The following is a 72,089-nucleotide window of genomic DNA, read 5'->3' as shown; positions in this document are numbered from 1 at the left end:
GTTTTATATACCTCAACGTATTGTTTTATCATACCACAATGTCTTGTTTTATCATTCCACATCGTCTTGGTTAATAACACCACAACGTCTTGTTTTATCATACCACATCGTTATGTTTCTGTTTGCACCGGTAACAATTATAATGGTTTTATTAAAGCTAAAACTACTGAACCAAAAAGAGGTGTTTAGCCATACATCAGACCAATATATTTTATGCATAATACCACATTGTCTTCTCATCAATATATTTGTTTTATTCAATTACAGAATATTTAAAGAGGAGCAGCATAAAAAACAACAAAAACTATAGACGAGATATATTGATGGTTGAAATGCCTTTCTTGACAGTTATAAACAACACTGACCATTATACTATATCGGCGCTAGATCAGAACCTACTCATACGATTTACACAATATTTTCTATTCGTGTTTGCTGCATTATACACAGGATGTTTCAACATCAGAATTGCCTTTTTACTAAGGAATTATGAAAAACTCAACAATTCGTCCAACTTTATCATCTGTGTTATATTATTCTTTGATGTGTTTATAGTGCTCCAGTACTCAGTTACAGCTATTTGTGTGACCGCTGTCGAAGAAGTAATGCTCACCGAATCTTTAGCAAGGTTTATTGTATTCCTTAACTTATTTACTGCCGGAACCCAGCGTTACCTGCTGGCTCTTGCTTCTGTTGAACGCTTGTTTTATTTCATATATGTATACAAACATTACCATGTTTTTAATAACAGAAGAACTTGTCAATACATTGTAATCATCATTATTTTTTCAGTTATAAGTTCACTGTGGAGTACACTAACAAATGCCGTTGTTTTTTTACCAGACATGATGACCTGTCACGTATTTTACGGCTCATTTAGTGAGACAGATGTTCTGGCAAAGATTTCGGTCGTTTTTCGTCTCACGACAGAAATTGGTATTTTTCTTCTCATGTTCGGATTACAGCTTACAACTTTCATATTTTCTTACGGAGCAACAAAAGCAGACACAACGCTATGTAAAAATGGACGTGTATGGAAAAGAATGATAAGAAACTTTATTTCTTTGTTTTCAGTTAGCGTTTTAATATGTTTGGGAGCAGTATTTTTAAAACTCTCCTACGACTTATATTTTTATCCTATTTTTGTAAGAATGTCAGTGTTTATTTATATTTTTGGATCGCCAATTTTAGATCCTTTGATCATTCTGCTAGGAAATCCACCACTGAAAAAGGCATTTCTAAAGGAAAAAAACAAATTTGTGACAAATTTTTCTCGTGCTGATTAACACTCTTACTAACCATGCATTTATAGTTAATGTTTGTAGGAAAATTTGCGGGTTTGACATAATACCAAAGGGGTCGTGTAATTGTTTCGTTCATGCTTAAGCTTATGTTGTATTTTTCTAAGAAAAAAACATGAACAGTTCCATAGTATATTTGTTTCTATAGCAGATTCATTCTAAATCTTCGCCAATTAACGATCCTAGTCTCCAGCATTAAGTTTTTTTAAGATATATATTGAAAATAAACTTTTAGTAATAATTTAACAACATAGTTTGATATAGCACAATAAAACTAATTCATTATAAATCACATTCATCATAAAACCAAATTATAAACATGATACACTTATTAGTGTACACCTATAAGTTACTCTCATTTTTGTTTGCAAAATCAGGATGAACTCAATTCCTTATCAAAGGAGTTACTCTTCAAAATTCCTTATACGAGCCTCGTATTCAGGATACAACATATGAAAACGTTTCCGTTATATTTTATCTATAAATTGGAGTAAAAGCAGTATGTATCTGTCAAATTATCAATTAATTCAGAAAAAAAATAGAAAAATCAATGAGATCAAACATAAAAACTACAATCGTTTAATAATGTTCTCGTTTTGCTTATAATATAAAAAGTATGAGCTGAACAGTCAATATGATTATATTTTCATTTGAAAACTAATACTTTTTTGTATGATTATAAAAATTTTAAGAGAAATAGATTTTTTTAAAATTTATTATGAATTTATTTTGATGTTAAATTAAACTGCACATTTATAACCATTTTGTGTTTCCAAGATGGCCTTCTTTGTTACTTTGAATTAACTATTTTCGTGTTTCGTACTTTAAATGTAATAAAATCGAGAATGGAAATGGGGAATGTGTCAAAGAGACAACGACCCGACCATAGAGCAGACAACAGCCGAAGGCTACCAATGGGTCTTCAATGCAGCGAGAAACTCCCGCACCCGGAGGCGTCCTTCAGCTGGCCCCTAAACAAATATATATTTGATGTTTGCATTTATAAATCCATTGTTTGTATAATTATTATTCAATAATGGTTTTAATGTTTTGATGTTGCTGTTGTTTTTACATATACTATGTTTTCGCCCTTAGTCTATATGATATGATTACTATATGTGAAAATCGAATAATTGATATTAAACTTGATTATATATTTTTAATATTAGTTACTGTTATTTAAGCCCCACAACTTTTCTAATTGATATATCTGTACGATAAAAGACATATGAACTTTACTTAGGAATTATTGTTCATACCCTGCAACGTAGATATCAGTTATTGCTCTCTTTGCTCTCCTCCATCAACAAACTCCAATGCAGTGGATATTAAAATAGAATTAAAAAAATTCTATCGGTTATTGACATGTTAACTGGGCCTATTGACGCACAAACTGATAAAGTCCTATTGAAAGAAAAATGAATAAAAGAAGAAATTATTTTACTAGGATTTATAAGGATTAAACACATTTTTTCTTTTGAAAACTCATTCGTAAACTGGGCTATGGACTGACATAAATTTCTGTCGGACTTTTATCCTTTTCTGAGTTAATCCGTCAATCTGTTATGCAGTTTTTGAGTGAATCCTTCAAGCTTTTATTCAGTTTCTGAGTTAATCTTTCGGAATTTTATTTAGTTTTTGAGTAAATTGCCCTAGTTTACACTTGAATAAACTATACATTTGCTTTTAATTCTTACAATTCTCATTCTGAACATATATTGTTTTTTCTATCAATTTTAACTTGTTTGGAACCCCACGAGATTCCATTCAATATTTTGAAGTGAAAACGACATAGTGGTAACATAGATTTCGAAAGTAGTTCTGGCAACATGGTCTATCAAACTTTTCACCAAGGAAAAACGAACCAATATCATTCACACATTTGTAGGTGTGAAATTATATAAGAATATGAGCAATTACTTTCCTGTATCCGAATCGATGAACTGCCATTGATGTCTTACTTTACTACGAAAAAGGTCATCAAATTGAATATTGATATTTTAAGGGGGAAATACATGTCTTCAGGAAATCTATCCACTTAATGTTCATAAAAGAGCATTTATAATTCTCATTATTTCCAAAGGGATTTGTTTTGGGTCATTTTAAAAACTTAATAAATAAGATAATTAAGGCCAAATTTGTCTTGAATGTCTTTGTATTGAAGTTAAAATTTTGTAGTTAAAAACCATACCTTAAAATCCTTTTTTGGCTCGGATATCTTTTTGGCGGTTTTGTTAGATATCTCTTCAAATTTCGCGCGTAAATGAGTCTTTTGCCGGCGAAACACGCGTCTGGCGTACAAAATTTTAATCCTGATATCTATGTTGAGTTTATTTTCGACCTAATGCAAAATTTTTCTTAAAGTAGTATAGAATAGAAAGGAAACGGGGAATGTGTTAAAGAGACAACAATCCGACAAAGAGCAGAAAATAGCCCCACATATGGCAAAATCCTAGGTACTTTATTCATATGATTTGTACGACGTTATAACTTTTAAAGACACGTTAGTTTTAGATCCAAGACGGAAACAGACTGGACTATCCGCAAATTCGATATAGTTTATATTGTCAAACTTCAACCAAGGGAAGTAATTTAATCAAAAGGGCCCATTTGATTAAATTACTTCCCTTGGTTGAAGTTTGACAATATAAACTATATCGAATTTGCGGATAGTCCAGTCTGTTTCCGTCTTGGATCTAAAACTAACGTGTCTTTAAAAACTTCCTTTGGTGGATATTTATAAATATGTTGTGTAATTCAAAGGGTAAATGCCTTAAATTTGAGTATTTACGAAATTGGAACGATGAAATCATCATGTTTTAAAAACAATTTGGCCAAAAACTTAAGAAAGCAGGTAAGATAAAAGTTATTTGACCTAAAAATTCAACATACTGGGTGTTTCCCTACATGCGAACAAATCATGAACAATCTCTTCTTGTATCTTTATTTCTATTTTTAATCTTGCATTTTTACGATTTTATGTTATTTTATATAGCAATTATACTACGATTACGCTTCCCATTTTCAAACTGAAAAGGCCGAAAGTTTTCAAAGTAGACAATCTTCATTTGTACTCTAACAGGAGGCAAAACACATATACAATTCACCTATATGCGAACAAATTATTGATTCGACTTAGGAATTTGCATATTTGCATTTTTATTTTAGGGGCCTGTATAATCCTATTATAATGGCTGTCGTCATGATAAGGCAATATAGCCGCTATGCAAATTAGCAAAGTACCCCAAATTTTGCCATATCAGTAAACCAATGTGTCTTAAATCCTAGCGAGAATATTCCGCACACGTAGGCGGGCATTAGCTGTCCTTTAAATAATAATGTATACTTGTTCAGCGAAATGGATGCCACACTAAACTCTTAAACAAACAAATGAACCAAATTAGAAAAAAAAAATCTAACAAAGGTTAAAGGTTCCTGGCTTGGGACATGTGCAAAAATGCGACGGGGTTAAACATGTTTTGTGAGATCTCAACCCTCCCCCTATGCCTCTAGCTAATGTTGAATAAACAAACACACAACAATACGAACAATACAACTCAGTTTTAAAGAAGTCCGAGTCCGATGTAAGAATAGGTAACAAATGAAACTAAGCAAAATGACAATGATCAACATAAATTAACAAAGTTTCTGACTTGGGACAGGCGAAAAATGCGGCGGGTTTTTTTATACATGTTTTGTGAGATTTAAAAAATAAATAACAAAAATACCTGTGAAACTACTCAGAAGATAAAACCAACGGTCTGATTGAAACTTAAACAAATTACAAATTACAATTATTGCACAAAGTCATCAACAATAACTTCTGAAATACATGTTCCTGGTATGGGACAAACAAATAAGAATGTGATGGCGGTTAACGATGAATGTGAGCGTTGAACCCTATCCATTCAGAGGTAACACAATAAAACGTTAAAAAAACTGAAAAAAAAAGTTGGAAACGACTTGATTCTTCAGTTCGGTACTGAACGCAAACAAACTAAGAAAAAGAAAAAAGAAACAATGTGCCGATTTAAGAGTACTTGAAGCGACTGAAAGCTTATACAAAGCCGAGTTACCATATTTCAATGTGGGTATATATATGGGTATACATATGTATTCAAAATTCCCATTATATTTACAAAGGCATCAGTACGATGACTTTTGAATGTTTTCTTTTTACCCCATGCAGTTGATCTCTTTCCAATGTACATTTTAACTACCTTTACCATATAATCATGCAATCAAATGTAATAACCATTTCAATATATTTCTAATATTTCTAGCATTTCTATGTCCAGAGGGAACAGTCAAATGTAACGATGGTAGAGCCTGCTACAAAGATCAAGACAAATGTAAAGCTGTTAAGACAAAGTTATTTAAGTTTGGGGTGATTGATAAAACTTAATAAAATATTCAAAGTTTATTGTCAAACATTCTCAAAAAATAAACTCTTATTTTATCAATTACTTAGTAATTAATATTGTCTCTGATTAACAAAGGGAGACACTGTGATTTAGTAGCATTTCTAGTTCTGGTTCTTGTGTTCAAACCTTACAACCATGACAAAGGGAGACACTGTGATTTAGTAGCATTTCTTGTTCTGGTTCTTGTGTTCAAACCTTACAACCTTGTCTGCGTTAAGGATGTTTGCTACTCTCCTTCAAAATTAAAAGCTTTTTAAAAGAATGTTACAAATTGATAGTATATAAATAGAGGAACTATAAAAGCAGAAACAAATTAAGTGTCCGTGTGCTTGTTTTCGAGATATAAGCCACTGAAAATTTGGCGGAAAATGATTCTCTCTAGACTTTTCATACATTTAACATTGGCCCCTTTTCCTATCAAAACTATGAAAAAATAACAAGTATTTTATAGGATTTTCAAATATGGCTTTTTAAACTATACGTAATAAAATTATGAAAAGAAAAGAAGGGGGTAATGGGCGAAAGTTTTGATGACTTTACATGAATAAAACCAGAGGATTCTGAATATCTGGCAAAAATTCAAAAACAAGAGGAGCGAACATCCTTAAAACACTATATCTATTGACATACTAGACTAACTATTTTTGGTAAAACTGTGTATAACCATATTACAGAGTTACGCGTCTCATCGTGGTGTCATTTGACATTTCTTTTTGAGCTCGAGATATTATTATAGTTGATTTTGGGGATTTTGTCATGTCCTGGTCATAACTTTGTTGATCGTTTATCGTTTGGCGTAGTCTTTTGTTTATATTTTGCACACGAATGCATCAACTCAATTCATTGTTTTGCGTACCGTTGCAAATGACTTTGACCTTAAACTAGATTAAATTGTTATTTTGTTTAATCATTTACGTGTTAAATATTGTTAAATATCTTTAAAACTCATTATATTCTCACACATAAACCATATAAATTCTTAATAATCATGACAATACCTCTCAAGTATATGATAGTTTTATGCCCTGTGAGTCAAACATTTTTTTGTACATCGACATTCTTTTATCATAATTTGTTAAATATCTTCAAAACTGAATATATCCCTATCCGTTAACTTATTATAATTATTCTTATTTGTCAAAGGAAAGGCATTACAAGTGTACCGTGAGTTTTCCCTCCGGGGATAATGATCAGCTGCTTTATATTCTAAATTGTTAAATATTTTTCAAAGTCTGATACTAAACCATATATTATATATAATTAATAGTCAATTGTCGTTATAAGACATGTGCAGCATAGGTTTTGTTCCAATATGTCATAAATTGCTTTAAGATATATACATTTGTTCTGATTTCCATCCCTAACCAATATATATTCTAAACTGCTATGACCAGAGTTTGAGCTTAGTTAAATCTTAATTTAACGAACTGTAGCTTTTTTGTTTTATGCGTAAATATCCTAGATATAAGTATATCACAATAACAAATATATATTACTAGTAAAACAGTTAGAGTATTTCATTGCATTGTGTAAAAAACAAATTTCTGCTTAAGTAAGGAATGCTGAATCCTGCGTTCTGGTAGTTTCCCGGCACTTTAATCCAATGTAATAAAAGTACTTATTTCATACGCCACATCGTGACCTATAAACAAAGAGTTTGTGAAAAATTGGATCTATAGTTCAGCAGACATGCACAGAAAATTTTATTATAATTTGTTAACTTTATTATATCTCTGAGTAATTGATTTATACACTTTACAAAAAATTATTAATAAGTATAAGAACTATAACCATATTGCAGGATTCAACTGTACAACTTTTAAGAAAGGTCGACCACTACAAATTCCTTAAGATAACAATGCTAGAATAACACTGGTGACACGTGTTTTGGTTACCCTGTCTGAAGTCTCATCAGAAGTGTTCGAACCACAATTAATCCGAAGAAGAAGAAATAATTTGACGACCATTCATAACCAATATTTCTATATAAGTGATACAAAGTACGCCACTGTACAAAATTATGTTATATTGACAGAAAAAAGATGTGTATGGTTTACGTTCAAAAATATTATCCAGAAAAAAATTCCCACATCCCTGTGCATGCACATACACAACAGTCACTGTGAATGGTCCATACTTAATTTATGGTCTCTTTGACATGCAACCCTGGTCCGTTCTTTTTCTCTAATAAAAATCGAAACAAAGTCTATCAAATGGGGTAAACAGAGTTCAAAAGGACAAGAATAGCTAGTTAACTTTCCTAAGGCTATATTTCTAACAGATTTGAAACAATAAAAACAAGCGTCCGGTTAAATATATCCATGAAAAGTAACGAAAAGTATGGACAAAATGGTATCATGCAATCTGTCGAATTGTACAGCTAGTAACTTTTTGGAAAAAGATCTGTAGTCCTTGTGTCGTAAATATTTCGTATTTTAGTTCGTTTGTTAGCATTTTGCCATTTTCGGACAAGTCAATGGAGGCAAACATACTTTTGTTTCTTTATTTCTAATAAAACAAAAGATTGTTGCATCAATTACATGGAATTAGCATAATGTTGATATTCCGTAAATGACAAGTCACTTTCCGAAATTAAATCTGTCTGTTTAACTCAGTTACTAAATGTTTGAAATACATGTATACATGTATTCTATTGATGGCTTTTAATTGTGTTTTTTTTTTTTTATTAATTTTTGAGTTATCTTCAGTCTTTTATTGTGTTTTCATTCCTGTCAAATTTTCTATTTGTACGCGACTGGTTTCTTTTTCGAATAAGTTACCACGCCCATGTTTAAATGCAAACACAATTGGACGTATAGAACCGAACAAAATACTTAGTTTGTCATGTGACATGAAGTGAATTGACTGACGGGCATAAAAAAATCCTTCAAAGTTACTATATTTCTATTCCCCATCTGAATTATGCCAAAACCAATCAACGAAAAACAAATATTGCTGACAACAAACAAACGACAATCACAGGGAGAAACTCTTCAGCTTTTTAAGTTAAAAATCCAAATATTGTGAAAATTTAATATTGTTTGTTACGTCTTATGAGCGCCATCTTGACAAACAAACAGTTAATGCATTTATCAACCTGTTTATGACATTACAGGTATGAATTCCTACACAGGCGAGGAAGTTCTCTATGTGTTAATTAATTTGTTCTAAAACCTGGACATCATTTTAGTGAATTTCGTTTGAATTATAAAAATAATTATATGAGGTACAACTTAATGTAATATTCAAGAAGTTCATTGATGTGCACGCTTGACCTTCGATCACAAATTTAAAATTAAGTGTTTAATTGAGTTTGTTTAATGGCTTATTTTACAAATTAATTAATTCTTAACGATTATTACTGTACAAATTTCTTTTTAATAACAATTAACTAGGAATAAGTTAGGTTTTGGGTTTATAGACTGTTTTATAATACCGACATTTTTACTAAAATAATTTCTGGCGATGGAAGACAATTCCTTGGACAAATTGTGTTTCCTTTCAATGCAAATCCTAAGGGAGCATGTTTTGATGTACGTAAGCTGTTAAAAACATTCATCCCATACCTACCAATTTTTCAAAATCCCACACAACATGCTATTTCTTGATCTTGAAGAAGCTTTTGTCTAAGCTTCATATCATTCCATGAACGTTTAACAAGGTAATTGATTACTTAGACATTTTTCCCAGACTGTATTTAAAAATAAACGGCAAAAAACTTAAGTCCATCTATTAGTAACATACTTTAAAAAAGAAAAACAGAATTTTCAAATTTTGCTTCAAGCATTATCCTGCTGGTGGAGTTTTTATTCCCAGAGGGTATCACCAGCCAAGTAGTCAGCACTTCTGTGTTGACATGAATTATCATTGATTTGGTCATAATTTTAAATTAACTGTTTTCAAAACTTTGAATTTTTGAAATAATAAGGCTTTTTCTACCTCAGGAATAGATTACCTTAGCTGTATTTGGCAAAACTTTTAGGAATTTTGGTCCTCAATGCTCTTCAACTTCGTTCTTTATTTGGCCTTTTTAACTTTGTTTTATTTGAGCGTCACTGATGAGTCTTTTGTAGACGAAACACGCGTCTGGCGCAAATACAAAATTTCAATCCTGGTATCTATGATGAGTTTATTTACAACCACTGGGTCGATGCCACTGCTGGTGGATTTTTTATTCCCGTGGGTATCACCAGCCAAGTAGTCAGCACTTCTGTGTTGACATGAATTATCATTGAAATGGTCATAATTATAAATTAACTGTTTACTAAACTTTGAATTTTTGAAATAAAATAAATAAATAAATAAATAAGCATATTTTGCAGGCTTATTCCCGAATCTCCCACTTTTGAAGTTTACGAGTTCTGATTGCGTCACATGAAAACCGGATTTTAAGCACATACAAAGCAGAAGAAATAAATGAAGCAAAACAAGTTACTACAAGCTGCATAGAAAACTCAACATAAAAATTAAATTATAAAGATCTGCAAGAGCTACATCTGCATGAGTTCCCATTCCAGTTGTTGATCATACTTTTAAACTGCTTCAGTTTCGTCTGCGCACGGATCGCGTCAGGCAACTCATTCCAGAGTGTAGCTCCAGCATACCTTAATGAATGAAGACCAAAATGTGTGATTCTCATTTCAAATGAAGTACATAAATGTTGCGTCAGAATTGTCTATCACGTTGATGGGTCGTTGTTGGTGTCTGTCTTTCAGCTGCTGAAGTCTCTTTTTGGTGGATAAATGTACATTCTGCTTCTGCTTATGTCTTTTTGACGATGGAGGATATTTGAGAGCATTTATAGCACACTTTGGCAAAAAACCGGACATTTTCGCGCTATGTAGAAACCATTTTATTGACAAATGTTAACCCATTGTAGCGACATAAATTTATTCATAGTAGAATAATGAATCAATACAGTATCAAGACTGCGCAAAATAAAATTGTCATGTCCATTTTGATACAGCACTAAATTCTAAAACGTTAACCCAAAGCTACAAGACGCTAACGGTAATGAAAAGGGTCATTTCACGCGCTTGACGATTAAGACCTTTCCTAACATCTTTGATAAATCGAATGACTGACGGGAGTACAATAGTACTAAACTTAAGCATTTAAGTAAATACGTAGCTCACGACCGTTGCTAAGCAAGAGAATAATTGCCATTGCATGATCGCATTTAGAGTTAGTTATTCCATATTATTTCCACATTAAACTGTGATTTATTATTTTAAGAGAGACTGGTCATTTCAATTTCTGTTTACAGCTCAAAGTGTTTTCAGAATTTTTTAGTTCAATATTCATTAAATGTAAATGTAATTCGTACAAAAACAAGAACATATTCGTACCAAAACCATGTTGTACCTTGATCATTTTTGTGTCGGAGTGAAGGACTTGTACGAAGTTTTTGTGGGATGATAAGAGCAGAAGGACTATACACAAGAACTGATTGAACAATCAGAATTATTCTGTAATTGCGACATTTGGAAACAAATTGCTGTTTATAGATTTACAACAGTCTTATATATTCTTTAGTTTGTGAGAACATGATTTATTTATTAGTTGGACTAGCTGTCAGAAGCTGCGATTACTCTTATTTCGATACTTTGTGTCTATTGTTTATGTTAGTTGTTTTTGTGCCTCGTACCGAACTTTTGAGTAAAGCCAATTGCTACAGATTTTTACAGTTTGTTCTTATGTTGTGCTGTTACACCTCTGTCCCTGGTGAGGGGAGGGTTGAGCGCTCGCAAACATGTTTAATCCCGACGAATGTTTTATGTGCCTGTCCCAAGTATGGAGCATGTAGTGCAGTGGTTTCTGTAATATTTGTTTTTCGTAAATTGTTTTGTTATAAATTAGGCCGCTAGTTTTCTGGTTTGAATTGCGAGTACTTGCAAATCTGTTCTTTGTGTCTTTTTGTTTTTTTGTTGGGGATTTATGTGCCTTGTATCGATCTGATGAGTGAAGCCCTTTTCAACTGATTTTTATAGTTTGTTCGTATGGTGTACTGTAACACCACTGTCTCAGATTATGTGGAGGGTTTGACGCCAGCAAGTATGTTAAACCTCCACCTTCTGTATGTGTCTGTCCAAAATCAGGAGCCTGTAATTCAATGGTTGTCGTTTGTTGCTGTACATAATATTTGTTTTTCGTTTATTATTTTGTAGATAAATCAGACCGTTAGTTTCCTCATTTTAATTGTTTTACATTTGTCACATCTTTGACAGGTTGTTTTAATTTGTTATATACATTGTGACACTCATTATATCAAGTATTATATTTTGTACCCCTTATATTCCTATATCGATTCGTAATTACGTCTATAAAATTTTGACAGCACTTGAATGTACCGTGACACAATTGTTTCAATGTCGAAACTGAAATTTCCGCATATAATCCCTTTTTTAAAAAAAGCGTTAATTACAGATATTTTAGAGCATTCGAGCTAATAAACAGCCCTTTTTAACAAAAACATAGTTTGTTTATATATTGTGCAGTTACACAAAGGGTTAGGGGACGGTTGGATGACCGGAAACATGTTTAATCCCGCCACATTCTTTATGTGCCTGTTTTAAGTCAGGTAATTCAGTGGTTGTCATTTGCTGCTGTTTATGATACTTAAAACATTCGTGTATTGTGTTGTTCATAAATCAGGCCGTTGATTTTCTCGTTTGAATTGTTTTACATTTTTCACGTCGAGGGATCTGTTATAGCTTGGTATGCGGTGTGGGTATTTCTAATTGTCGAAGGCCGAACAGTGACATATAGTTGCTAACATCTGCCTTGTTTGATCTGTTGTGGATAGTTGTCTCGTTGGTAATCATACCACATCGTCTTGTTTTTATATCATAAGCGTTAAAACTCATGTTTGCGCAAGGAAACAATTATAATGGTTTTATCAAAGCTTAAACGACTGAAAGAGGCGTTTAATCATATATTAAACCAATATTTGTATGCATGATACTTCATTATCTTCTCATTCTATATATTAATATTTTTCAGTAGATAAGGGGATTTTTGTTACAGAGGAGCAGCAAATTAACGAAAGACAACAAAAACTACACACGAGACACATATTGCTGATTGAAATGCCTTTCCTGACAGTTGTAATCAGTACTGACTACTATCCTATATCGGCGCTAGATCGGAATCTACTTTTACGATTTACACAGTATCTGTTCGTGTTTGCAGCATTATACACAGGATTTTTCAACATTAGAATTGCTTTTTTATTAATGAAATATCAAAAACTCCAAAACTCGTCAAACTTTATCATCTGTGTTATTTTATTCTTTGATTTTTTTATAGTGATCCAGTACTCAGTTACAGCTATTTCTGTGACCGCTGTCGAAGAAGTAATGCTCTCCGAATCTTTAACAAGGTTTATTGTTTTCCTTAACTTGTTTACTGCCGGAACCCAGCGCTACTTTCTGACTCTTGCTTCTGTTGAACGCTTGTTTTATTTCATATATGTATGCAAACACAACCGTGTGTTTACCAACAGAAGAACTTTTCAATACATAATAATCGTCATTTCTTTTTCATTTATATGTTCACTGTGGAGTTCACTGACCAATGCAGTAATATTTTTGCCAGACTTGATGACCTGCTAGGTATTTCACAGATCATTTAGTGAGACAGATGTTCTAGCAAAGATTTCATTCGTTTTTCGTCTCACGACAGAAGTTGGCATTTTTCTTTTGATGTTCGCATTGCAGCTTACAACTTTCATATTTTCCTATGGAACAGCAAAAGCAGACACAACGCTATGTAGGAATGGATATATATGGAAAAGAATGATAAGAAACTTTATTTCTTTGTTTTCAGTTAGCCTTTTGATATGTTTGGGAATAGTTTTTTTAAAACTCTCCTACGAATAAATTAGTATTCTATTTTAGTAAGAATTTCAGTGCTTATTTATATTTTTGGATCGCCAATTTTAGATCCTTTGATCATTCTGCTAGGAAATCCACCATTGAAAAAGGCATTTCTAAAAGAAAAAATACAATTTGTGACGACTTTTTCTCGAGGTTATTAACACCCTTACTAACCATGCGTTTATGGTTAATGTTTGAAAAAAAATTGCGTTTTTTTTTAAATAATACCAAAGGAGTGTGTAACTGGTTCGTTCATGATCAAGCTTATGTCGTATTTTTGTTAGAAAAAAAAAGACATGAGAAGTTCCATAATATAATTGTTTTTATAGCAGAGTCATTTTAAATCTAAGCCAATTAAAGATCCTAGTTTCAAGGTTAAATAGATTTTTTTTTCTTTTTTTTTTTTTTTTTGCAAAATAATGTTTGTCATTTTCATGAAATTTGAATTATAAATGATGGATGTTGCTGCAAAGGAGAATGTACGAATTTGGGGTATTTTAAATCAATGACGAGAAAATCGGTTGTATGTTTAATAATGAAATTCTTTCATTTCAACAATGTTGCCACTTTAATAACGTACCAGTTCATTCGGTTAGTTTTTTTTTAATATTATGCAATATTTTGAACATTATTGCATTTAGAAGGTACAAAAGTTCCATGTTGTTAGATTTTGTCATATTTCATGTCATTATCATCAAACCTAATATAGCTTACAGTTTTATACTCATGATCATAAGATTTATCCATTTCAAAAAGAAATTGGATATATACATTCATTCCCAAATTTGGTTATGTGATAAAAAGTATCAATTTGTTTGTTTTTCAATCACATAATCTTGGTTATGTAGGTCGTATAATGTGCTTAGCTTTTTCTCAAATTGGCATTTGATTTGTGCCAAAAAATTCTTCATCTGCGCCACAAAACATATTTCATTTACTCCAATAATACAGGTGAACAGTATGTTATACATAAAAACACTGTCTAAATCGTGCGTAAAAAATAAACACTTGTAATACATGTTTAGTTCTAATCGTGTTAAGCATTAAGTGTAATATCTAAACACATTTCTAAAAAAGCTCATGACATGTACACATGTCTTGAATATAAACACTTTTTAATTTGTTTTAGAATTAAAGTGTTGAGAACAATAACATTAATTTCTAAGCTGAACACGATTCTAAATACAATCCTAAACGCATTGTCAACATTAACATGTTTAGAACTGAGACATGTTTAGACCTAAACATGTAAAACAACTATACAAAAAAACTGTTTAGAATTGTGATTAGAATCTAAACATCATTTTTACAGTGTATTTAAAAGATTCATTTAGTAATAATGTTACAGTAAAGTTTTGATAGCACAATAAAACTTACTCATCATCAATCCCATTCATCATAACATGAAACACTGGAAACACTGATTAGTTTTTTTTTTAAATGCCGAGATTCTACTATCTGCTAGTCTAAGCCGTGCATGGTTGACGGAATTCATCAATAGTTTTATAATGGTTTTAATGTCTACATATGTTGTAATTCTGGCTTTGCAACTTTTTAAGATACATCTATATCACTTGTCTCCTGTGTTCTTTACATTAGAAATCCTATATGAGTGGTCATAAAAATTTCAAACGTGTTTTCTCTTATTTTCTCCGATTGATTTATGTCCATCTTTCCACTTCGACCATGTAAACACTATACAAGTGTATACCTATAAAAAAACTCTCTGTTTTGCATGAGAAATGATGATGAACTCGCTTACTAACCAAGAGGGTAACCCAAAAAAAAATTCTTATACGAGCCTCGCACTTATTTAGCGGTAAAGTTGAACAAAGTAAAATAGTAAAATTACCGAATTCCAAGGAAAATTCAAAACGGAAAGTCTTTTTTTAAAATGGAAAATTATAAGCTCAAACATATCCAACGAATGGAAAACAATTGTCATATTCCTGACTTGGTACAGGCATTTTCTTATCTAGAAGTGCATTCAACCTGGCTTTATAGCTAGCTAAACCTCTCTTGTATGACAGTCGCGTAGAATTCCATAATATTTACAACGATGTGTGAGCAAAACAAACAGAAGAAATAAGTAAAATTGTCAAAAATTCGGGTACAGCAGTCAACATTGTGTTATAATCTTAATCACTATAAAACAAACAACTATTTCAACAAGGAAAAACAAGATGACTTATAGACACTCTATAGACAAAGTTCATAAGCAAAAATGAAAGACAAGAATACAAAAACTGACCAGAGTAAAATAACACAATGGCGGTATGTATAAATACCGAGCCACCTAAAAAGTAAATTACCAAAAATGGACTAAACAGTAAAGGTTAAATATATACAAAGACACATAAAAAGAACTCTATATCACGTAATAAAGAGGATAACCAACGTCAGTACCTAGAATCTTTGGTCATATTTGTGAAATTGATACGGAATATTTATTAACAAGGTCTTCGTATCTTCTGAAGAAATTTTTACGAAAAAGGACGAGACGTTCTTTGACATAACCCTGGTTCATCAATTTTCTGCTCAGACACTGGTGACGTTTTATGAAGTCTAAGTAGTAGCTGACGCTCTTGAATACCGAATTAGTTGGGAAATGTATATAAATGAAATGAAGGCATCTCTTCAAAAATTGTACAAATGAAGACGGATATGTTCCAACTGTCATAACCACAGTCCCGTTCCTTTTTTCCTGAATGTGACCTACCGAGTTAGACTGGTTTGTACTTACATGTGCAACACGACAGGAGCCACATGTGGAGAAGGATCTGCTAACCCTTCCGGGACACCTCAGACAACCCTCGGTTTTTTGTGGGTTGGTGAATATGATGCATCATATAATTTTCATATAAAACTTCTAATTATATATGCCAATTGGTCAATACATTCCGGGGGGGGGGGGGAGAAATAAAATATAGAAATTACAATCGTTTGATTATGTTCACTTTTTGATTTTGATATAAAAGTATAAACGGAAAAGTCAATTTAATTACATTTTCATTAAAAAAATAATACTTTGTTATATGTTGTTATGATATTGTAATTGTCATATTTATTTATCTTGGCCTATTCTGTTTAGTGTGACCTTATAATGTTTATATAATTGGGGTATAGTTGTTTGCAAAATAATGTTAAAATTGTGCAGTTTAGAAATCACTGGAAAAATCATAGATACTGATGGAATGATTAGAACTTTCTATTTGACTTCCATAATAATTCCGGAATTATCATAATCTACAATGCGTAATTTAAACTTCTACAATATTCTAGAAGTTTCCCTTCTATACGGTTTTCTATGAGTTTCCCTTTTACAGTGTTCTAGAAATTTCCGTGACAACTAAATATACAGACACCGAAATTAGACTTATCAGACATTAATATACTTGTATTCTCAGAAGTTCTCTGGAGTTGTTGGATTGACACTTTTATTTACGAACAACATCATACTAGCTTGTGAACTTATTGGACATATATATTACATTGGATTCCGTACAGTTAAGAGAAGAATTCCGGATAAAGAAGAGACAAAGGATCGGACATATATTTTAACAGTTAAGTTGACATTTCAATTTGTATGATATTTCTTGTAAAATTGTATAATAAATCTTGTTGAATTTTATTCGTGATTTGTGTCTTTTGTTGGCTACAATTTAAAGGTGATTTCTGGCCGTAACAATGTTAATAAATTTTTTAAGAGATATTGATTTACAATTCCTTTTTATTATGAACGTATTTTGATGTTGAATTGAACTACACATTTTCAACCTTTTTGTGTTCTGTATATATTGCCTTCTTTGTTACTATGAATTGAATATTTTCGTAATTTAAATGTAATATATATTTGATGTTTGCATTTGTAAATCTTTGGTATTTATATTAAAAACTTGATTATTATAATTTTTATTCAATACGGGTTTTAATGTTTTGATATTCTTTTTGTTTTGACGTAAACTTTATTTTCGCCATTAGTCTGTATGAAATGATTACTATATGTGAAAATCGGATAATTAATAACTTGATTATATATCTTTAATATTAGTTACTTGTTTTTCATGTCTCTGACTTGGGACATGCACATAAAGAATGTGGTGGGGATAAACATGTTTGTGAGCGCTCTACCATCCCCTAACGTGGGACAGTGGTGTAACAGTACAACAAAAGAACAAACTATAAAAATCAGTTGAAAAAGTCTTAATTCATCAGATGGATACAAATAGAAATACACCTAACAAAAACACAGAGTGGACGTGGACGGGTACTTATACATCTCAAAAACAAAACGACACTAAGTACAGATCTGAGAGTACTGCCAGTTACTAACAGCAAGTTCAAAGCCAATTATAACTAATGAAAAAAATCATGTATCTAAGACTAAAGTATCAAGCAGTACACATTCAACATCCAATGAATTTAGTGTAAAGAAGTCATTAACAGTCAGAGAAAAACATGACCTTGTGCAATGCCAAACTATAGATAGCGACAGATTGTAGTACCGTGAAAGTACATATGTGTAATATATGGTATGCTTTTAATTTACTGATAACAAAATCAATATTTATACCAATAAAAACAATATTCAAAGATTTAATTACAGTGTTTTCTACAGGTACTGCCAAACTTGCAGACCAAATCTTTGTATCTATGAACGATTCTAATAAAGGTTTTAAGTAATTTGTGGTAAAGAAATCTCTGACTTAATAATTTACTAGTAATACATAGATTACGCGCATTAAAACCCAAAACGTCACTACAGACACGAGCATAGCGAACGAGTTGGGATATATAAACACCGTAAGACGGTGCCAAAAGTTAATCCATTGGACTTTTATTTAGTTTCTGAGTTAATCAGCCTAGTTTGCACATCAATATCCTCTTTAAAATATATGTAAATTTTTATAATTTTCATTCCAAACATTTTTTTTTCTTTCAATTTCAACACTTTTGGGAACCCCACGGGATTCTTTTCATGTGTTTAGTCCACGAATATATTGCGGTGAAATCAACAAGGTGTTAAGGGGTAAAAACACTATTTACCCCCTATTAGTCACTGGAAGTAACTTGTGCAATTAGTAAGTTGCCTTTATTTCTTTCAAACGTACACAGAAACTATGAATTTCTGAATCCAGAATAAAGTAACCAATCATATGACATCATGACTGTATAGATCGGAAAATGAAAACGATCTCCTTTATTTATAGTACATCGAAACTATATTATTTGGAATCAGTTCCTGAATTTTTTTTTATATACTTTTTTATCATTTGTACAGACTTTTGAACACGACATTAGTGTTTTTTTTAATTTCTGAACATATTTGGATGAAACGGTTACTGCCAGATTGTTTCTGATTTGGCTCAACACTGTCTTATTTACCTGACTGCAAGCTATAAGCCGTTATTCGTTATACTTTAAATAAGTCTTTAAAAAGATTATATAGATATTATAAGACATTTTGGGGATAAAAATTATTTAGATAATGTAATCTAATGTAGTTTCTTCTGTTAAACTTATGATTAATTCATTATTAATAAATAAGCAGAATCATTTAAGGTTCAAAGTGACCCCCTCCCCAAAAAAATAAAAGAAAAAGAAATACAATAAATTAAATACTGATACAAGTACAAACACAAATACAAATACAAAAACAGAAACAAACACTAACACAAAATCATAAACAAACAATACGACAAACAACAAACTAACAACAAACAAACAACTAAACAAATAAACAAATAAAATAACTATAAAAGAAGACAAAAACAACAATAAAACAAAAGGGTAACAACAATAACAACAAAAGTACAAGCAAACAAAACATATGATTTAAGCTTCAATGTTGCATAGGATGAAAAGAACTTTACATTCTGCAAGTCACTATATCTGTAGTTATAAACCAAATTACTCGATAACTTTACTTTAATCAAAGTACTGAAGTACTGAACATCGGATGACCGCAGGTTCTTGTGGATGGTCAAAAGCACATGTCACAGAAACAGATCACATCTCTATACCTGAAACTGAGGTTAATTTACAGAGATTTTTTTTTCTTATACAAGTTCGTTCTTGGATGATGAATAAATGACAGGAAATTCAACCTCACCGTAATAACTATTATAATGTAGTGATACAAATCAGTATACCTTAGACTATTATACTAATATAATAATAGTTCCAGAGAATACACTGGTTTGTTGTTATATATTATGTTAATATTACGGTTGCATGTATATATAATTTTCATCTATTTGTATATCATACTATTCTACTATTGTTATAGTGTAATGCAAGTGCATGGTGGACACTCTTCTGTAAAAAAAATCAAAGTCTTAAAGGCTGTAAAAGCAATTGCTGCCATGTTAATGTTTTGTGGACTTTTATTTTTCATCCATATATATAAGAATTAAACCTGACAGGACAGGAGTGTTGACTAGTGAGAAGCAAGACGGTTTTAACTTTATATCAATATAAGATTTTAGCAGGAAATCATTTTAAATATGTTTTATATTTCACAAGGAGACAACATGTTATGGATTATCCCCTGGTAGTGTTTGTAACTGGGCAATAATTTCCTTTATTGATTTAATTTTAACCATTTTCATAATTAATTTAAATTAAGCATTCAGTTAAAACATTTCAACTTTCCAGACGCAAATGTTGAAAAACGGGACAGAAATAAAATATCTTACAAGACATAAACATGTAAAAAATAAATATATATTTCAGCTTACTAAAAATATTTTCATAATGTTACTTTGACGTCATTTCTTAAAACTAAGTCCCAAACATAATTGCTCAGATGACATGTGTCATCCTCATGCGATACGAGATAACTATAATTCTGATGCAATCCCGAAAAGGGGGGTCATCACAAACAAACATGACATTAAATTGTCATTATACGAACTAGAACAAACAGCTCTATGTTGCTTTGATATTTATCAATTTTCAGGAAACATGTGAAATAAATTTCAGGTCCATTTCATTATAGTGCCTAACAAGATTGTGTGAGGTAGACGAAATTGACCTTAAAACGATCGTATTGTCTTTTGATGTCCAAAAATAGGCAGATCGGACATATAAGGACTTTATCTAATGACTACATAAATTTGGGATTTATTATTATTATAATATTCTAATGAAACTGAAAATTGTATTTTTTTTTTTAGGATAAACAACAATTTTACCTGGCGTAGCCGTGCATAAATGTTATTCTGCATTTATCTTCGAAAAATGGCGTATTTAATGGAATAGAACGTTAATACAGTAAACTTTCTCTTTTTTCTCCGCAATAGGCTATCAAAAATAATTTATCTAATGTGTATGTGGAAAATTATGTGAAAAGATAAAAAGTGGCAATTGTTACCTTTCATACCTTAAGTTTCATTCATCTGATTCTGACCAATGCTTATATACTAAATATCTATTTATATGCCGCTATTATTGTTGTTGTTACCAATAATGTAAATCAATTGTATCTGATTTTATGCCCTTTATGGGCCCTGTAATTTGGGAAATAAAAAAAAAAATCTATTCATTGATAAAACATAATATGGACTGGTCCAGTGTCCAGTTTGCAGGTCATTTAATTTTCTGTACACATTCATGCACGCTCTGATTTAATCAATATACTCGTACGAAAAAGCATGAACAGTTTGAAGGTAATCTAATAATAACTTAATCCAATCAAATTGCATAAGATTCAATAACAATGTCAAGTCCACATCATAATGAGTAATAGAGGTAAACTGGGTAGGGAGAAAATGACAGATATTTCAAGTTAATATTTATGCAATAACGAATTAAAATTTGTCAACCAAAAGTTTTGCTACAATTTCAAAAACATGTCGTTCTGTATGGGTATAGTTTTCGGATCTTTCATTAGCGTATTTAAGGCTATAAAAAGTTTGGGCTTCAAAAGTTCACACAATTATTGACTTTATACAGAAAATTCGTCCTTGTAAAACATTTAATAGTTCACAAATGATACGCGATTTTAAAGTAAAATTATTTCTTAAAACACTGCAAAAAATTTCATTCATATTGATAAAGTGGTATCGTCATAAAGTGCGTTGAAATGAACAGTGGTATAGCAAACATCGAATTCCCTCACAAAATGTTATCACACACTACAGTAAGGGGAGTCAGTTAAGTTTGTCTATTTTTAGATACTATACAGGTAATCATTTGACTACGTATACAACCTGTGTGACCCTGTGTAGTGATTTTGATTTTACGATAAATTCATGAATGAACGATAATTTTATGAATGAACATGAGCACCTGACCTCTTTCTTAAACTTCTATTAAACATATAAAACCGTATTTAATAAGGAGATAATTCAGTCAAATTTTCAGTACTAAATCAACAACTGAAATGATTCCATTTTTTGATGAAACATCGTACAAACGGAGAACGGAATCGCAGGTATAAAAATGCACTTTTTTCCCTTGTAATGACCGCGGATCTATAATTTTTATAGATCGGTTGAAATCCCAAAACTAATTTGCATAATGGAAATTTAGGCGATAGCAATACATCGGAGTGACCTCAAGGTCATCCTCTGTAAAAAGAGATACACAAAAGTCCATTCTTTTAATATGCCATTTATTAAGTATATCTGAAATATGTCGTTAGATTTTTACAAGGTATCCATCTTGTTATCCTGATTGTTTTAAACCAATGTTCTCAAATTCTACTAATTGGTATTCTGACGATATGGAACTACAATTACGCATTCTATACTTGATCCGGTCTAAGTATAGTATGTAGTTACGGCAATTTTTTATACTGATACGACTACTAGTTAATTAAAAAAACACAATTCAGCACAAATAAATAAAATGCTGCTACAGTGTCATTTATGAAAAATCCCATTCTCTATTTGAATAGATATTGAGAAACAACTGACTCAATTATAACAATACCTTGACATAATTATTTACCACAAAGATAAAGCAGAACAATGGATAATAATGTTAGAACTTTTACTTCACGTACTGATATGTTGTATTTGGCAATAATTACAGGTCTTATTGGTAAGAATTTTGCATTTAAATTATATATTCTAGCAATTCTGACGAATTTCTTTGAAAAAGCTTTGAATTAAAAACTAATAATGAAACGATTCGCAAATATACAATGTATAATCATAATTGTTCAAATTTATATATCATTATCTATATTGGGTAAATGCCTAAAGAAGATCAACCTAACAATGGTATATACAATATATTCTATGTAAATAGGACCTCGGAGGCCGAGTGGATTTTAAAATGCCAATCTGCCTAAGAATCAGGCAGTGGTGAAAACATGACAAACAAAAACCCACTCAAGTTTACATTGATTTATGTTCAAAACGTATAATGGTGCACAAATATAACTTTCGTTTCCTTTTCCTGTTCTGACAATTCAAGATATAATTTAGTTGAAATGCAAAAGAAATGAACAATGAAGGAGAGCTAACTCCATTATTTGCCATCATGCATTCTAACCAAAATTTATCTAGAGATTTCTCGAATTACCAGGCATGCAGAAACAAAAAACCTAGCATTTCTAACTCAGGATGAGGGTAACTTCAAAATAGGATGTTTAGGTCGGTGTGATTTTGTCGGCCATGTGTTGATTTTTTTCAAAATTGCCTGATTCTTACAAAGACTGGCATTTAAGTAGTTTATCTACTGGATCACTAACATGTCAATACTGAGGTTGTTAGTTCGAATACCTACTGGATCACTAACCTGTCAATACTGAGGTTGTTATTTCGAACACCTACTGGATCACTTACCTGTCAATACTGAGGTTGTTAGTTCGAACACCGCACGTGGCAGGTGCGTTCGATTCAAATCTTAATTGACTGGGATTGTCAGTTATCCTTCAGAAGGGGGGTGGTTATATCCGGGAACTCCGGCTTTCTCCATCAATGAAAACTGACCGCCACGATAGAGCCAACAGTGCTGAAAGACACTCATGAATGGTATTTGGATTATAATTTCGTACGCCAGACGCGCGTTTCGTCTGTATATATTTGAAAGTGGCGTTAAACATCAACAATCAATAAATCATCAACTATGTTAAATATTTACTAATAAATAAAAGATTATGCACTCCTTCCTAGTGAAAAACATATTTATTTAAAATATACTCTTCAACAACGGTAGAAAATTATTCCACCTGCTCATTCATGTTTTGTTGTCACACTACTGTTCCAGATAAGGGAAGGGTTGGGCACTTACAAACATGTTTAACCTCACCACATTCTTTATGTGCATGTCCCAAGAGAGGAGCCCTGTAATTCAGTGGTTGTCGTTGGTTGCTGTATGTCATATTTGTTTTGCATTTATTGTTTGTGTTATAAATCAGGCCGTTGGTTTTCTCGTTTAAATTGCTAAAATGTTAAATCATAAATTTTATAAAAAAAAAAAAAAAAGAAGAGGAATATTTGTTTTAACAAAAAAACATTTTTATTGATACATTAAATTGATAATAAACTTTCAGAATAGTCTTTTAATGAAACACTTTCAAGAATTATAAGAATCATATGAATAATACACTACATGTTTTTGTTTTTCTGGCTTTTCAGCAGAGTAAAATAAAACTTGATTATTTGTAGTAATATTTCCTTGATAAGTTCTCTGAAATGATCCTAGTTGCTGCCAAGGTGTTAGATTATTTGGCGTTAATTCATTGAATAACCTTCAGTTGCAAATGTTTCATGCATATTCATGAAGAGAACAAATCATTAATAAGTGCAATAAATAGGTTCTGAAAGGTAGGTCAAATGGTTTATAGTGCAAAAAAATGGATTGCCACTAGAAAATGAGGATTTAATGCAGAAATTTTGCCTCTTTCAATCGTACGAACTCCATAAAACTTGCTAGGAACTAGGCACTCTCCTTAATTACTGGAGGAATTGAATTTAACGTTCCCATTCCGATCGGAAGTGACTGCGTCAAACCCCTTAGACTAAGAAATTGGGACCGATTTCAATATCCCGGCAATCCACATGAGCATTTGGCTTTTAATTAATTCGTGTGCTTTGGAGGCTGAAGTAGAACATTTTATGAAGTAATATTTCATGGGAGACTACCTTTCGTCGAAGTTAATCGCGAATGTAAGTGTTCAAAACAATTCTATAGGCGTGTATGTTGAATTAGATAGAACTACGCAATTACATTTTGATATGATACTAGTAAAACAAACAAAAAATGTTACCAACAAAAATATCCGCAGTTTCCTTTTTTTACCCTTTTGATGCATATGTATAGATCCATTTTGTTACATCTGGTGATCCGTTTATTTGGCTATATATAAATATGATAAGCAACATATCCAAGATGTGGCACAATAGATACCCATTTTAATGTTAAACCCAGAGTGACCGTGTATTGACCATGGATGTTTAAAAAATAATATGTTCATAGTATCTTTTTTATAATTGTAGGTATCTCACTTGCTGCTTGTCCTGCAAAATGGCAACACCATGGGTCTTCGTGTTATTTGTTAAGTACCGATGAACTTGATTGGACAACAGCTAGAGTAAGACAGCTAACGACAGCTAACGACTTAGTCTTAATTCATTTATTCTTTTAATAACTAATTATCAGTATGAAGCTCTTTACGAGTAGTCCTTTCCAATACCCCGAATGAGCTCTGATATTACAACTGGCTTGTAACTATTCCTTTTCATAGGGGCAGCAGTGTTCCAGTGAAAAAAAACAATGGTTAACATTTTTTTTTTTTTTTTCAACAGCATATTTGATCTTTTAAATCGAATGTAATAGTTATAGGTGTTGTTAAATATTGTCTGGCCGTTTGTTTCTGACAAAGTTGTTATCGGTAAGGCTGGAAATGGTTGTATGAATTGATCATTTGCTTCTCAGAGGTAGCTCTGCATTACAGTAAACCAGTGCTACTTTAATGAAAGGGAACAAATCGTGTATAGGATTAACAACATTTTTTCTATTGGTAATTGATGTGTAAAAGAAGAACCGAATAACTCACAAAATGAATAAAAGTCGCGTTAACTGGGATGCTAAATAAAAAACTGTACATAAAAGCCTTTTATCCAGTTTGTGAGTTTATCGGTCCCCAGTTTACACATCAAGAACCTCTAGAAAAATTTGCGTAATCCTTATTATATTATTCTCCACCAAAACATTTGTTATTTCTCCTGTGGAAAATATTCCAACGGACCAATCACATTCAAGTTCCATATAAGAATTATTCAAATGTAATTTAGAGTCAACTTCATATTTATATATTAATGCTGATTAATAATACAAAACACGTAACATTGTTGTAACATTTCATTGTCTACTCGTAACATTTAGTGTCCACTCTTTCTTAAATTAAATTTCACATTCCAATATACAGTAAATGTATTCGGTATTACCAAATTGTTATAGTATTACTAAGAAAGGAAAGAATAATATAATTTTTTTAATGATGTTAAGGAAAATCAGATTTTCATTCTGATAAGTGTTTATCCGGAGGACCTTATTTTTGTCTTGTAGGATATTTGTCAGGAATATGAGGGAGGTTATTTGGCTGAATTAGAGACAAAAGATGAGTCAGACTACATAGAAACCTTTGCAAAACAGATGAGTAAAAGTGTGTACCTATATTTATGTTGTCCAGATGAACTTTGCAACCAATAGATGAACATCCCTCTAAATCATAATCCCTTATAGTTCACCAGTCTGTATTCTTTTCTTCAACACCTCCTTTAATTTAATAAGATGAACAACAAATTTAAAAGCAAGGAAAAATGAGAAAAAAGTGTATGTATTTTTTCTCCAATCCATTACTTAATTACGGCAATTGTGCGAATCATGCTCAAAGAAAAGACACCGATCTACCGGTATATACTAAACTTGATATAGTTCGTGGAAGGTCAGTGGTCTCACTTGCCAATAATACTGGTTGCCTTGATAATGTGGTGGGATACGAAGATAAGGATGAATTGAAGTGACTATTTTATTGTAGTAAATTTGTTGGAGAAGACTATCATGCTATGTGGTAAATTTGCAGAATTAAAAAAAAAGATTAATTTTAATTTTTGCATTGTTATGCATAAGATTCAACTCCTATAGGCACAGGGACCAAGATCTATTGGGAATCTACGTTTTTTTTTTTTTTCAACAGATTTCTGGTTAGGTGGCAGAGATGAAGTTGAAGGGCATTGGAAATGGGTGACCAGTGGCAAGAACTTTACTTACACAGACTGGCATCCGGGTGAACCAAACGATTTAAACCATGACGAAGATTGTTTACATTTGTATGGCCCACATGGTTATCAATGGAATGACTTTCGATGTACTGCTCTGCAAAACTACATTTGTGAAGCAGGGTAATTTATATAGAATTGAGAATGGAAACGGGGAATGTGTCAAAGAGACAACAAATCCGAACTAAGAGCAGAAAACAAATATACGTTATCAGTGATGCTAAAAGTAAGCAAATAAATTGACAACGCCATGGTTAAAAAATAAAAAGACAAACAAACAATAGTACACAAAACACTACATAGAAAACTAAAGACTGAGCAACACGAACCCCATCAGAAACTGGGGGTGATCTCAGGTGCTCCGGAAGGGTAAGCAGATCCTGCTCCACATGTGGCACCCGTCGTTTGCTCGTGTTAGTAAAAACCCGGTAATAAGTCTAATTCGGTAGGTCACATTCGGGAAAAGCGGACGGGATTAGGAATATATCCGCTATCATCTGTGAAACGGATATTCCGTAACGGTCAACCAACTCGTGATGGCGTCCGTAAAATTTACGAAGGGATGATTTCAAACTTCACCACTTGGAACTCTTGGTTTAATAGCTTCCTTGTGAGCAGCAACACTCTATCAAGGAAGTCATGATAGGAAATACAAGCCCTGGAGTATCTAGTCAACTTGGAGATACTTGTTAGAGTGTACAAAATATAAGAAAAACTTAGTTTGTTTTTTGGAGGCCCCAACCAGGCCAATAAGGAAAATTTCATTTATCAATTTGTTTAACAGACACTCCCGATCTACAGACTCATCAATGCTAAACGCAATAATTGTTACGCACAAATGTAATGGTAATGCACGCCAATGTAATGCACCGCCAAGGCTGACATCCAAAATCAGCACGATCACGTAACGTCAGGAAGGGCTGGTTTTCGGTACGTTAGAACAACACTTATCGTTCTATTTCAAATAATAAATATATACATATACATTCGAAATTCGTCATCGAGAAAGTTTCAGACACATGATGTGTAAAATACTGTTATTTTGTGAGGGTCATATTTGGGGGGAAACACCTGATATGTAATATGAAAAGAACAGAATGACAATAACCTTTAAAAGTATAATTTGATGAGACGGTTCTCTTTACGTTTTGTGAAGGGAAACATGAGAGAATGTCATCGACCTTTTTGATGTCTTGATATATTATTCCACAGGTTGGTTTGCAGTACAATCTATATAATGAAATTAAACCGTCTGAGTTAGATTCCCTTTCTTTTACAACATTTCATTACTGTTTTTACATGTGGAATATAAATAAAATAACATCTACTTCTGAAATGAAACAAATCTGCTCATATAAAAAAAAAATTTTCTATGGCACATTTTCCTGAGATTTAAAGAAGGTGTTTGTATAAAAAAAACAATTGACCAACAAAACACTAAATCAGAACAATCTATGCTTTCTCTCTTTGCAGATTTAAAAGTGAAGGACCATTAAACCCAGATATTGGTTCAGCTGGCAAAAAATGAACGAATGGTCGTGGTTATAACTAAATGATAATATCTAACTAAAGGTTTATTGGTATTGGATATTTTATCTTAATTTCTAATATTGATTCCGAATTGTGAATTGAAACTATCGTTTTAGAGATATTTGTTGTTGGGACGTTCGTATCATATTGTCTACCTTACTCTCAAATATGCATGGTTTCTTATCAACATGTGAAGTACTTTGAGCTTACCTTCAGTAACTGCGGGCATTCTTGAATACGATCTACAATTTGAATAACTCAATAAAATATAGATGTCAACATCGAGTTTTCGTCAATGAAAAGGTATCAATACAATTTAAGTTGACCTAAGTCTAAGAAAGTTGCGATCAAATTAAACAGATCTTATAAATTTATTAAATATCTCACATGAACACTTTATTCTTCAAATAACAAACAAAAAAAACATAAAATTGAGAAATGGAAATGGGGAATGTACATGTCAAAGAGACAACAACCCGACCATAGAGCAGACAACAGCCGAAGGCCACCAATGGGTCTTCAATGCAGCGAGATACTTCCGCACCCGGAGGCGTCCTTCAGCTGGCCCCTAAACAAATATGTATACTAGTTCAGTGATAATGGACGTCATACTAAACTCCAAATTATACACAAGAAACTAAAATTAAAAATGATACAAGACTAACAAAGGCCTGAGGCTCCTGACTTGGGACAGGCGCAAAAAATGCGGCGGGGTTAATGCATTTATATAAGACCTATGACAGTCAATGATAATTTGGTTTAACGTTATCACAAAGTACGGAACCGGGTCAATATCTACTTCACAATAAAAGAGAAAGAAGATACTAAGGGGACAGTCAAAAGGAATTCAAAAATCAAAAAAGTCAGAAAGAAAATGACAACACCATTGCAAAATCAAACTAAAGACGATGACACAATACACTACATATAAAACTTACGACTCGGTAACACGAACCCAACTAAAAACTGGGATGTTCTCAGATGCTCCAAAATGGTAAGCAGATCCACTAGTGACACTCGTCGTGTTACTCATGTTAAATAAAGGCAACAGTAGTGTATCGCTGTTCAATAGTCATAAATCGATTGAGCGAAAACAAATCAGGGGTCACAAACCAAAACCGAGGGAAATACATCAACTATAAGAGGAAAACAACGGAACAACAGAAACACTGAACTGCTACAAAAACAAACATACATAGAAACGGACTATTTGATAACAACTGCCATACTCTTGACTTGGTACAGGACATTTTAAGAAAAAAGGGTGGGTTGAACTTGGTTTTATGGCTAGGTAAAACTCCTGCTTATATGGCAATGTTAAAAATACCGCTAAAATGGCAACATTACGTGACAGGAATACAGTACAAATAAACGCAAGAACACTCAGGACAGAGAACTACATAAATAAATAATATAATAGTACATTACAACATGTAAACCACAGAAGTTTAAGTTTATTCTTTTTTAATTTTTTTTTAAGTTCGGTGATACATTTTATTTTATGGTCACAATCAAAGAAAACAAAAACCATTTTGTGTGTCCAACATATCCGTGGTCGTCTATGACATAGATATTCTATAACAGCCAACCAACTCGTGAAGGCTTTCGTAAAATTTTCGAAGGGACGACATCAACTTTATTCTTTGGAACCCTTAGTTCAATAACTTTCTTGTAAGCTGCAACCCTCTATCAAGATATCATGACAGGAAACGCAAGCTCTAGACTATCGTATCAAATGAGAGATATATATGCAGACGCGGCTGGAATGTTGTAATTTAAAACTGAACAATTCACGATTTGGAAGCTCAAATTAACCTTTTTATCACAAATTTTTGTTCTCAATCGACCGTCATTGTCAATTTCTAGATAACAGATATGAAACAGTCTTTACTGTATCTGTGGTATCCGTTGTTTCAAGTACGAATGGATAGATGAGTTCAATAAAGCATCAACATGTTCTCGCCCTGTATATGTGCGCATAATTTGCTGCTGAAATTAAAGGTAAACAACCATGTATCTACCCATCGAAAGCAATGGTGGTATCAACATTTTGCAATCTTATCTCAAATACTCTTCCCGATGTTCATGCAATAAAAAATGTTAAAATATTGAACTAGCATCTATTATCTACAAACTGTAGTTTATGCTTTCCGTTCTTGGAAAAAAAAGAAATTGTTAAATCCGTTCTGTGTGCTGGTCGTTGAGAGAAATACAAAGGTCAGACGTTTCTAGTTTTTTTAGACTACATGCTCAAGTTCATGATATGTGAACACAGAGTGTCTTTTTTAGTTCAATTGTAGACACGCATTTGGTGCAATATGTTCAACATTACAGGAACTGATGTCTAGATAAAATTTTCTTAGTATGTTCTTGTTTGAATCGTCTCTTATAACAAAGGAGTTCAACGTGGGATTTTTTTTTACATTAAAAACCAAAGAATAATAAAATGCGTCGGCGCCTTTTTCATATGAAAATGTACTCTGCAAAAAAAACTCATAATGGATTTTTAAGAATGTATTTTGGATAAAAATTTACAATTACATATAAAGATTCACTCAAATCGTTTTTGATTGAAAAGAGAACAGTCAATTCCTTCGAGATTGATGAATAAAAGTCAGTTTAACACAATAAGGAATATTTCCGGTCATATTAAAATTAGTACCGTGTATGACCACCTCGCGCTGCCAACACTGCTCTGCATCTCCTTGGCATGGACTCTATCAATGTTTTTACGTTGTTGCGTGGAATTGTTCGCCATTCCTATTGCAACATTTGTCGGATCTTAGGCGGAGCTTCATGCTGGTGCACACGTTTATCCAGTTGGTCCATTAGGTGTTCACTCGGATTCAAGTCCGGGGATTTGGAAGGCCATAAAAGTACATTGATATTGTTCTGCTCAAGGTAGTTCATTGTTAAACGCCCTGTATGAAGCCTAGCATTGTACAGCTGGAATAACTCCCACTGTATGTCAATAACACGCATAAGGTGAGGTTAGCAAATTTCGTCTCTGTGCCTTTGAGCCGTTAAAATACCCGGAACATGTGCCAATTTCTGTTTTACGGTCATTAGAGATAACCGCCCACATCATGACACTACTTCCGCCGAAGCTGTCTACTTCTTGGACATACGAGGATGCGGAACATTCATTCCTGCGCCGGTATACACGAATTCTTCAAAACCGTTTCTGCAGCAGGAAACAGTACTCATCGCTGAACCAGATTCTTCGCCAGTTGCAGAATGTCCAGTCCCTCAATCTGTGTCTGTGTAACGACGTCAAAACTGCCCGAAAATACGCCATCCTGTGTCTTACGTCGTGTTGTCGAAGTCGTTTTCGGACTGTTTGTGAGCTGATTCTTCGCGATCCTGGTATTCCAACTGCAGTGACTGTAGCGGCAACGGTTCGATTCCATAGATAAAATACCCGGATGTAGTTATCTTGTCTAGGATTCGTTATGGGAGGTTGTCCACTACTCAGGGTGTCATTAGTAGAGCCAGTCTGCTGGTATCTGTTCCTCATTCGCAAAATTATGCTCTGGTCAACATGTTCATTTCTTGCAACTTCACTTTAGGACACTTAGGCCTGGAAACGGCCGATGACGATATTTCGAGTAGCAGTGTCCAACCTTGGCATTGCAGCATTAAAACGTTATGATGAATTAAATCTTCAAACTTGGTTCTCATGTACGCGATAGTTTAACAGTTGAATTGATCATAAATTTCTTATAATAAACGTTAGCCAAATATAGCGGCGATCAAGGTGATATGCACGTTTACCGAGTAGCCGAGCTCATTCGGCAGAGACATAAATCGAATGAACATATTTTTAAAGTTTGAAACTTACCTGTAAAAATTCAAGGATGCAATCGACCGTTTCATTTAACCTGGTAAAATACATATTTTGCATTTTTTTAAATTCAAGGGAGGTGTGGTTTTCTTTTTTTGAACAGTATAGGTTAAGAAATAATTATATCAAAATGTTCACATCAGTCCTATTGAAAAGATTACATGTCTTTTTGAAATTTTGCATTGAATGATTTAATTTGTATCTGGAAAACATCTGGAAGTATAATACTGTAAATTTTAGTATAGACTAAAGGACTTTTTGAAAATGTCCATAGTGAGAAATGAATTATGCAGTTTGCCATGTTCTTCAAATAATCATTTAAATATTCGTTTCAAAAATTGAAGAAAACTGAATGCTTGAGCTAAGACTGGTAAGTACGATTACCAATATAAAAGTAGGGCAAGAAATTTATATTATAATTATTTAAAGATAAAGCATGACCGTTGACATTATAGGAACGGAATTTTCATTGGAAACAGACTAATTCGATATGTTGTATTTAACAATAATTTTAGGACTCCTTGGTAAGAATGAATTCTTATGAATGGTTATATGTCACTAAAAATATCAGTAAATAAATTATTTTTTGTAAGATTCAAAAAGCAGTCACGTTAAACAAAAGAGGAAGTTTGCAATTTGCAATTTGCCTTTGATCGATTGATTGAAGGTTCTGGTAGAAGTTTGTAGTTTTTCTTAACATATTTCTGCAAATTAGTTAACTAAATTATGATATCATATCTAGAGTTATCTACTAGTAACTTTAATTTCATCTTTTATTATAAAATTCATTATTAACTTTTCAGTAAATTATCAGTCATTTTCTATTTACATTTTATCAAGATTACCGACCGTACAAGACCCTCATGGGTAGTCAAGGTCGTTAAAAACCACCCTCATCATTTTATCAAAAACATTTCATCTTCTTATTATTTACGCAAAAGTATAAAATCAACATCTTTCTTCCTTATAGGTGGATCACTTGCTGCTTGTCCTGCAAAATGGCTTCATCATGGACCTTCGTGTTATTATATCAGTACCGATGAACTCGACTGGTCAACAGCAAGAGTATGTATAAATTATGTGTAAAGAAGTTTTATATGAGATGTAATAGTGCTTAATCTAAATACTCTAAGAAAAAGTTGAAGCTTGATATTTTGACAGTTCTATTTGGTTTGATTTTATTTACTGTCAATATCTTTTTTTAAGTTTGAAGGCGCCAACCCTCCCCTAACCTGGGACAGTGGTGTAACAGTACAACATAAGAACAAACTATGAAAATCAGTTGAAAAAGGCTTAACTCATCAGATGAATACAAATAGAAATACATCTAACAAAAACACAGAGTGGACGTGGAAGGGTACTTATACATCCCCACACCAAAAAGACACTAAGTAAAGATCTGAGAGTAAAGCACACTAAACTGTCTATGAAAAAACTTAATCTAAGTGTCGAAAATGACTAGAATTATTTAAGAGTTAAAATCATGTCATGTCAAAATATGCCTGCCCTTAGATATTTGTTGGAAAACAGAAAAACACTAATTATAAACAATAACTTATTTCAGCAAATATTTTGGTTTTGATCATAATATTTTACATTATAGAGAAAATAACTTTTACTGCGAATTTTCGTTAAAATGCCAAATATATGTATGGGTTTCCCGTATTTTTCTCAAATCCTTATTTTTAAAGTTAAACACGTGAAAAATTTCAAATTTCAGAGGTCCTTTTTTAATAAGTTAAATTAAAAAATGTAAATTGCATAAATGATGATTGTAAAAATAATAAAAATCAAGTTGAGTTGTATATAATACATGCAAGGCTTTTGTAATAGGACTGTTACTATTCAAATCCTCCACCAATGGATATGATATTTTATTTGCCCATGATTTATTTCTACGAAACGTCCGAGATATTTGGTGTTTGTTTTCAGGATATTTGCCAAGAATTTGAAGGTGGTTACTTAGCTGAAGTAGAAACTAAAGACGAGTCCGATTATTTAGAAACTGTCACGCTACCAACGCATAGAGGTTGTATATTTGTTAATATTTAACACATAGCGTAAACATTTGATGAATTGTAAACGCTTAATTGAGTAATAATTGAGAAATAAATGAACTTATTGTTCCAATTGGAATCAATTGGAATCAATTATATCATGATTTGTACTTAATTGGTATCACTGAGTCTTTACGTAGGGCAATTCGACCAAATTGCCAACAATTGACTCTTAGGGCAATTCGACCAAATTGCTAACAATTGTTTTCATATATGTAGGAGTCGGAGGTGCGATGGGGACGCTGAAGTGCGATGGTCCACGCCGAAGTACATGTACGATGGTCCTTTCGCTGAGGTGCGATGGTTTAGTATGACATTTGAATATTGTGACGTTTTCAAATACAAAATGGATTCGCAGGCAGGAGGATAGGGTTTTGTAGATGAAGGTTTCATGCTAACAGAGGAAAGGAAGGGAAAAGGAAAGTAACGAACGTTTCAAGTCCCGGACAGTTTTGAGCATTACATGTGGAGGCAAATCATAGGGCGCAAAGCGGCTGAAAGATGAACTTTGTCAGCAAATGGGCTTACCAGTGTTAGGAATTATGCCTCAAACTTTTTGCAAGATACATAAAGTATATTGGTCTAAATATTAATTTTGATTTATCTTTAAGTAAGCGTCACGTGATTTTATGTGGACAATTCAATAAAAAAAAACCTGAATTGCTAGTATTAGCAATGTTTTTGTTATATCAAGTATAATGTTGTTTTATTTCCGAGATAAATCCTGATTTGTAAGAACACCGTCGCTCTAGTCTTATTTTATTGTGGTTACAGTGTTAATTGTCTACAACATGTTAGGCCGAAATTAATATGACTGGTCCCTACGTGTACTTCCCAATTTATCATCCTCAGCTAAGTTTTTCGTAGAATAATTGACAAGTCTTGCTATTAGTCAAGCATAAATGTACTTGGCGGTTTTTTTTACTTCGTGGACACTGTTCCGACATCAGGTATATATAAATGGATGAATAATTGTTGTGAGCAATTTCTAAGTTGTGTCATAATATTTGATAAAATGAGATGGACCCTGCTTAGTACTATTATATAGACCTACACACTGAATCTTTTTTTGATTTCGCCCTTGAACACACTATTTTCTGAACCCATAATATTGCGTGCTAATCGGAGCATTGGCAAATTTAAAGATTAGATTAAAAAAATCAAAATTTAAAGTCTTTGGTTTGACCTGAGCAGAAATTAAAACGTCTTCCAAATGCGAGGCTAGCAACTACTGTTGTCAAATCTTAGGGAACGACTGACAAAAAAAAATATTCTGAATCCAGATTTTCCTAATACCTTATAGTGTTAAATTTTAATATAATTATTTTGATTGAAAGCGTCGAAAAACTAAAAAAATGTTAGCGCTTTGCGTGAAAAAAATGTCTGACTCAGACAAAAAACTTCAGCGTAGCTATCAACAAAGTTAACGTCACAATGCCACCATCGCACTTCAGCGTGTTAACCATCGCACTTCAGCGTGGACCATCGCACTTCAGCGTGACCATCGCGGTTCGGAGTACCATCGCGGTTCCGAGTCCTACATATATATATATCATAATTGCATGCAACTTGAAATCAATCATTTTATCAAATTGCTATTTATAGGGACAGTATGCTTAGAATAAAACCAAATATCAAATTTGTAATTGTCTACTGCTATTTTAAAACAATTATAGGCTAATTCGTATTGCTGTATGCTAACGTCAAGTGGCTAATAATTGACAAAAAAATACATGAAAACATAAAGCAATTGTTAATCAGTAAGTAATGCAACGTGGAAGACCGAGTTGACAAATTGGAAATTTGAATTGCCAGCGAATAAAAGGGTTTGTTGAAAATAGGCAGACTTTTCGCCTAGCAATATGTTACCTTCCGGCCCTCAAATAATTATTGTAAGTATCCTTATACCTGCAGCGGGCATCGGATTCAACATCAACATACAACCAGGACGTGTTTGCTATTAATCCACCACAGAAGAACTAAACAGACGACCTCTCAGAACAGTTACTCTCAAACAGTCAAATATTGATTGATTTCCATTGGCTAAACGATCAGTGGTTAGTGCTCGACAAGAAAACTTTTATAGTTTGTTCTTATGTTGTACTATTACACCACTGTCCCAGGTTAGAGGGATGGTTGGCGCCTTCAAACTAGTTTAACTCCGCCACATTCTGTATGTGCCTGTCCCAAGTCAAGAGCCTGTAATTCAGTAGTTGTCGTTTGTTGCTGTGTAGTATATTTGTTTTTCGTTCATCATTTTGTACATAAATTAAGCCGTTAGTTTTCTCGTTTGAATTGTTTTTCCTTTGTCATTTCGGGGCCTTTTATAGCTGACTATGCGGTATGGACTTTGTTCATTGCTGAATGCCGTACGGTGACCTATAATTGTTAATTTCTGTGACATTTGGTCTCTTGTGGAGAGTTGTCTCATTGGCAATCATACCACATCTTCTTTTTTTTATATTTACATGAATACATGAAACATAAATCCGTTAAGTGGAGGTTATGCAACGTCGGCCGATCAGAATGAAAGATGGGGCATGTGGGCTGCCACTGGAAAATAGGGTTCGTTCAATATGGACACAAATGTTCCCTAGCAAGACGTTCTTAACGGACTGCTCCCGACATTTGGCACCGAACTAACCGTTCTTATTCAACCGGACATGGTTCCGTATTCATACGTCTCGAAAGGCTCGAACAAACACTCCGTCGGGCATTTATTGATGAATACATTTCAAACAAATGTTGGATAAATGTTTAGATCAAAATGGCCATACAATCATGAATATATGTACAGACAGAGACACAGACAGACAGACAGACAGACACTATATTTGGTGTTGTCTCATTGGGCTGCTGTTTCATTGACATACCCCGAAATCATTTAATCATATAACCGTTTTGATTGTTTTATTTAATTCTCTTGCTTAAATCTTACAACTAAACATACATGAACATTTTAATGCATTGTGAAATTGGAGAAAATATTTTAACATTTGTTATGAACAGGTTTTTGGTTAGGAGGAAAAGATGAAGTTGAAGGACATTGGAAATGGATGACCAGTGGCAAAGATTTTACCTACACTGACTGGAGTCCTAATGAACCAAATGATTTAAACCATAATGAGGATTGTTTACATTTATTTCAAGCACGAAGTCAACATTGGAATGACATAGATTGTTCGATCAAACAAAACTATATTTGTGAAACAAGGTAATCATATTTCTTTCGTTCAATGTCGAACTTTCATCATGGTAAAATTTTAAAATGGTATAAGAACTTTACATACACTGAATGGAATCCTAGTGAACCAAATGATTTAAACCATAATGAGGATTGTTTTAAAAAAATCTGCTCTTAGTCAACATTAGAATGACAGAGATTTTAAATATTTTTCTAAAGCAAGGTAAACTTATTTGTTTCGACATTTAAATTTCATCATTAGGAAATAATTTTTAAATGGTAACATAAGTCTTTTAATCTAAAAAAAATTATCTTGGAATAGATTTCAATATGACAAACCATGCGAACATAAAGTAAGTATGAAATAAAAATGCAACCCTCAGGGGTTACCCATCATTTTGACTAAAATAAATTTGGATCGTTTATTTTTCAGAAAACTTTGAAAAAATATTTACTTTAACCTGTTCACAAATATATAATACATAAATTTGAACCACACAATTTACAGAAATAATTTCATATGATATATAGCAGTTTGACAAACACTAATTTTGATCATTGAGAAGCTTGATAAATCTTTACTAATAGTATGTTATTAAAACGTTCAACTGATTTTCAAAGAGTAAACTCCCTTAGGTCTTCTATACTCCCTTAATCTCAAACAGAACGGAACAGAAAACAAAAATGTCAACCTATTGTGTTATTTTATCCCCTACGTTATTGTGTTATTTTATTCCCTACGTAACAGTTTTAAATTTATCATTTTATGACACACTAAAGAGCAATAGTTGACATTTTTCATCAAATTTTAAACACTCAACAAAGCTGATACATCTTTTTACAAACTAAAACTATTTACAATTATTTTAAAAACCACATCCGTTTTTTTTATTGGAAAGCGATGGAATTAGTCTATTTTATGGAGCCAACCTCCACCATGTGAAACAAATGACTATAGATATTGAAGCAAATGAAAAGGTCTAAAATACCCGTAGCCAAGGTTCTCATTGAAGACGATGTTCGTATGAGAAAACAACAGTCTAACAAAACAATAAATAAGAACAATCTTTGTCTTCTCTCTTTTCAGATATAACAATGGAGGACCATTAAACCCAGAAATGGGTTCAGCTGGCAAAAAATGATTAAATGGCTATGTTTATAATTAGATGGTAACATCTATGTTTATTGACTTGCTTTGTATTGGATATTTTGTCACCAAGGTTTACTAATGAGTTTGTAGTCCCTTTTGTCGTTCTCCTCTCTTATCTAATTTTCCTATATTGAAACCGTATTTGAACCTAAAACTATTACTAAATTATAAATTTTGAAATTATAAAGAAACTAAGGTTTCAACTCCCTCAGGCAAAGTTGACCTTAGATGGATTTGGCTATTTGTTTTAGGTATTTTTGTCATATAGCTCTTCAACTGTTTCGGTACTAATACATCCCTCGGATTTCAAATGTTTGGCTTTGAGCGTTCCTGGTGAAGGTAAATCCAGAAAAGCGCTTCGGACGAATGCAATTATTAAACTTGTTGTTTTTAATTTTTTACATCACTGGGTCGATACCTCTGCTGGTGGACTATCAGTCCCCGAGGGTATCATCAGCTCAGTAGTCAGTACTTCGGTACTGACATGATTTATAACAAACCTTTCTAAAATTGCCCGTTTATAAATTTTGAAATTATAAAGAAACTAAGGTTTCAACTCCCTCAGGCAAAGTTGACCATAGATGGATTTGGCTATTTGTTTTAAGTATTTTTGTCATATAGCTCTTCAACTGTTTCGGTACTTATACATCCCTCGGATTTCAAATGTTTGGCTTTGAGCGTTCCTAATGAAGGTAGATCCAGAAAAGCGCTTCGGACGCATGCAATTATTAAACGTGTTGTTTTTAATTTTTTACTGCCATTGTTTGGAACCATGTTTATTATTGTCAATATAAATAAGAAGATGTGGTATGAGTGCCAATGAGAAACTCTCCATCCAAGTCACAATGTATAAAAAGTTAACAATTATAGGTCAAAGTACGGTCTTCAACACGGAGCCTTGGCTCACACCGAACAGCAAGCTATCAGCATTGCTCTCAATTTCTAGTATTGAATGAAATACTTTGAGTTTGCCTTTATAGCAGGGTGCCCAATGTCCAAAAAGTCCTCTAGTTAACGAGTTTAAGTTAACGGATAACACACGGCTGATTTTTTTGCACATTATAGGAAAATCATTATATTTTACAATCATGATTGTCGTCTTTAACATGAAAAATAAAATTATTGCGTTCTTTGTTGGAAGTTAAAACAGTACCTATAATATAGTTATATATAACGAAAACAGTACCTATAATATAGTTATATATAACGAAATCGGAAAGTACTTAAGTGATTTTGATATAAATATTTCAGCATTTTAGTAAGAGTAAAATTTTACCCGAAATTTACCCTATTTTCATCGAAAGCAAAATTATTACGTGTATCATCAACATATTTTTTACTCTGATTTAAGCAATAAGACACAGTGCATGTGTGTGCCAAATTGTATGCCTGAAATAAAAATCGTTTTGAAGAAATTAGCAATTAAAAACACAAATTAAGTCAACATTTTGGTATTGATTAAACACGGATTATCTCGTGCCATTAATCATTTTATTGCTTACACCATTACAAGGACAGAGGTCACTCAAAACATTTGTCTTTTTTGCTTGTTGTGTGGTTGATTTATTTGTTGTGAATAGCCAGCTAACTTTGTAGATTGTCACTTTGTTCGGAGAAATCTGTTTTGTATCTGTTTTTCAAAACTTTAAACTTTTTATTGAATAAATATTTTGTTATAATTGTAGTATAAGAATCAAATCGGTCGGTTTTGTTTCACACCCGGAATATGGCACATCAAAAGTCTTGTATGATGTTTTCGACCTAAATCCCTCTCGGTGGGAACGACAACAAAAATATACCACCATTCGTGCAACAACAAAAAGCAAGATACAACAGACAGCAACCAACGACAACCACTTAATTGCAGGCTCCTGATTTTGGACAGACATATACAGAATTTAGAGGGGTTAAACATGTTTGTGATCCTTCAACCCTCCCCTGACCTGGACAATGGTATAACAACACAGCATAAGAAAAATCTGCTGAAAAAACAGTTTGAAATGGCTTGACTTATCAAATCGACATGAAGTACAAAAACAACTAACATGAAGACAAAAAACACAAAGTACCGATATAATAGTACTCGCCGTTAGGGTAGAACATTTTATAATCTGAAGAAAGGGATGGGGCTGGCGGCGCGAAAATTTATTTTCACAACTATCCTGCATTTCATGTTGAAGAGTGTTCATTCTCATCCTGTCTTGTGCAAAGTCAATTATTTCAGTTCATACCAAGCCAAGTAATTCATTTTCAAAATCCTCATTCCCTCCCTGTTTTTGAAATCAAATGGGTGTTCCCTTACAATAACTTATGAAAGGACGTCATCAATAGTCTGAGAAAAGTATGATCATAAACATCATTACCGTAAAAACTAGCTTCATGTCAATAGGCCAATTTATGTTCGATAAGTCGAATACATTACACTTGCTATAAGTGTGTAAGATGGAGTGATTAGCCTGCTGTTTCTAATTCTCGTTTTGTTTTCAAAACTTGTAACATAAACCCTCCCCCTTTTTCACCGTTAGCAGTTTTTTTTTTTTTTTATTTCTGTAAAGCAAATATATACTCAGACCTGCTTATTCAATCAATTCTGCGTTAATATTCATCAGTTTTGGAACTAAGTACTATTTGATGTGCTTCCACGTTCACCAAAGGAAATTGGATATTTACCCAGAAAATCATGACGAACACCTTCTATCAAAAGATGGAAAATATTACATTTTGGGAGGGCAACTTATAAAAAATTAATGTTAATATCTAAAATAACATCTATAAAGATCACTTGTATCGAATCTTATGTAAAAATTCCGATTTTGGAACTTTTAGTAGGGTTAAGGTCACTGTTATTTAACAGCTGATTGAAAATTGTAAATGTGCACCCTATAAATACAAATGTCAATCTCGAACCATATTTGGCAATAAAATTATCAAATTAGTGCTAAATATAGAAACTATGTTATAATCCTTTGAATTATTCGATTTTTTTTTTTGCTATAAACGCAAATATGTAGGGGTGGCCAGCTGTCTAAACGTGACTCTACGTTTTCCTTGAAATTTTAGGTTTGACCTTTGACCCAAATTTAAGAAAATCGTGTAGACAACGACGACATCAATATTTCGACGAGGCTTGTTCTCCTCTTTCCAATGATATAAAATATAGCCGTGTGTTATTCCGTTAACCCAAATCGATCAAATTTACTATTAGTAAATGATGACAATTTGACAAGGTCTAAATTGACCCGAGACTAAGACATTTTTGTTAAAATTAACCATACTTATTTTCGTATGAAAGGTCTCCCATGAACAATAATTAAAATATCAAAATAACACATTAACACATTAAGACAAGACCCGAAACATTCACTGTTGAGGTTCATGACTTGGGACAGACCCAAAAATATGTGGCGAGATTAACTTGCTTGGTATTTTTATTTCATATTTCAACCCTCTATCTTTTTAGTCATGAAACACTGGGCTTACAGAGGATGCACAAATGAACACACATTGAAATTCATTTGAGTTAAAGCACTAAACTCTACAATGTATAACAACAAACAAACAAAATAAACAACATTAAACTGAATCAATGAATGTCTCAAGTTACTCGGAATCAACTCAGTAGTCAGTACTTCGGTACTGACATGATTTAACAAACTTTTCTAAAATTGTCCGTTTTTAAATTTTGAAATTATTTAGAAACTAAGGTTTCAACTCCCTCAGGCAAAGTTGACTTTAGAAGAATTTGGATATTTATTTTAGGTATTTTTTGTCATATAGCTCTTCAACGGTTTCGGTACCTATACATCCTCGGATTTCAAATGTTTGGCTTTGAGCGTTCCTGATGGAGGTAAATCCAGAAAAGCGCTTCGGACGCATGAAATTGTAAAAAGTGTTGTTTTCAATTTTTTATATCACTGGGTCGATACCTCTGCTGGTGGACTATCAGTCCCCGAGGGTATCATCAGCTCAGTAGTCAGTACTTCGGTACTGACATGATTTAACAAACTTTTCTAAAATTGTCCGTTTTTAAATTTTGAAATTATTAAGAAACTAAGGTTTCAACCCCCTATGCAAAGTTGACTTTAGATGAATTTGGATATTTATTTTAGGTATTTTTGTCATATAGCTCTTCAACGGTTTCGGTACTTATACATCCTCGGATTTCAAATGTTTGGCTTTGAGCGTTCCTGATGAAGGTAAATCCAGAAATGCGCTTCGGACGCATGAAATTATTTAACGTGTTGTTTTCAATTTTTTACTGTAATAACCAGCTGATATGAAATCACGTCTTCTTTCTACATTTAGAAATCATTTTCAATGACGTCATACTAATATTCTTACTTGTGAAAAGAGAGAAAAGATGCCAAACGGGGCATCAAAATCGCAAGTCAAATAAAAACAAACAATACCACGGCCCCTAAAAAAGCAATTACAAAGATCAAGCATAATTATATATATATATGTTACAACTCTAGATTCTACTGACGAGGAAAGGTAACAATAGGCCACCGTAAGCTGAAATTTTAGTTCAGTCTAGGTGGCCGAGTGGTCTAGAGCGCTTGACACAGTGCAAGCGTGTTGTCACGATATCCCAATAGCACGAGTTCGAATCCTAGCGAGGGAAGAACAAAAATTTGCTTCCGCCAATTTGCAGATTTAACATTGTTGTGCTGATATTTAGAGTATATATTTATATATATATACGTGGGTGTTCATCTAAGATATTTACTTTAATATGATAGATGATAGCGGATATGTTCCAAATGTCGTAACTACAATGATCCTGTCCTCTTTTCCACGAATGTGACCTACCGAAGTAGACTTATTACCGGGTTTGTACTAACATGAGCAACACGACGGGTGTAACATGTCGAGCAGGATCTGCTTACCCTTCCGGAGCACCTGAGATCACCCCAAGTTTTGATGGGGTTCGTGTTGCTCAGTCTTTAGTTTTCTATGTTGTGTTGTGTGTACTATTGTTTGTCTGTTGGTCTTTTTTCTTTTTTAGGCATGGCGCTGTCAGTTTATTTTCGACTTATGAGTTTGTATGTCCCTTTGGTATCGTTCGCCTCTCTATTAAGAAATAATCTAGTTTTTAATCTCAAAATATTACTATATATACACAGTAAACTAAATCATGGGCAATACGAGTGAACCCCATAAAAAAACCAAGGATGAACTCAATTGCTTCGTAATGGTAAATAGTTTCTGTTCCACTAGTGATACCCGTCGTGTTGGTCATTTCAAGTAAAACACCGTTGATAAGTCTCATTCGGTTATGTCACAATTGGAGAAAAGAAGACGGGATTGTGCTTGCCACAATTCGATCATATCAGTATTCATCTGTGAGAACGATAGTCAACTAAATCATGATAGCATCCTAAACACTTTCGAATGTATAACCTCAACTTGACCGGGTTTGAAAGGCTTGATGCAATGGCTTTCCTGTAAGCACCAATCCTATATCAAAGAAATCACAATAAAAAACGCAAGCTATTGAATATTGTAACAACTCGGAGATGTATACTCCATATGCAGGCTAATCTGGAATGTTTCGATACAATTTAGTCACAAGTTTATATTGGAACTTTTAATACAATTTACCATTCTCCATAAGACAAAAGTTTATCTTAGATGGTTTGATTTTAAACACGATATTTTGGTCTTAACCGTATCTGACGAAGGAAAGTAAAGCCTAGACTTTAGTATCCATATCTTACCATCATTTTGTCGGTGCCGCCGCTCATTGAGCGTTATTCTACGATAGTACCATCCGAATAACATGAATTATCTAACACTTTTTTGAAATCGAATTGGTCTGCCTGCATCGTGAGGCTCAAACCTAAAATTTAGTTTACTGTTTGTTGCTACTTCGATTTGCACACGGCATTTAATAGTAGGCAAAGACGGGTCGGGCCGGAGTCTGAATGATTGCGTTTGGTATTGTGACGTCTTTTCCTGTGAGATATTAGATTGGTGAACTAGCTCGTTAGAGGTTCAGTGTTATGAAAATCCCGCAGGAGGGTCCATATGTACATTGTCTTGGAAAAAAAGTTCCTTTATGATACAAGTTCCGAATGGAATGAATATTCTGTAATATTATATCCACTGGAAGAAATATTATGTAGTATTTGTTCCTGACTGAATTAAGGATAAAGAATATGTGTCCCAACAGGGTCATATATTACAGCATTGTTCATAACAACGTTTCCAAAGGAACTTCGGTTAGGAGGAACAAATATACGTTGACATTCATGATCACATATATATATTTATCTTACCTCCTATACATTCCTAGGAATATGATTGGTTAAAAGCAACCGCTTGGAGACCGGGTATATTCCATATTGGGTTAGTAGGCGGGGCTCATTTCAATACACGGCTAGTAGTGGTGTTACGTCCCTTTATAAAAACAACACGGTGTTGAGGGAAAATCTTAAAGGTTTCAACAGACGAAGAAATTGATGATGAACGATTGAAATAAATTCATATAACACATTTAAAGCTGACAAATTGTTATTGTTGGCATTTGTTTTTGTATATACCAATGGAAGAATTAAGGTTCTTAATACCAACGGTATTGAAGACTTGATCACTTTGATAGGCCACTAGTCTTAATACCACATGTTAAGATAGTCGGTAAGATAAATTCGTTACATAGTGTGCCAATTACCTAATACGATATATATGGGGTCAGTAAATTCCATATGGGGATTCGAACTTCGCTCCCACCCCATATGGAATTTACTGACCCCATATAAATCGTATTAGGTCACTAGCACACTATGTAACTAATAATATATACTTTAACATGATATCGCCCTGTATATATACGCAGTTTTTGTCACTGAAAGTTAATTTATTTATCTATCCATAGAAATCAGTGGACGTAGCGTCACAGCATAGATGTATATACATCTATGGTCACAGCGATAATTTTTCTTCCTTTTATTCCTGGTGTCATATCATAGTAACTTTTCCATCAATTTATTTCATTTTAAAAATTTGTTATTCAGACATTGTTTAATCTTAAAAGGTTACAAATGCATGAATGTACTTTAATTACATGTTTATAAAATACGTACACTGTACTTTGTGTATATTATCATCTCTGTAACAATGTTATTTAGTTAATGAGAATAAAGATCTATCCGGTTTAATCCGTTGTCGTTGTCTATTGTCTATTTATTTTTTTACATTCAATTTCTTATTTTAATCCTTTCATGTGATTTTGTTCATTTTAAGGTTAATAATCAATTATCACATGTATTAGGTAATTCAAATAAGATCTAAAGGTAAGTTAGAAATCCAAGGAGATAAGATTCGGTTGTCGAATTGAAGTGTAGTATACGGAAACACGTAGTGAACAAAAAAACATTTACACTGGACTTTGTTGTGTATTTAAATGTATAAATGTATGAATATATGAATGGTATTGTTTTCACATTAATTGTTGATAAGTTTGAACTTTAATTAATATAATATTTGGAATCAAAATTGATGTTTTATTAACTAAGACTGTTAAAAATAAAATGTGACAAAAGCTGTTGTTACGAGAAATAACGAGAATCTGTTACGGAAACGAAGATCCCGAAACACTAGCCTGGCATCCTGACCCAATCTAATACTTCGTCGATAGGTCTACTGTCGAGCAGTGAGCCAGGATCCCAGGCTACCGAAACACATGCAATGACCGACGACTGTAAAGAACACAATTCCGGTGGCGGAACTAATTCACAGACTGGTACAGCGATTACAAACAATAACTTTCAGTATGGAATTTTATTTTCACTTTCAAATAACGGTGATGTCAATCCAATAGGCTGACTCCGAATGAAGACTTTATTATGTTACATTATTCTGACCAAATTCATATCCCGAATTGCCAAAAAAGAGGAGTCGTTTAGAACACGATGTACGGAATTTAAAAGAAAACTTGAAAAAGAAAATATTAAGTCTAGTAAAACCGGGGGTTTTCCGTGTTATATTAATTCAAAGACGGAATACCAATACTTTAAACTTTATTAGCAAGGTCCGGACAGTACCAGACCTAAGACCTAAAACTGACTTCAAAAATATCATACAAAAGCATATATAAAAAACAGTATCCATAGAAAAGGATTAGTGTCCAACGGATTAACTTGTCATCGTCAAAGTGATTTCCATTCAGTTTCTTGTATATTCCTCCATTAATTGTGGAGCACTACCCATAGGGTATAATTGTAGCAACTATATACACCTTAGAACATAAGGAAGCATTTAATTATGTACAGATGACTGAATTTAGGCAATAATAATTACTAAAAATTAATATTATAACTATTCATAGGATTGTCATCATGAAATTTTTAAAATAATATTCATAATGTGCTGAAGTGTAAGAATAAGTTAAGTAAGAACTGGATATATTTACAAATAAGAATTTAGAATTTAAGTGGTCTTAAATTAAACTTTCTTATAATTGTTAGTTAAAGGTGCTATACGTACATCAGAATTTATAATGAGAAGGTTATTTTATAGGACTTATGTAAAAGGGTTGGGGTTTAGAACAATTCATCATATATACATAAGTTTACCTTCACAGTTTAAAGTTACCTTATTTCGGATCTTATCATTATTCTTTAAAGGTAACTGGATATCTTAAAACGTTGCAAATTTTTTTATTTAATTTAGGTCCTAATACGTCATAAAATAGTAAGAGGGAAAAGTTGGGAACTATTTTATTTCAAAAAAGTTTATTTATACTGTACTTGTGTTCAAGTTTTTAATCCTTTTTGTGCGCAGCATGTGCATCTCGTAGCACATATTTCTAGCCAGAGTTTCAATGCTTTCATACACAGTTGAGTAACAGTTTATGTCCTTGCTAGTACAGTCCATTATGAGCTGCAGTAAATTCCCTTCTTGTATGATCTTCTTGTATGTTGAGGTATCGATTTCATCCATTGTCTGTTCTATTTTTGAGCAATATTTAGATCTTATTTGCTCCAATTCTTTGCAGCGTAGAATAAAATGTTCCAGATCTTCATTTTCCTGTTCACAGATTGTACATATCGGGTTAACTTTCGGATCGAACTTAGCTCTTTTGGCTTGTAATATGTACGTTTGAGTACTTATTCTTGCTTTTATTTCTCCTGCCTTTACATCTTTACTATTGTTTTTTACGCTTTTCCATATATTGTGTGCTTTATTTAATGGATTGTTCTGTATCTCTATGTATTTAAGTGATGTTTTTTCCATTTTTTCATAGTGACATTCATTTTTCCAGTATTCCTTGATCTTTATTCCTACTAGTCTTTTCCATTCGATTTTCTTAAGTGGTTTTTCTATGTAGTAACTACTAGATTTCAAATTGTATTTTGATAGAGTTTTTTCCACTCTGTTGATAAAGTCTTTTCCTGTTTGGTCTGAGAATGCTATTTGTCGACGCAGAATTACACATTCTATGGTTCCTGAATTTCGAACAATATTCACGAAGAAGGTAAGTAGATTTTTGTCTAATGTGATGGCAATAGGTTCTGCTCCTACCAGGGTATAGACAGCAATATTTGCTGTATTATTTGGAAGCCCTTGAATTTGTCGGAGGATTTTTCTCTCTGCCAGTTCTAGCATATCCTTTTCTTTTGCAAGTAAGTTCATCACCTCAAGTCCGTAGATGCTTCTTGGTACTGCATATGTTCTCCATAGCTTGTATGCGACCATGGGTGAGAATCCCCTTCTGACATGTAAACCGGCTCCGAGAAGGCTGTATATTGTTGCCCTGCCGGTTCTTATTCTTTCAGAGATATTTGCCCGGTTTTGCTCGTTTCTTTTGATACCTAGATGTTTGGTTTCATTGGTTATATTCATGTCATCGTCTTCGAATTGCAGTGTTGTTATGTTTGAGCCTTTTGCATTATATAAAACCGCTTCAGATTTAGTTGGATTGATTTTAACTAGATCTCTGCTTGTATGGTGCTGTACTATGTCTAATATTCCTTGTGCGTCTGCAGTACTATTTGCCAGGACAGCAATGTCATCGGCACATGTGGGTGCAGGGACTTGTATATTACCAATACATGCTCCAAGTCCACTTTTTAAAATGCTATCCAGTATGACGTTGTTGTAGCATTTATATAGCGTTGTAGATAGTTTTGCACCTTGTTGAATTCCTTGTAACACCATTACATCTTCTGTACATTGACCTTCCCATTTGACCTTAATGCTCATGCCTTTATACATGTTTCTCAGTAGTATCCAGAGTTTTCCTTTTATTCTATAATGGTATAACTTGTTGAATAGTATTTCGTGGTTTAGTTTGTCAAATGCTTTTTCTGCATCAAGAGTTATTAAAATCATCAGTATCTTTAATTTCTTACTTTCTTCGATTGCTTCTGATGTGAGGAAAGCTGCGCATAGTGATGATACTCCTTCTGTAAAGCCTCTTTGCAAGGGGTTTTGTATGTTATTAAATACAGAGTCAACTCTATCCTTCAGTATACTTTGTAATATTTTTGCAAAGGTTTTAGTCACAGTTATTCCTCTATAGCTAGATGGTAATGTTTTGTCTTTTTCTTTCTTTAGGATTGGTGTAAGAATCCCTGTCTTTAGGAAGATTGGTACATCCAGATATGTTAAAATTAAATTTAGCAAATGTACTATAAAGGGAGTTAACTCATCCATCCCATATTCTGCCGAAATTCCATCCTCATCTGGTGCTTTTCCTGCTTTAAGTTTTTCTATAGCTTTATCAACCTCCTTTACATTGACATGATCAATGCCTTGACCTTTTTCCCTTTCTATGGATTCTATTATATTGTTTTGTATTTCTACAAGCTCTAGCTTTTCAGTGTCAAAATTTTCTTCTAATGTTGGCGTAGCTAGTTGTTGGAAATGTTCTTGCCAAATGTTCATTATGCTTGGTCCATCTTCTGCAGTCTTTTCATTCAGTTTCAGTATCTTGGTGTTAGTAAGTGGTGTTTTTCTTTGCATGTTAATAAGCTTGTAAAAAAGTTTTGTGTCTGCATTTGAAGCTTTCATAATTTTTCCCGCTGTTGATTCTCTCTGAGAGGCATAAGCTTGTCTTTGTGCTTTTCGAAGTATTCTTTTTGCAGCTGTCATTTTGATTTTGAGCTCGTTACTTCTTTCTTGAGGTGCTCCATGTTGCCTCCATACTTTATATGCATTTTTTGATTGCTTTGATGCCTTTTCTATTTGTTCATTCCATATCGCCTTTCCCTTTGATTTGATTTTGATTTTTCTTCTATACTTTGGGATTGCCGCTTCTCCGGCTTTATGTAGCAATTTTTCTAGATTTCTTATATCTTGCTCAATGATTCCTTTTGATTTTTGCATGAGGTTTGGTAGATCTTTATTGATGATTTCCTTATAAATTTGATGGTCACAGTCAGTCTATTTAGGTTTTGCTATGATAGTTGTTGCTTTTTCCCTTACTTTTTTCAGTTGGCTATTCAGTGTCAGAATAACAGGTACATGGTCCGAGGTATTCTCTGGGTCAGTGTCAAGGACATCAATTTGTCTGATTTTATTTATTATTTCCGAGTTACTTTTGAAGAGGAAGTAATCAATTTGTCCTTTCGATTTACCATTCTGGTGATAAAATGTTTCTTTTAATGGGCATTTCTCAGTATTTCCTATACATTTTTCCTTGCAGAAAGTTTGTAGAATTTTATCATGAGGTGTAGAGCTTCTATGGAGTGACCCGTTCATGTCTCCACATACTATAATTTCGTGTGTATCTTTATATTTCTCTATCATTTCATCAATTTGAGCCAAAGTGTCTTTGTATTTGATATCTGCATTTTTGTTATCTGATGGCATATATACATTTATAAGACATATTGGTTTGTCTCCTTGTTGAATATGTATGGCTTGTATTCTATTTCCACCGTCTATCAGTTCCTTTATATTTTCATTAATTTCTTTTTTCCAGATTATGGCTACTCCACCATATCCTCTTTTCATTGATACGTTGAAATCAGGGTCGTCATTATCGTCAACGCTTTTAACTATGTATCCGCTATTTTCAGCAACTTCAGCTATGATTTTCTTTTCCGCATTGAAGAGCCAGTGTTCTTGAATGCATAACACCTGTACATCCCTTAACAAGTTTTTGATATAGAGAGCGTTTGACTTCACATTTTGTACATTGAGTGTACCTATAATGATATCCTCCCTTTTATCTTGTTTGATCGGCAGCTGCCTAAAAAATGATTTGGTTTCTTTCTATTCCCATCTTCTTTTGTTTCTAGATTGTCAGCCTGAACTAGTCCCTTTAGATGCTTAGGACCACCAACATTAGCCCCCCTTTGAGAGGGAAACTTCTGATGGCAGTCCACTTCCAGCGGGGCGTCCCCACTAGAAGCCGTTGTTATAAGACCAGTTCTGGAAGTGACTTCTGCTTGATGGTTTACTTCTGTATGGGTTTTATCTTCATCATTTTTCGCGGTAGTCAAAGCAGCTGAATTTGTTAGATTGATGTTCATTCTAGCTTCGTCTGTTGGTTCTTTATCTACTTGGTTGATATTATCAGCCTGATTTGTTTGTTGTTGTAGTTGATTTTGTCTTTCAATTTCTTCTGCCTGACTTTGTTTAGCTATTACTGGCATGTTTGTTCTTTGGTCATAGAATCTTTTATTGATGTTTCTTTGACTTTGTTCCTTTCTGTTTGTCTGTTGTTGACTATATCCTTGGTGGTAATTTATATTTTGTGGTATAGGTTGTGGAGCTATCCTATATTGCTGTTTGTATAAATGTGCATTTTGTATCATGTTAGTGTTGATACTGCCAGTTGGTATACCTCTATAGCCAGTGTAATAGTGGCTGCTTTGGCCATTTGCAGGTATAGCCTGTATTCTGCTATTGTGGTACATTGGCGCTTGTATATGGCCATGATTTATTCTGCTCTGCTCTGTTGGTATCTGGCTATAGTGTGGAGGTGCCAAATGATTCATGAATAGTGGATTGGCTTGATTAGGAATCCTGGATTGCTGATTTGTTAGCTGTACGCCAGTATGCTGATCACTCATTTGGTGTTGGTTTGTGTTCCTAGTATTATCCATATTCTGGTTATAAGGATAATATTCATGACTTCCTGGTCTTTGCCACATTCTTAGTTCTTTCTGTAGTTCCATTATTTGCAGTTTATTTCTTAATTCATTCATTTCCATTTGATGTTTAATTCTTAGGTCTCTATTTTCCATTTCTAGCCTGAAGTTGTTCAGCATCATATCTACTTTGTTTATAGTCTGCTCCTGCGAGTTGTTGCTACAGTTACAATTTGGTTGATAGGATTTTAAATTACTTTTGTCAATGGTGCTTTCTTCTGTTTGCATCCTAAGTAAATTGATTGTATTTCTATAGTCTCTATTGGTATCTTCCATTATGACTAGTCTTGCTCTGCATTGTGCTAATTGATCTTCCAGCTGTTGAGTAGTTTCATTTATATTTTTGCACTTATATTGCCTTTTCGGTTTTGCTTTCATGTTTTTTGGCTCATCTACATTTTCTATTTGATCATTTCTGCCATTCTGTAATATTTGGTTAGGCTGTTTGTATGTAGCCATTTTGTTCATTTCTAATTCTTCTGTGTTTGCATTTCCTGCTTCTTCCTTCGTAACATCATTTCTAGTTGGACAGTCTTTAGATGTATTGTCTGGCACGTTTTTAACTATATGGGCCATTTCTCTATATTCCTTTGTCGAGCCTTGTTCTTCTAGACTTACTTTTGGTATTGTTTCTTCTGTATCTATAATTGAGTTATTGCTTCTCATTGATATATTAACCATGTCCATGTCCATAATAGAGCAGCTCCTACATGAATACTGTTCTTCTTCAGTTTGGCTTATCCTTACAGGATCAATGTTTTCACATGTATAATGAAACAGTTGGCCGCATGCAATACAGTCTATGGATATTTCTGGTTGTGCTGTCTGATTGCATGTGGCACAGTAGTTATGTATAGTAGACATGCTGACTGCACTTGTGTCCGGACTTGGTGTTGGTTAATCTTCTGACCATTCAATGGCTCTATTCCAGTTACTTAGAAGTTCTTCGTCAGTATTTTGTATACATTCTGCCCCTTTGGATACTAGTATTCTATTACTGTGGTTGGTTTTAGGCTGATGAGCTGTTGTTTTTACATGTGACTCATTCTGTTTTGCTCTTATTTCTATATCGGCTTCATTTCTCTTGATTATGTTTATCTGTTCCTCTATCTGTTTGTTATATATCTTATAGTTCCCTCTTGATTTCATTCTTTCTTTTATATCTTCAATGTGTGTCAGGAAGTGTTCCATACCTTGGCCATTAACCTCTACCTTTGATGTAGTATGGAATAAATTGATACGATAGAGTTGTCTGTTACTACTTCTATTTCTGACCGAATGTGATGTTCTGATGCATAGCCCTTGATTATCATGCTGGTGATAGCTCTAGGATGTAGTTTTGATGTTTCTGCTCAATTTGTATGTCCATTGTTCTATTACATGCTTCTAGCTTTTTGTCCAAGGCCCTGGTTTTATTGATACTAAAGTTTTCATATTTAGCTGGTGTATAGGGCTGAGGTTTGCTCTTGGTTCTTGCTGATGTTCTAGTCTGGATACTCATTTTTCACTTTAGATATTTATTTTTTTAACGAGGAAGTTCTATGTAGATTAATGTGCATTCAGCGGGGCGTCCCCACTAAAAGCTTGCTCAAATAAGAATTTTCCAGTTAACTATTATATCTTCTGATGTCAGGGTTTAATGAGTATGTAGATATATATATATGTTAGTTATACACTATGGACTAGGGTTATATAAAAGCTGTTATATTTCTATATATGAATGCAATTAAATATGGTTGTTATAAAGTTTATATATATATGTATATAGTATTCTATTCTACTGTATTGATGATATTTATCTATAACATTGGTGGAGAATTTTGGTCGCTATTCTTCTCATCCAGAGCTTTGCTAATAAAGAGTTTGGATGTACACCGTCAGTTTTGTATAGATTAAAATTGTAGTATTCGTCAGTACCGCCTTTTCTTTTAGATGTTTTTCGAATGTCTAGATCAAATTTTGGTGATTTTTCTGCAGATTGGTTTATTTCTTGGATGAAGGTGTTTAATTGATATAACTGGTTTTGAAGTGTTTGATCGTCTTCACTGAAAATGTCCGGGTTTTTGTGGCCTTGTGATCTGTTCCAGCACTGAATGGAGTATGGCGGTACTTCTAAGACGATGATTTCTGATTTTGGTTTTATTTTGGTGATGATAGCCTTAAGTTCAATAAATTTTCTTCTTAGATATCGGACGTTTGAATCGTTTTGGTTCACAAGAGAGATGTATCTGGTAGTTTTGTTAAGTTCGGTTAAATTACAGGTTCCTAGCCAAATATAAAATGTGATGTTTTTGTGTTGATGACAGATAGATGGTGATTCTTTTTCGGCCCAATCAATAGTTTGCTGTACTTTTTGTCCTTTTTTTGTGATAAATTTTACATTTAGGAAGTCTTCAGTTGTAATGGCTCTCTTTATGTAGTTGCCTTTACTATCAGATATAATTATGGGTTGGCTTTGGGCTGTTTTATCCTGAATATCTCTCTTATTTACTCTGAAGTATCTGCTTGACTTTACAACTTTAGTCTCAGACATATATCAGTCTTTGTGGGAACAGAGGACTAAATTTTCTTTTATCTTTCAAACACAGGATATTGGTTGAAACACAAGTACAGTGTGTTTAAAGGTTTGATTAAACTATATATATATGCAATAAATAGATTTAGCAAGAAAATAAAAAAAGAGAGGGGGGGGGGGGGGGGGGGGGGGGGGGGGGGTCTAGACTACAGACTATGTGGTCAAAAATTTAAACTTAACTAGAAGGGAAAAAAAATTATTTAACAGTTCGAAATGATTATAAAGATGTCTGAATTATTTATTTTAATTATTTATAAGTCACAAAAAGACTTAGACTTACTGTCTGAAAAATTAAAATTTTATTTGTCAAAATTCAAATATGGCGCTGGAAATTAAATGGCCGTCCGGCAAGGCCTGCAAGAAAAGTTAGCTGGAAACACCGTGCAATTTACAAAAAAGCCTGAAGTTATTAGTTAAAACAAGGTATAGTGACCTATAATATTAAATTGTGAGGATGCAAGTGCAAATAAAGACTTAGAAACTCTCCGTATTTGGATCTGTGATCTGTGCAAAATCTTCGTGCTGCTATACAACGTCCATTCGGAACAAAAAAATCCGAAATTTTCCATTACGACAAATATATTTAACAATAGAATTAATTAAAAACAAAGAAAGGTAAAAAGTGAGATAAACGGATTAACAAATTGTCACTTTAGCACTTAAAATATATTGTCTGAATTTGCTTTATTTCTAATTCACATTTGTCCAAATCTTCCTGGTTATATTCGCCACTACTCCGCCTAAACTCGGTCTCCGAGTTTGCTGAATTGAGACAATTTTACTTCGGTTATCTTCGCGGGTATCCTCCTTGTCGTTGGCGTTGATGCGAATTATGGGAATAGTTTGTACGCAAACTTTCAATTTGATTCTCGGCTATTGAAAGTTCATAAAGCAGATTTTGACGTTCACGTATATTGTCGTAATTTTGTACCTTGAGTTTCTGAATTTCGTCTTTAAGTGTTTCGATAAAATGACAGTCTTGCATCTCAGCATTTTTCAAATCCATGGTTAAACGGTATCTAGTGTTAGTTAAATTAAGGTTTTCTTCTTTCAAACGCACTATTTCCTGTTCAAAATTTTCAGTTCTACTGGTATGCTCGGCTAACTCATGTTCGATCTTTTGGATTATTCGACCATGTTGCAAACGTTCCAAATTTAGTTTGTCCAAATTGTTCCTTACCATCACATTATCTTTCATTACGGTATCCAATTTCGAATTTTCACATTTGAGGACAGCAATTTCTTTCAGCGAGTTTCGATGAGACGTTTTTAACTTGTTTATGTGCTGTTTCGCGGTTTCGTCCTGTATGGAGCATGTAAAAGTAGAGAGTTCCTTGTCCTCGAGTCCTTGAAACGGAAATTGAGACATTTGTTTCTTCTCTATAAACTTTCTCATTCTGTCGCTGTCTCTTTGAATTTTTGATTTCGATTTCTTCTTTGGTTTTGGGTTGCCAACAAATGACTTCACGTGAAAATTACACATGATGTCTGCATTTGTAACAATAAGCGTTTACTGCATTACACCGATGGTATGTGAAAACATTCAATGTCTTACCGCAATATTTGCACAGAAATTCCAAACAGGTATCTGATTTTCTTATCGATAACGGATGTCCATTTCTGCAAGGCTGGTAATTCCAAGGTCCTTCCAACCTGTTGCTTCTGAAGGTATTCATTTGCTAGTTTGGGGGAACTAGCTCAGGATCGTGACGCGGGTAACCTCAACCAATATATAACCGGGGGTTTTCCGTGTTATATTAATTCAAAGACGGAATACCAATACTTTAAACTTTATTAGCAAGGTCCGGACAGTACCAGACCTAAGACCTAAAACTGACTTCAAAAATATCATACAAAAGCATATTTAGCACATACTTACAACTTCTCGTCCAATCAAATTGCTTATATTTGCCTTCTAATTTTCATAGTACATACTTTTTCCGTGTACTAAGTAACTTCGCATGAATAACCACGAGGGTAAGATTTCATTGTATCGTTATCAAGATATTTAAAACAAAAATTGCCACTGGCTATTTTGAAATAAAATGCTGTGTTCCAAATTAAATTAAATAGTTTGTAATTAGTTTTCACGTTGATTTTTAAATATCCTGCTATTAAAATCTTTGGATCTAAAAAATGTTTTTGACAATTGCAAATTTCTTTCATTTAAATAAAGGGTAATACATATGGTTCTTTATACCTTGATTAGAGTACAACGATATCTTAAAATTATGATAATGTATCATCCATGCAATTACTTTGTACACAAAAAAGTGTGTAATATGAAACCTTGTGAAGGGAAATTAAAGCAACTTAGTAATAATTTTTCAAACTTTCTTAAGGAAGGTGATCTATATATTTCGTCATGAATTGATTGATTTATTGATTATTTGTTGCTAAATGTCCAGTGGCAAATATTTCATGCATGTTCAGGACGATGTCATGAATTGAAAAACAGATTATGTCTGAAGATAATGTGCCACCTATATATATACATCTAAACATATTCTGATAATTTTTTTAGTTTTTACTTAAATTTGAAATAATAAAAAAAAACACACACACACAAAACCTATAATCTCTGATCTATTGGTAGTTGCTTTTTAATGCCTATCTGCTAGACTATATCTATGGGGGAAAACTATCTATATGTTTCAAATTTATTATAGCTTTAGTTTTACTGTGAATTAAAAAATGTTTTCAAAACATGTAAAGCTTCCACTGCAATTTAATTATTGCCTGCTTTTGGTCAATTTATTTGGTCATCTTACTATGTAAGAAGAACATGTATAGTAAGACACCGCTTTATATCAATATACATACTTACACCAGCAGCTACCATCTTTTCATTTTGGAGTCAAGGGCTTTTTGAAATCACATATTTTACAATGATACTAGTGAGTAGATTTAAAAAACTTCGTTAATGAGCTCCGTTTTCCAAACACCTGTGATACAAGTAGTCAGCCAAAATAAACTATCAATATACCAATTAAAAGATTACTCGAGTTGTAAATATGTGCTAAATTGGATAGTCTATGGAAAGGTATATACTATGAAATTAAGAGCTCGGGGCAAGCCCCTCGCTCTAAATTTCATAGTATATACCTTTCCATAGACTAACCTAGACATAAAAAACAGTATCTAGTGTCCAACGGATTAACTTGTCATCGTCAAAGTGATTTCCATTACGACAAATATATTTAACAATAGAATTAATTAAACACAAAGAAAGGTAAAAGGTGAGATAAACGGATTAACACATTGTCACTTTAGCACTTAAAATATATTGTCTGAATATGCTTTATTTCTAATTCACATTTGTCCAAATCTTCCTGGTTATATTAAGTCTAGTTTAAAATAAAGGTTAAATCACAAATGCATTTCAGTTAAAAGAACGCGATATTACCTTCAGCTATTTTACATGGTTTAATAACTTTATATCGATTTTAAACCTTCCTTGTTAAAACGTGGTCATGCCTGACTTATTTTTTAAAACTTAAAAAACCCTGAGGTAAATGGTACACATTTAAAGTTTAAAAACTGTGTCATTCATACAGGAAATCGTGATGGAATATAAGAATATATAAACAAAGGCGAAAAATGGCAAATTTTAACATCATGCGCCTTATTTGGAACTGCCACTTAATAGCATTATTGTTCATTGGACCATCAACAACTCAATATTATAAAGGTATGATTTCGTTATGTATTTCAATATTTACTTGTTTTCTAATTTTTTTTTCAATAAACGGACAATACTTTTCTAAATACGCATGTAAACTCTCACGTTTGACAACATAACCAACAACTTCGTCAACAACCGTATGTATGTATGTATGCATATATATTAAGTCTAAAGATTTGCACAACGGTACTAATATAAGATGGTAATATACGAAGATGATGTTATAAAATTGTGTTGACAAATATTTCGGCTTAACAAATAGCCTTCGTCAGTATGCATATATATATATATATATATATATATATATATTTACGTTAGTTAAAAATAAATATTTGGTCATGGTATGTGAATATTTAATGCCCAAGATGTCATTGAGCCCGGATGTGTTTTTTTTTTTTTTTTTTTTTTATTTACAACTGCATGAAGAAGACATTTTTGATACTGATGCATATTATACAGCATAGAAAATTCTTATGAAAAATACACGGGATTATGGGGACGTACTTAGTTTCCAATGAGATGAATGTGTGTAATGTTGTTTTAACTACAATAACTTCAAGACAGTTCAACTTGATATATATTTATTTAAGATACAAAGGCATGAATTTGACAGATACAAAATATTACAAAGACACAGATATAGCACTAGACATAGTTTATAGACACTAAAATGATATACATGTTTACTAAAAATTTTAATTTAATTATGAAAATTTTCATGACATTATGATAATATGAATAGACTAGATTAAATAATGAGTGAAATTTAAATTGACTAGATTTTCACTGTAGCCTAATATCTTAGGATGACCCACAAAAGTTATTAAAACTTATTTCCAGTGGGGTCCTTTTATAACGAGACTTCCAGTTTACACCAAGGGTTGACACATAGAAAATACAAGCACAAATCATTTAGAATTTATCACAGATATATGGTCAAACCCCCAGTATAATTAATAAAAAACAAATTCACTATTAAAGATGGATTTAAATTTATCCATCAAAAACTTTTTCACTTGTACTTTAAAATTTTATTTTTTAGAGCAACTTTTAATCATGTCTGGTAACGAATTCCAGTCTTTTATTCCATTATAAAGGAAAGTGGTGGATTCACACCCTTTAATTCCTGGTATATAAAAGTTTTTACTACTAGATCTTGTATTGAAAGATGTTTCATTTTTAACAAAATTAGTATGTAAATAATTTGGGCATAAATTGTTAAAAATGTTGAAAACATGATTGAGTCTTAGTTGTTTGACTCTATTACTAATGTTTAAAAAGCCCAATTTCTTAAATTCAATATATGTCACACTCTTTCTTGGATGTAATTGCAGAATAAATCTCACAATCTTATTTTGTGCCACTTGAAGTTTATTCTTCATTTTTTTTTATATACCTTCATACCAGCATGCACATGCATAGTCAAAATGACATTGAATCAGGGAAGAGCACAATGTTTTCCTAGATTGAAAATTTAGACACTCTTTGTTTCTATATAAAAATTAAAGCCTTTGATTGACTTTTTTTCACTATAGAGTTGACAATAAAATCACCAGTTAGAAACTGATCAATTATTATCCCCAAATATTTTACAAAAGTTTTGGATTCAATATTAATACCATTACAGGAGATAGCAAAATCACCCGGTGTTAAGGACCGAAGTTTTCGACCAGGACCAAAAATTATACTCTCCGTCTTTCCCAAATGTAGGGACAATTTACTGTCAGTTAACCAATCATGGCATGATTCCAGCATTCTGGATAATTTATGCGAGATGACCCCAGGGTCTATATGGGAAAATAAAATTGCAGTATCATCTGCATATATCAAAACTTTACAATCTGAGTCGATGCTAATTTGAACATCATTGACATAGATCAAAAACAAAAGTGGACCCATTAAGCTACCTTGAGGGACAACACATGTAATATTACACACTTCTGAAATCACCCCATTTACACTTACAACCTGTTTTCTGTTTGTAAAATATGACTCAAAACATGGTATAGATCTAACCCCAATTACTTCTAATTTGTCACATAATATCTTGTGACCTACTGTGTCAAATGCCTTCTGTAGGTCTAATAGGACCATGCCTGTAAAAAGACCTTTGGCTGTTTGAGCTTTAATGTGATCTATCAAGTGAATGAGACAAGAATCAGTTGAATATGAACTTCTAAATCCTGATTGAAACTCAAATAATAAATTATTTGAAATCAAATATTTTTCAAGTTGCTTATAGGCAGCTTTTTCTAGAATTTTAGAAACAATACTTAAAATGCTAACAGGCCTGTAATTTTCAGGCTTAAGTCTGTCATTTTTCTTAAATAGGGGCTTGACCTTAGCCATTTTCAGATCGTCAGGTACCGTACCTTCAGAGATAGATAATTTTTTTCAAGAAAGTAATGGGTATTTTCAGAATTGGGGCTGCATCCTTAAGAAACCTTGCTGGAATACCATCTAGGCCCATGCTCTTACTTGTATTTAAACTGCATAGTTCTTTATACACAAATTCCTCTGTTACATGCTTTAGGTTAAAAAAAATATCTGATTTCCTTTTCTGGACATAAAAGGATCTAACAATATTTGTAGTGGCACTATATAAACCCTTTGCAGTTGGTAGTTTTTCTACCAGTTTTGCAGCTATAGTTGTAAAAAACATGTTAAAATTATTTGATATTTTTTTGTTATCGTGACAGTTTTGCCCATCAATATTTAATACTATATTAGGATTTGATTTAGGATCTTTTTGATATCCTAAATTTTTAAAACTTTTCCAAAGATGTTTTGGGTTATTTCTATTTTCTTCAATTTCACTGCTGTAATAGTCAGATTTTGCAGTTTTGCATGATCGTTGAACATGATTTCTAAGTTTACCAAACTTTTTGAAATCTTCAGGATTTTTAGAAATCTTAAAATCAGATAAAAATTTGTCTCTCTGCTGAATATCTATCAAAATTTCAGCTGACATCCATGGTCCTGTACTTTGTTTAATACAAACTTCTTTAAGAGGAGCAACACTGTCAAGAATATCCATAAAAATTTCTTTAAAAAATTACCAGGCCTCATTTATATCTGAGGCACTGAAACACCTTTCCCATTTTGCTTTTGTAAGCTTAGCTATAAATTCATCTTTATTATAGGATTTCACAGATCTGACTTTAACATTACTGTGCTTATTATATACAGATTTTGCTAATTTTCCAGTACAATATACCATACAATGATCACTAAAACTAATATTTAGTACACCAGACTGAGAGATTTTCTCAGTATTATTACATAAAATATGATCTATTACAGATGCTGTAAATTCTGTTATTCTAAATGGCTCTTTAATAATTTGACTTAAATTAAACAATTTCAGAAGCTCATTAAAAGATTTATGCAGTGATCCACTCTGATCTTTAAAACATATGTTCAAATCACCAAGTAATATAATTTCACAATCCTCTCTTAGTTGAGACAAAAATTTTCAAATTTCTCAACGAAATTACAATTATGAGGGGGTCGATAACAAGTCCCGACAAAAATAGGTTTAGATTTTGGTAATAATAATTCAATACACAAAAATTCATCATTTTGTTTATTTCGTCCAAATTCATTGGTGTAAACGCAAGATTTTCTTTAATGTACATACACACACCACCTCCACATCTGTTACGGTCTTTTCTGAGGATAGTGTATCCAGGGATGTTAGCCTCTGTATTGGTTATCGTTTCATCAAACCATGTCTCGGTTACAGATATCACTGCTGCTTTTGTTTAAAATGTGGGTAATATTTCGACCTTGGTGATTTCAGACGAAAAGATTTAACTAATTTTATTTCGAAGTTACCCCATAAAAAATATAAGAGATTTTACATCAAATTCTGAAAACCTTCTGTCGATTACGATTTTCCTACTGATGCTATATTTTTGTGATGTGACAATTTCATGCATTTTGAGTTAACCTTGTCAGGTGACAGACAAGAACTATTTCCTGTTTGACATATCGAAAACGTTCTGATAATCTCATAAGTACTGGAATATTAAATATACCATGTCTACTTTCGACATAAATGTAAGTTGTAGAGCAAAGAATTAGATTCAGATTAAATAACGTTGAATGATGATGTTTTCTCTATGTTCTTAACATTTCTTTTGAAGCCATTTGTATGCGTATTTTCATGGCAATTACAGGAATATTTAGTTAATATTTGTTCCGACTGTAGTTCGAATTACTTTAAAAGCACGATAAAGTTTTTTTTATAGATATTCATAAAATATTATGTTTACATTGTAACTATGCATTGTGATATAGGATTTGTCATTTCTCATCTCTTTGTCGCTAACCACAGGGAAACCTTTGACGTTTATACAAAGCAGCATAACTCATTTAATTTTTGACCCAGAACTATTACACATTTCTATAAAGCAATGAAATAAAAATTCCCCAACTAAATTACTATAGAGCATCCTTGTTTTCTAAAACTTCTATCGATGTCATTAATATTGTCGATAAACGACTAAGAAGTAATAGGTCTCATGGTAAACACAAAAACTGTAATCAACGTATTAAACATAGTATAACTTAAAACTTTTACTAAATTTTTTCATAGATACAAAGATTTGATTAGTAAATTTGGCTGTACCTGTAGAAAACTTATTAAAAACGGCATTTCACATCCTAAATTTTACGGTAATATTGTACTAAAAGCGCGGAAATCACTATGTGATCCGTGTAAACTCATCGAACCTTTATACAAACTTATTAGTAAAGGTTATCTTACCAATGATGTAAAAATAGATCTTTGAATATAGTTTACATTGGCACAAATATCGATTTTGTCATCAGCAGATTAAAACATAACTAAATCTGTATTCTTCTCAAACGGTTTTTTGGGATGTATAAATACACATCCACGTTCATTTTCTATATAGAGATTACTCTATCTATATATTACATTATACACATTTATTAACAGGTTAACTCCTAACTATCCTAGTGCCTGTCGATACGTTTATTTTGGCATTGCACAAGTCGTGTCTTCTTTGACTGTCCATGACGTTAAAACACTAAATCCCTGGGATGTGTTTAGTTGATTTTAGTCTCTGATGCATGATTTTTTATTATTAATTGTTTTTGGTTTTTAACTAGCTTTCAGTAACTGCGAATACTCTCAAATCGTACTTTCGTGTTAATTTGACCTGTTGATACAATTTGTAATGTTTTTTTTGTTATTTAATGTTTACTTATTCAGTGTTATATCTAGTCTCACTATTTTTAATATATACCACCTTTGATAAATGTTTAGTATGACGATAAATTTTCACATTTTGTTCTCGTACTAGGAAGACCAAAATTATTTATTTTGTAAAAATTATACCCGTACCTTACAACAAAATTATTTTTATTTACCTGTGTACGTTATTTTATTTGGCGGCATTTTGTCCAAGGTTATGGTTGTCTTTCTGATATTGTTAAACATCTACCCCCCCCCCCCCCCCCCTTGTTTTATTAATTCTGTATTTACATTGTGTCATAGATCAAATTTATTCGTTCAGTGTATGTTCACTTGTTTTTGTTAATATGTCTTTTGATTGAGTTAAGTCATTTCAATTGATATTTTATAGTGTGTCTTTCTATGTTGTGATGTTACACTATTGTTTCAGGTAGGGTGAAGTTTGGCGCCTATTAAAACGTTTAAACCCGCTGCATTTGTTTACACCTGTCCTAAGTCAGGAACCTGTTGTTCAGTGGTTGTCGTTTGTTGATGTGGGTCATAAGTGTATCTCGTTTCTCGTTTTTTAAATAGATTAGACCGTTGGTTTTCCTGTTTGAATGGTTTTACACTAGTCATTTGTGGGGTCCTTTATAGCTTTCTGTTCGGTGTGAGCCAAGGCTCCGTGTTGAAGGCCGTACTTTGACCTATAATGGTTTACTTTTACAAATTGGATGGAGAGTTGTCTCATTGGCACTCATACCACATCTTCTTATATCTATTGGAGCCATGTTAATTTGGGAAATAAATTGAGGGGGTTTATATGAAAACTATATATATAGACCTTGAAAACGTGGAATACATAAAAGAATGACATTATATAGTGGTATTTGCCATCATGAGAGGATGATACAGAGGAAATAATGTAATTTAAAACACCTTATGAATTATGCTTTCTGTTAATTTTTTCTGCCTCCATCCAACAACACAAAAACACAAAAACACAAAACAAAACGAAAACGAAACAGAGTTCTTTCTCGATTTATCACAATGTATCGTGCTTACAATAACTCCGTAAAATTCAGAAGAATTCAGTTACGTGTATAATTATTTTCTTGTACAATTGATGATCAAACTTAAGAAAAAGAGGTGTATTCATTTTTTAACATTTAAAGACAAAGTAGCCCTTAATAGCTTGCTGTTCGGTGTGAGCCAAGGCTCCGTGTTGTAGGCCGTACTTTGACCTATAATTGTTTACTTTTTACACATTGTGACTTAGACGGAGAGTTGTTTCATTGACACTCATACCACATCTTCTTATTTCTAACACTGGCATTTAATTCTACTTAAAAAAAGGTTTTCTGATGATACGAAATTAAGTAGTAGGTATATTACATATATATATATATATTTATAAAAACGAATATCTTTTTAATATCTGTTTGCATGTTTTCGTTTCTTTTTAGCGGACTGCTTAATAGATGTTGTATTTCTATTCGACGAATCGAGTGCGGTTTCTGATGCATTGTTTAACAAAACTTTGAGGACAGTAGACGCAACAGTAAATAATCTCGATGTAAAAGAGATGGGTGTTAATGTCGGTGTCGGCTGTTACGCCGACACTTTCCGACAAATTTTCCAGATGGACTATTTTTACAGTAAAACAACTATAAAGAATGAAATAGACGGTATGAAAAGACAACCAAATGTGGGTCAAGCAAATTTCCAAAACGCATTGAATCGAACATGCAGAGTGATGTTTTCCTCGCGTGCAGGAGGTCGTTTGAAGGCTGTTAACTATCTTGTCGTAATATCACCACTGGGTGTTACATCTGTAACAGACGCTGAACTTGATGCTGTTGTTAAATATTGTAAATCACGCTCTGTAAGAATTATAAGTATTACGGAAGGCTCTAGTTCTGAGATATCCAATACCATAGCTTACGATTCCACTTACCAGTTTAATTTGGGAGATGAAAACACAGTTGCTGCGAGCGTCAGTACACTCATACAGGACAATGCCGGTTGTAAAGAAGGTTTGTGTTGCTTTTAAGAATACAAAATAAGAATAGAAAACGTGTTAAGATTGTAGAATTAAAATATACTGAAAACATACCCCCCAACAAACAGTAAACTTGAGGATCTTGTTATTTGATACAAAACTTTATTGTGTGTGGTATATCGTATGCTGCAGTTTCTTGTGTAGTGTCTGTGAATTATTATAGATAAACGCCCATACTTGAATGTCCTTTCATTTTGCTTCTATGTTGATGACACGCATTGAAGATGAACTACATCTTCTTTTAAAATGTTCTACCTTTAAATATTTGAGAGATAGTCTCATTAAAAAATTTAATAATGTTCTATTGAACAACAAATTACTTTCTTTATCATATGACTTGTTTATATCATTATATGCTTGTGAATTACTTGTATGAATGCTTGTTAGTAAGAAACTCATTGTCAAAAGATACTTGATTTTTCTTTTCTTTTTTTTTTTCTTCTCATACTTAACCACTATCATTCCTTCAGTGTATATATGTTATTGTAGTTTGTTTGTATTTGCGAGCGATCGCTTCAAATCACAATTTTGGGTCCTCATTACGGTCCGAGGTTTAAGTCGTGCCGATTTTATTCAAAAACAAATTGGGATGGGGGAAAACAGCTTAAGCTCAATGTTAAATTGCAAGATAAAAACAATATTCGTACAGTGATTTAAAATATAAACTTTATTTGTACTCGCTACGAACCAAGAGAAAAGCTCGGCAAGCCTCGATTTTCTCTCTGTTTCTGTTGTAGACAGAACATTAACACAACACAAGAATATTTCATTACAATAGAAAACAAGTATTTTGTATGACCATGATACGTGTACTATTGGAAATGTCTGTAGCGTATGATTACAGTCCGGAAAATCACAGCTTCATAAGGCTCTACTATAAAAATGTATACTTTCAGAATTTATCATCATCAAAATGATCAGTAATTGACCTATGAATAACATTTAACACATTCTTATAAAAAGAATGACTTGACTTTTTTTACATTGTAGGTATTGACAGACTTGCTAAATGGTTAGAAACCATTATATTTGGTTCTATAGCTCTGATTACCATACTAATGTGCCTGATCTGCTTTCTACAAAACAGGTTAGTACCTGGTGACTATTAGATAAAAAAAAATTTTACATTTATTTTAATATATATCGATTGGTGTATCCGGAGCGAAAATGTGATTGATTCATGTTCTTGGCGAACCGGCGCATGGTTGCTCAGCATTCTTTGTTTGACAAAATTTAACTCTCTTACGCCAATCAACTATCATTTCTCGAACTGCGCTTCTCATACATAGGACATAGTCTGTTTATCACATGTACAATACAATAATCCTTATATATAGTCGATACATATTATAAAAATACAAACATAAGCTGTTTAGAGTTGTGAAACCGACAAGACAAATACAGTAAAACATGCGATACACACAAAGACATGCGAGCATTTAAACACACAAAATGGCTAATTTAACAATATAATTTATGTAAGCACGAACAGCAGCATTGGTAAACAAACCTTCAAACTACATTTGTTTACATGCAACACTGCTTTTAAAGTTAAAGCAGTAACATAAAATTGATAATTTAGATTCACAGCATGAGCAAGATTAAATTACACAATTAACATGCAATATACAATGCTGTCACAATTTTCGTCAGCAACATCGTATATATATATATACAGTGTTCTTGAAATCTGGTGATCCATATTCAGTAGACAGTGTAGTTTATTTCAGAAACGCCGTTTGTCCATTTCAGGCCTGCTTGATAGATCCTTTTGCTTTCAACCATCAGGGGGGAGGGGGTAATTATTAAAGTAATCAATATCTCAGTCTACGACTTTGTAAATAAAATTGTTTTCTTTTATGAAGAGTAACTGTTTTTCCTGACTGTGTAGAATCGTACTGGAGCATTGTATATGCGCCCTGATCATAAACTTTTTTATTTTTTTTACTTTTAATTTTAGATATGTGAACAGAATGAAGGCTGCTCAGGAAAAGTACAAAGAACCAGAGAAAAAGACACAACTTAATTGCTGATTTGAGTTACCATAGTCTCTGTTCACTGCACATAAATCATCAATAAATCTAGATTTGTTCAATTTGATTTGCATATGAACAGAAGATATTACCAGAAGCTCATTAAAACCTATACAGCTTTTCTTTCTGGTATCTTCATCTCAGAAAACCTTCGTTTTTTTTATCAATTGATATGTAGTTCACATTTGCACTCTCGTAACTCAAAAATGCAGTAAAGACCCTGATTCATGGCACTATTTTTATGCCGGTGACGGTTTCGTGCACATGTCGAATACTATTACTGTAATCAAGCATAAAATGAAAAAATATATTATTGGTATTCAATTTTTTTGTCAGACACAGAAAAACACCATTGGGTCCGATTTAAGAGCAATAGGGCATGGAATCGTAAAACGTAACTAATTTGTTGAATGGATTTAATTTCTGTATTAATACCGGTTTACTCGTTAAGAGCAAAAGATACAGCATGTAGTTTATATGCAATAAGCAACTATTTAAGTTTTGTAAAAATGCACTCTTTTAAGTAATTGGTCAGATTAACGACCGCATGCACTTAGCATAATCATTAACTAGATCATAATAAAAATGAAACGGATGGATTTTATTCAAAGCTATTTGATATGTTGATTGAAAACGGAACAGTTTAACATTTATATGAACCTATTATTGTGTAGCAACAACATATTTCATTCAGAACGTAATCAAAAGTTAGCGTGCAATAATTATATATCATATTGCACTAGTGCAAATAGATCTTTAATTAATGACGTCATCTGTGACGTTTAATTTACAAACATTAAGATTTGCTTTACAATAATCCATGAATATTGAGGAATAATGTCCCTTTTAGAATATCTGAAGAAAAAAAAATAAAACAGTTTATAAATTTCGTGCGCTTTTCTAGATTTACCTTCATCGTAATCGTTCAAATGCAAAAGTTTTAGAGTCAAAGATGTATAAGTACCGAAATACGTGACGAGATATGTACAATGTATAGGACCAAAAGAGAATAGCCACAATTCATCTAAGGCAAGGGAGTTGGAACAATTGCCTGATTACTTTGATGGTTTTTTTTTTCATTTTTGTTAGTTTTTCCCCCTTGAATGTTCTAAAGAACCCTTCAAATAGAATGTTTTAGATAAATACAAATGGGCATAAGAAGTTAAATACTAAAAAAAAAACCAACATACCAAGGAATCAACAGTTATTTATTAGCCTGCAGTGGCACACAAAAAAGACAGTTTATTGCATAACACACTTTCGGGAGTAATCGTCAGAACCTTAGAAACGTCAGTAGCTATGTGCCCAAAAGGAACTTAAGAAGGTCAACTTTACCCGATAGAGTTTGTTCTTAGCTCTTTAATTATTAATTTATCAACGAGGATTTTTAGTAAAATATGATAAAAATCATATCAGTACCGCAGCACTGACCACTGGGATGATGATACCATCGAGTATACCAGCAGTGGTATCGACCAATGCAGCGCTAGTGAATGAAAACACACTTTATAGATTTCGTGTGTCCAAAATCATTTTCTTGATTTACCTTCATCGGGATCGCTCAAATCTAAACATTTAGAAATCCAGGGATGCATGTATAAACGTAATGAGCTATGTTACTTAAATTGCCAAATTTATCTGTATCTTCTTTACCTGAGGGATTTGGAAACTTAGTTTCCATTTTTTATATACTAGTATTACTATAGTACGTTCAGTACAATAACGTAAACCAGATCGAAATTATATACAAGTGTATCCTTGCACAATACTTATTGTTCTGGACTATAGTCTAATAAGGACCTATTATTCTGGACTATAGTCTAATAAGGACCCAACTAATTCAGTATCTGCGTGATCAAGAACAAACCATGATTACTCATTGCACAATTATACTCCAAAATTTGTCAGTTTCAACTGGTCAAGTTGTATTCAAAAATATTTTTCGTCGTTTTATACCTTGTATGGTTTTGGTATAAAACAAAGATTTCCAACACAGCGTTTGATAGGAAGGAGCTCCTCTCTTGGATTTTGCTTGAATTCAAAATTATTTTTTTTCAACAACACAAAAGAGCCAACTTTAGTCGTAACCGCCATCGGACATCGGAATCACCATAACAACACTTTAAACAACCGTCATACAAAAATAAAGTTAAAGTCCATTGATCTTTTATACTTTTAGCAATTCTTGAAAAATAATTTTGATACATTTGAAAAATATATAAGTGTGTTTAACAGACAATGAGCACCGAGTGATCGAAAAGATACACGGGCGAAATTTTGGTACTCTCAGTGATTCTTTTTCTACCACTGTGAGTCATCTCCATATTATCTGAGTCAATGCCTGGACACAGTTTTATAATTAAGATGAATGATGATTTTATCACCTTATACACCACAGCTTATTTGGGTCAATATTATGTTAGCGTCACTAGTTTTCAAAAAACCTAGTATCATTGTGTGCCTAAAATAAAGTATACGATTCCGCCATTTCATTTGAATAAAAACAATGAGAATCCAATGACTTCCCTCCTTCTTTATCCGTGTTTGGGACCGGAAGTTGTCATTGGAGGATTAAAAGGCATTTGAAAGATTAGTATAATTTTAAAGCATGCAAATAAAACATCAAACTATAGTCAGACAGCATAGCTGAAATTTGTTAATTTTGCGACAAAAATAAATTCGCTCCGGTCAAGTTCTCTTTTTGTATAATTCTTATATTTTTCAATGGGATATGTCTCATTTTCTGAGTTATGCCTGCTATTGTTGTTGCTTTTGTCCTGTGCAATTTAATTAAGGTATATAGTGACTTGAAACATTATACAGTCCAATGACAAATATGGATGGATGCGATGATTAAAACAGTTCATTGTAGTGCCTCTGGTCTATTATCAGTGCGTCTCGTGGTTGATGGGTTTTCAGCTCTTACGGATGGTGCAACAAAGCAATGTCATCAACAATTACATGGATAACATATTATCAACAAAAGCTTCTAGTTTTTTGTCATTAGGCATATCTTGTATCAAAGCCGCAGTAAAGTAATCGGCTTATGTTTCTGCTCTATGAAAGACCTATCAACTGATGAAACCACCTGCTAACATCACTGCCACTTTTCTTATACTCTTTTGAATGTCCCATAGATTTGTCATCTTACGCCACATGCCTGACTCCAGATTAAAACGACATGCCTTGAAAAAACTCTTTCACGACGATATGCGATTTTTTTTTAATAACATGGACAGCAGTTAAATTAATTCTGAGATTATATTTTCGACAAAACTCCTGAAACAAAGACAAATAAATGCGGTAAGTCTCGTAGCTTAGCAACATGTCCATTTCCAAATCGGTGTATTGTATATAGTTGTTGAAAATAGGTTGGACAGCACTTGAATTTTTTATCAACAAATACATCTTCTGCATCCAAATAAAGAAACCTGTTGTTAGCTTCACAACCAAGAACCACAGGAAATCAGGCGCAAAAACATTTCGTATTTTGACACTATTGATACATTTGAAAATTATATTTGGCGCAAGTGATATATCTTGTTACTAGTAATTGGCGCAAAACGACTGCAGCCAAATACACCATATGCAAAACAATATTTTTTGCAAATCAAACAGATAATTCAACAGATATTTCCCATGTGACACATGTATTGTGTTGATGGCTAGCTGCCTCCTTGACGTATATCAACATCTCCTTTCGTTCAATAATAAACTTTCAGCAGTTTTAATTTCTGAATGTGTTAAAGAATTGGGCTATATAGAAAATACCATAAATTAAGATTGTAAGTGATATTCTATCAATAAAATGTGTCGCATATTCTATCAATAAAATTTGTCGTATATTCTATCAATAAAATTTGTCGCCTATATTCTATCAATAAAATTTATCGTATTTTCTATCAATATAATTTGTCGTATATTCTATCAATAAAATTTGTCGTAAACACATAATTGCTTCAACTTACATTTCTTTACTTAACAGTTAACTGTAACTAGGGTGCAAAAATTTGTATTTTCCGTACCTTTTTACTACTACCACTAAATAGAGTTGAAGGCCGACTACCCTTGAGTGTAATTGTACCAGGTTGCCTTATATATTCAAAACATTTTAATTTTTTTTTTTAACTAATTGGAAATTCAAAATAAACCCTGTATAATCTTTCGTTTTGGAGTTGTGTGATTTTTTTCCCATAAACTTTATTTTAATATAATAAAAGTTTTATTTGTGTGTTTCACTGAACATATCTTATGTTCTTACTGTAGGAACAAAATTTGTTCAAAGAAACATTGCTGTGCACTTGTTGTGCTTATTTATATTACCTAAAAGTTAAACCTATTATATTCGTAGCTCAAATAATCTGTTAGACAGATTTTTATTTGTTATGAATATCATATATTCTCGGAAGTAAATTTTCTAGGTATAAAACTCCGAGAAGGGGTGTACTATACTACTAAATAGAGTTTAATGGCGACTATCTATGCAGTAATTGCATCATATACCTTACTTTTTATTAAAACATATTTGAATGTTTAAAAAAAAATAATGTTAAATGGTTACTAATCTGCACATGAGTTTGGCATATTCTCGTGAATATATATCTATATATTACAAAAATTGATATAGTAAGTAAGTAAGGGAGTAAATAGTTTATTATAGTACCACAATCTAATAAACTCTATCATACACAGTTTTAAAACCTTTAAAATCATATTAGATTCATGCCTTTAAGACATATGAGACACTTTCCATCCTTTTCAAAATAAAAATATATGCTATAATAAAATATTAAAAATCAATGATTAAATAATAAAATATAATA

At 32.7% G+C, this 72,089-nt stretch overlaps 2 protein-coding genes across 2 annotated transcripts; both read left to right on the top strand.

Annotated features, from left to right (window-relative positions):
• Nucleotides 1-32,744: 32,744 nt before the first annotated feature.
• On the top strand, nucleotides 32,745-38,621 carry LOC127728930 (perlucin-like protein). The gene is made up of 5 exons (XM_052236509.1): nucleotides 32,745-32,784; nucleotides 33,185-33,279; nucleotides 34,147-34,243; nucleotides 37,281-37,485; nucleotides 38,543-38,621. Exons 1-5 carry the CDS (start codon nucleotides 32,745-32,747, stop codon nucleotides 38,595-38,597), a joined length of 492 nt encoding a protein of 163 aa, XP_052092469.1. The 3' UTR covers nucleotides 38,598-38,621.
• A 19,140-nt stretch (nucleotides 38,622-57,761) lies between these two features.
• On the top strand, nucleotides 57,762-67,576 carry LOC127729630 (uncharacterized). The gene is made up of 4 exons (XM_052237485.1): nucleotides 57,762-57,974; nucleotides 64,638-65,207; nucleotides 66,224-66,320; nucleotides 67,194-67,576. The coding sequence occupies exons 1-4, from the start codon at nucleotides 57,884-57,886 to the stop codon at nucleotides 67,264-67,266; spliced, it is 831 nt and encodes a 276-aa protein (XP_052093445.1). The 5' UTR covers nucleotides 57,762-57,883; the 3' UTR covers nucleotides 67,267-67,576.
• Nucleotides 67,577-72,089: the final 4,513 nt, after the last annotated feature.

This window comes from Mytilus californianus, unplaced genomic scaffold, assembly GCF_021869535.1.
Source record: "Mytilus californianus isolate M0D057914Y unplaced genomic scaffold, xbMytCali1.0.p SCAF_2, whole genome shotgun sequence".
Taxonomy (NCBI): Eukaryota; Metazoa; Mollusca; class Bivalvia; order Mytilida; family Mytilidae; genus Mytilus; species Mytilus californianus.
The sequence above is the reverse complement of the archived record's forward strand: the minus strand, read 5'-3'. Positions and strand labels throughout refer to the sequence as shown.

Excerpts from the sequence above, each read along its gene's own strand:
- LOC127729630 (XM_052237485.1), top strand. The coding sequence starts at position 57,884 with ATGGCAAATTTTAACATCATGCGCCTTATTTGGAACTGCCACTTAATA. Across the intron at positions 65,208-66,223 it reads CAATGCCGGTTGTAAAGAAG|GTATTGACAGACTTGCTAAA; the intron begins GTTTGTGTTGCT and ends TTTACATTGTAG. Across the intron at positions 66,321-67,193 it reads ATCTGCTTTCTACAAAACAG|ATATGTGAACAGAATGAAGG; the intron begins GTTAGTACCTGG and ends TTTTAATTTTAG.
- LOC127728930 (XM_052236509.1), top strand. The coding sequence starts at position 32,745 with ATGAATTCTTATGAATGGTTATATGTCACTAAAAATATCA. Across the intron at positions 32,785-33,184 it reads ATATGTCACTAAAAATATCA|GTGGATCACTTGCTGCTTGT; the intron begins GTAAATAAATTA and ends TCTTCCTTATAG. Across the intron at positions 33,280-34,146 it reads TCGACTGGTCAACAGCAAGA|GATATTTGCCAAGAATTTGA; the intron begins GTATGTATAAAT and ends GTTTGTTTTCAG.